The sequence below is a fragment of the Pleurodeles waltl genome, chromosome 9 (assembly GCF_031143425.1).
Source record: "Pleurodeles waltl isolate 20211129_DDA chromosome 9, aPleWal1.hap1.20221129, whole genome shotgun sequence".
Lineage (NCBI taxonomy): Eukaryota > Metazoa > Chordata > Amphibia > Caudata > Salamandridae > Pleurodeles > Pleurodeles waltl.
In genome coordinates this window covers 193,288,490-193,360,578 of record NC_090448.1, presented here as the reverse complement: position 1 = coordinate 193,360,578, position 72,089 = coordinate 193,288,490, and positions in this window count along the sequence as shown.

Below are 72,089 nucleotides of genomic sequence, written 5' to 3'. Positions count from 1 at the left end.
ATTTTAATAACTCTGTAGTCAGCATTTTCTTAATGCCCACCGACGCTGCCAGACAGTGTCCTCTGATTACTACTTTATGGGCATCCCACTCAGTAGCTCGGGTTGATATTGTGTTTTTATTTAGAGAGAAATAGGTCGACAGGCATGTGGCCAATTCAGTGTTAAAAGAGGGGTCAGTCAGGGCGTCTGGCTGTAGGCGCCATGTTGGAATATTGGCATGTATGTATCCCCATAGCAGTATGGAGTAGTGTGGGTTATGGTCTGATATAGTACGGGCTAGGTAGCCAGATGTAGTTACCTTTGGGATTATGTTAGGTGTAACGAAGAACATATCTAGCCTAGTGTAAAGTTTGTGCACTGGTGAATAGAACGAGTACTCACGTAATGTGGGATGGGAAGTTCTCCAAATTTCGCTTAGCCCATTATTAGAAGCCCAATCTACCAGGTCAAGCGATGCTCATTTAGCCGGGGCGTGATCCAGTGGAGGGATAGAACGGTCTTTCAAGATATCTAGAACGCAGTTAAAGTCACCGCCCCATATGGCATCTGTTGCGGGGTCACTGAGCATGCCACTGCCCAATGTCCCTAGGAAGTCCCGTTGGTTTGTGTTTGGAGTATATAATGTTATCAGGGCTAAGGGGCTTCCGTCTAAGGTACCCTCCAGTACTACGTACCGCCCATTTGGGTCGCATTGTTTGCGGGACATAGTATATGGGACCCCGGGGGCTATCCAGATTATAGCTCCTCTGGCATATGTCGAGAAGGTGGTCCCATATAATTGGTCTTTCCATTTTGTTTTGGTATATGCCAACGAGGACTCATCTAAGTGGGTTTCTTGCAACATGGCTATGTGTATCTGGTGCCTCCTTAGGTATGTATAGATCCGTTGCCTTTTGCCTACTGATGCCATGCCTTTTACATTCCATGTGAGAATTTTATAATGTGCTGTATAGCGCTTATTTTGGGATGCCATGGGTTCTAAGTGAAATAAAGTGGGGGGGTACTGCCTGTGGTTGCGCAAGCCCGATTTTCTTTGTTATTTGATACCTATACATATCATCTAGCCTCTTGGCTACTGGAATGTGAGACCTGCCTTTAAGGTTTACATTGTGGTTTGGCACTCTGCAAAAGTACATGTCAATACATATAACAGTAAAACGTTCCATTCAACTACAGCTATAAGATCTACCACATTTAGCAACAGTGGGAGTTGTGGTAAAAACAAGGGGGTAACGAAACTTGATGTCTTGGGGTAACGGTCCATATGGAGCGGGGGGTGTTCCATGACTGCGGGTGGTTGAGTGACTTAGACCTGGCCTATTTTACGTATGTTGGTGTCCTTGCTAAACAGGAGCGGCAGCGAGCCGAGTACACAATGTAAGGAAAGTGATTATGCGATTACAAACGACAAAAATATCCAGTTAGGAACAACAAATGGGATGGCCTCCAGTGTTCAGGGGCAAAGATTTAACAAATGTCATCCGCTGATCGTGGAGTGAGGTTGGGGCCTCGTGCAGTGTCCGTTGAGTCGGAGTTTAACTCTAGGTCAGGATCTGCTTCTGATTGCCCAGATAGAGATGTCGGTGACGCATTGGCAAAACGCAGCGCAGACTGTAGCAGTAGCGATCGTTCAACTCGCGATTGTTCAGGGGAAGGTTTGTTGTCTTGTTTACTGCGGGGTCTGCGTTTATTCCTCGGGGGTAGACTTTTGTCATTAGGGGGTAGTGGGTCAGCTAGACCTTTTGCATGGAGCCATGTCCATGCGTCTTCAGGAGTAGTGAAAAATAGAGTGCGAGTATTGTCTTGTATGCGGAGTTTAGCGGGGAACAACAAGGCGTATTTAATATTGTGCTCTCTTAAATGCTCTTTAATCCGGTAGAATGAGTTTCGTTTTTTTGTACCTCTACAGTAAAATCCGGATAGGCAGTTATTTGCGCGCTCTCGAAGTGTATTGGGCCTATTTTTCGGAATAAAAGGTCTCTATCACGGTAGTTCAGTAGTTTTGTTATGAGGGGACGTGGATAAGCACCCGGTGGTGGGGGCCTGCCCGGGACCCTGTGGGCGCATTCTATTGAAAAAAACTTTGGAACATTATTTTTCAGCACCGCTTCAATCAGCCACTGTTCGATGAAGAGTTCTGTGTTGGGGCCTTCGGCGCGTTCCGGAAATCCCACGAACCGGATGTTATTTCGACGCGATCTGCCTTCAGTTTCTTCGGCTCTGCGTTTAAGTGTCTCAACTTCTGCTGTTATAGCACTCAGTTGGGATTTAACCTCAAGCATAGATAGTGTGAGGTGCGACGTGTCTTTTTCAAGCTCAACAACCTTTTCTGCTAGCGCCTGTTGGTCCGCACGCAGCAGGTTAACATCTTCTGTGATTGAGCCAATCTTCGCCTCCAATGTTGTTTTAGTATCAAGTATGGCTTGCAGCACTTTTTCGAATTGTGTTGAGTGCGTTTGTAATGTCTCTTCCATTTTCTGAAGGGTTTGGTATGTGTCTGTAGCCCCGGATGTTAGAGGCGGCTTAGTCGGGTCCATGGTTCCTGTGGGCGCACGTGGGGACTTTGGTTTTCCCATCAGGTGGTTCCCGTTTAACGTTGTTGCTGCTCTTTGAATTCAGCATTGTATTGTTTAATTTTATCGCATTAGCTAAGTGCTACGGCGCCCGCAGCACGTCCCATGTGGTGTATAGAGGTCTAACTGCGACACAGTGCCTGAGGATGTCAGGCGGCCTCCCATTTTCCCACTGTGCACCCGCCAGTAGGCGCCACCTAGGTCAGTTGCTACTGCAGTTTATTTACTCCTGCGTTCCTGTTAATATTTGTACTGATGTGGCATCAACTTTTCATGGACCTTCAGACTAGGCACTTCTACTCCTTGCTTGCCCCCGCTGTGATGATCTGACGCATTCCTGCGTGGCCGCAACCCACTATAGCTGAATCACGTTGTATTAGCCCCTCTAGGATCTATACTTTCTTTGTATCTGGTGGCCTTTCAGACATTGTCTCGGCCAACTAAGGGCCCACGTGTCCTCCAGAGGGGCACAGGAGTTCCTCGGAGCGCACAGCTCAGCCCGCAGGGCGTCCTCCGAACGCAGCCACGTCGGGGTGGGGTCCTCAAGGCTCAGTGACTACGAGGGCAATCCGCCACTTACCGCCCGTAGGGAGCGCCGCCGTCCCGCTCGATCGCGGCTCCAGTCGCCTCAGTTTTTCAGAGCCAGCAGCGCTCGGGCGTCTCCCAGCGCGATCGTGCGGCGGAGGAGGGCGCCCCGAGCGTCCCTCGGATCGGGCGCAAGCCGGGTGTCTCGGGCAGCTCCCTCGGCTCTCCACCCGCTGCCGCCTCCGTCCCGTTGGTTCCGCGGCTGGGGGGGGATGGTTCTCACCCCCGCAGCGGGTCAAGGCGTCTTTAATCAGGATCCTTGTTGTAGGCCGGGTCGGAACTGCGAATTATGCGTCCGACCCGGTCGCTATCTTGGACACGCCCCGAGGACAGAGATATGTTAAGTCAAACAATTTGAGTGGGAGGAAGATATTTCCACCAGAACTCAAAGAAGACTGGTCTAGCTAGGCAAGCAAGTTCAGGCCAGTTTGTTATACTGTGGTTGTTCTCTGGGCTGATTATGTTTCACAACAAAATAAAGATGAACATAAATCTCTCAGGTGTTCTCCAAAGTACAACCCCAATGGATGCCATAGGTACAGGGAAGATGGAAGGGCTTTATTCTGCCCAGGCAGCTTTCATCTTCTTTTGCATATTGCAGAAAATTAGCATGTTTTGCCTTAACTGTTTTTGCTGGCAATGGAACTCGAAGCACTTGATCCCTGCTAACCAGGGGTAAAATGCTTGTGCTCCTCCCTTCAACAAAATGAAATTGGTATACCCCTAATTGGCATTAAAACGTTGTCTACATATTCCTCGTATAATGTACCCAAGGCTTTTAAGTTAAATGTCACAAGAGGACAGGAGCACCCACTGTGCCAACGCACTACAGTGCCAGTGCAAACATGACTGCAAGCTTACCAATGTATAGGGGTGGGTGGAATTCACGGAGTTTCACTTCCCTGAATTCTGCGGTCCCATGAAATTCTGTGAACGGGTGGAAATCGGAACATTGCACTGCTCGCACTGATTTTTAGATCCAGGAGCCTGTTGTGAGCTGAAAAGAACATACAAACAGCACCATGCTATGGGTCAGAGGACACTGCTGCTTCAGTTCATTTTGCTGGTGCTTGTGTAGATTTTCTGCTCCAGAAGAAGCGTACTCACCATAAATGGTTGGAACCATCCGTGTTGGAAAAATCTCACCAGGTGCCCTCCTAGCACCTAAAAATCATAGTAGGGGATGCCAATTCTCACTCGATATCACAAATTTAACATTGACGAGCCCATACAAGAAAAACCTTTGTGTAAAATAAGAGAGGGGCCCTTTGCCAAGGGGATAAGGCACCTGCCAAAGTTTTGCAATTAGAATTTCCCCTGGTGGTATCAAGCACTTGTTCAACAATCATATATTTCTATGAACCAATTACTTACAAACTCATTATAATTTCATACTAACTAACTTCACAGAAGTTCACTCAACTCACACTCCAAGGTAGATAAAACCATAATGGTATAACAAATAGCACTGATATAGATTACACAAGATATAGTCCAAGGTGATATCAAGGATTATATTTCCATTAAAAACAATATTGATTTAAAAATCACAAAAAAACACCACCACAGTGCAAACATAATTTATAATAATAGCAAACCAAATAATAAAAAAACAAATCTTTAAGAAAAAAAACAATTCAAAGTGAGAAACACAAAGGGCATCTCAAATAATATGTAGTTTAACTGGGAACTGCTCTTTTGTTAATTACACTCATTCTCCAAGATCCCCAAAATAATTTTTTAAGTATCTTCAGCCAATCATGTGATGCAGTTTACGGAATCAGTCCTTCCAGACATCGACGCATTTCCTTGGTAACTGTGGCTATAACCACCTTCTCCAGAACATGAACATATATTCTCCCATGCACTAAATAACACGAGGTTCCCAACAAGATAATTCTTCTAAGAATCTATTTAACCATATAATGACTCCTAGAGATTGTTTCTCACACAAATGTTCAGGAGTATGGTTAGCTGTTAGAAATGGGGTCTTTGGTTCACAGTCAGGTTGCCCCTTGCCCAAGCAAAGACACTCACTCTAGCCAGGTTAAAGGAGAATCACACTCAGTTAACCTCCGCTCATTCCCTTGGTAGCTTGGCATAAGCAGGCAGGCATAACTCAGAGACAATGTGGTAAGTATTTTTTCCAACACACACAGTAAAACAGTGAACTACTACAAAAGGACACAAAACAGGTTTAGAAAAATACTTATTATTTTATCTAAATAAACAAGACCAAATATGATACAAATCCACCATACACCATTATAAATATGATATTAGCACTTAAAAACACAAAAAAATAATGCCTAGAGGCACAAATACTGCAATTTGATGTTACGCGGCGTAGTGACGGAGTCGTTTCCCACAATGCAATGCTACTGGCACCGTTTACCGAGTCATACAGATCCCCAGGTGCAGTACCGTTGTAAAACAAGTAGAAAACAGGCAGGTGCACGGAGCTGCGGAGCAAGGCATCGCTGGATTCGATACAGCGTTGGTTCCGGTGCTATGGGGCAGAGGAGCAGAGGTGTCGCGCAGAGGCATCAGGTCTTTACTGCAGAGTGGTGGAGGTGAGGCGGTGTCGGTTACGAGGTGTTGGTCCTTTGGTACCTCTGGCAGTGATGAAGTCCGGCGAAGTCATGATGCTGCAGAGAGACCTCACTGGGTAGCGTTCACGTCACGGGGTCACAGGTGCAGCCATGGAGTCGGGTGTCATGAACTTCAGTGCTACAACACCCTGATTTCAGTTAAGTCATGTGGGATCAGCAGCTGTGTCGATGTGAGGCCTGCAGAGTCGTTTGGGTCATCACGCTTCTGCGAGGTCCACGACTTCAGATGCAGGCAGCTTTGAGGGTTCCTTGCAGCGGCGTCTTTAGCGAAGTCACAAAACGTTGTCCACCGTCGTTTCACAGGATTTCACCAGAAATTCACTTCCACGGGCCCAGGAACTGGAATTGCACCTTCTGGCAAGCTAGAATCAACAGAATGTAGACTAAAAACTGGGAGGTGCAATGTTTGTTGTCCCTGAGGCTTCAAAACAGGAGGCAAGCTCTATTCCAAGCCCTTGGAGATACCTCTCAAGTAGCAATGCACAACCGAGTACAGGCTCTGTCCCCTTTCACAGGCAGAAGCAGCAACTGCTGGATAGACCAACACAACACAGTCGCAGGCAAGGGCAGCTCTTCTCCTTGGCAGGTTCCTCTTGATTCCAGAAGTGATCTAAAGTCTAGGGTTTTGGGTCCACTACTTATATCCCTTTCTGCCTGTGAAGTAGGCAAACGTCTAAGGAAAGTCTCTGTTGCTCACATGAACCTGCCTTGCCCAGGCCAGGCCCCAGACACCCACCAGGGGGTTGGAGACTGCAGTAGTGAGTGACCACTCCTTCCGTCACTCCAGCATCTATGGCTCATCAAGATATGGAGGCTACAACCCAGCACCTTTTGTGTCACTGTTAAGAGGAGATGCACAAACAGCCCAACTGTCAAACTGACCCAGACAAGCAATCCACAAACAGGCAGAGTCACTGAATGGTTTAAGCAAGAAAATGCCCACTTTCTAAAAGTGGCATTTTCAAACAAACAATCTAAAAACCAACTTCACTAAAAGATGTTTTTCTAACTTATGAGTTTAGACATCCTTAATGACATATTTTCCATCTGCTCTCAAAGGGAATCTACACTTTCATAATATTTAAAGGCAGCCCCTGTATAAACCTATGCGAGAAATAGGCCTTCCACAGTGAAAGCCAAATTTGGCAGTATTTCCCCTTTTATGACATGTAAAACACATCAGTATGTGTCCCACCTTTAACATAGAGTGAACCCTTACCATCGGGCTACCTAGGACCTTCCTCATGGATGTCTTACATGTATAAAAATGGAAGTTTAGGCCTGGCAAGTGGGTAAACTTGCAAAGTCGAAGTGGCAGTTTAAAACTGCACAAACAGACACTGCAGCAACAGGTCTGATGTATGTTTTCAGGGCTACTTATGTGGGTTCAGGCCCACTAGTAGCATTTGATTTACAGGCCCTGTGCACCTCTAGGACACTTTACCAGGGACTTATTAGCAAATCAAATAGGCTAATCATGGAAAAGCCAATACATACAATTTCACATAGGGAGCACTTGCACTTTAGCACTGGTGAGCAGTGGTAAAGTGCCCACAGTAACAAAAACAACAAAAACAGAGACTAGAACATAGAAATAATCTAGGAAGTTAAGGCAAAACATTAGAGGAGAAAACCCCAAGGATGCCAGGTCTAACATTAGCCATATTCCTTTTAAAATTGTCTCATCTTTTCAAACATTGGTCGTTCACTTAATAACGGCCCACAGATCATCTCCAGATAATCTTCCCTTACTTCTACTTAAAGACACTTTCCCTTCAATCCTGGAAAGTGTGGTCCCAAATAGTCACGTAATCCAGTTCATTGTCTCATCCAGTACAATTGAACTGCATGGATGCCTAATCACATTACGTTCCAAAAAACCACAGTTACCATCGAATTGCGTTGTTGCTTGAAAGGATTTATTCTGTAACATTTTACCTATCTTTGAGTGGCACTTGAGTGAGCTTCTGTGAAATTACTGGGTATGAAGTTATATTGAGGTTTTAAGGGATTGGTTTATAGAGATTATATGATTGTTGAACAAGTAATTGATGCTCCTAGGGGAAATGTATAATTGGAAAACAAGAAAAAACTCTGCCATGTGTTGATTGGCAAAATTTGTCAGGAACTCCATGTTACAAGTGTAACGTGTAGTGGACAAAATTCTGAGAACTCAACTGGCAGAGTGGAATTTATTTCCCACTTCTCCCAGTGTTGCCTGTAGGTTGCAGTTTTAGACTGCAGATTCAACTTGTCAAAATAACTCCTTTTGACAGACCTAAACCTTTGTTGTAAACAGCAATAAGTAACCCCTTGCTGCCCATGAGGCAGGATGTATGGTATTTAAAAATAGGTGATACATATTTTTAATGTTAAACATCATTGCAGAGAGAAAATCCAAAAAGCTATTTTCACTGCAGCAAAGCTGACTGTTCTATAGGAACATACTGGGACACATTATTGTCAGCAATGAAACAGCCAGACACATTATTCAAATACTCTTTTTAATAACTATTACAAATCTAAGTTATTGGTAGAATTAAATATTATAATAACTATTAAGGGAAAATACGTTTAGAAAATTATCTATTTCCTCCCTAAAGTCTCTGGAGACCCATTTGCGTGAGCTCCAACTGTCACCTGGCAGTTGAATCGTCCCATTGATAAAAACTGAGGAGTGAAAACCTCCCCCAGAGCAGGACTATGGCTTTGTGAGTGGGGAGGTGTTTCTGTTCCTTTGGTAGAATAACCATTAGTACTGTGCCAAGGAGTTTGATTAACATCGAAGAGGCAAACCTTGACACAGATAAATGGTAGCTGGTACATGGGCAGGGTCCTTCTTGTTCCCTTCATTCAGAGAGGAACCAGTTCTAGTGGGGTAGTAGCTGCCTGAAGAATTGGTTCAAAGTGACCATAGAATAGCTGTTCTCCATTTTGTTAGCCACACGTATGGAATAAGCACCCAGGCTTTGCGCAAGGAGAGAAGGATATCACCATCTTGGATTTAGGCAGATTCCTTTTGGTTTGGAAGGGACCAGATGTCACCTCCACCCACAAGCCGATATTAGACATAAATGTGGCATCCACAGTACCCTTCTAAAAACACTTCTGGCCCTGTGGAAAATCAAAAGAGGATTGTACCTGCTTTCTAGGACCTGAGAAAAGCTTGCAAGGTTGGGTCTGCGCTCTTCCTTGTACCCAGGACAAAGAAGTGGACTTCAGAGGTCATAAAGCTGACCAGGTCTAACTGGACCTGCTCTGGATTCTGGTGCTGGCTTCTGCTGGAATGTGTCTTGACTCCCAAGTGCTGTGTTCAAGGTCCTGGGACCTTTGACTGCATCAAAATGTATTCCTCTTAACATATCCTCCTTTTAACATATCCTGAAATCAGGGACTTAGAAACATTTTGGCTCCAAATACCTTCAAAGGACAGGGATCAAACTGCTAGGCCCATCCAAAGAAGGTGTGTTGTTCGTGAGCCATAGATTCATGTTGCTCCTACTTGCAACTTTTTTTCAGCAGCCATTTCTATTCAGTGGCATGTCACAGAAAAAGTGTCAGGCCTAGAGCCCTTTTTGACTTTAACCTGCTGCCTTGCAAAGATAACAAAGTATCCAGTCAGCAAGACACCTTCCTGTGCATGAGAATAAAATGTCCAATTCTCAGAGGCTTCCTGCCAAAAGTCAAAATCCTCAAGGAAACCACAACTATCGGTTATCATTCTTCTGCTACAAACTTCCATTGAGGTCTATTTGACTTCCATTTCAGAGACTATGGGGGTCATTCTGACTCCCGCCGGCCGCGGTAACCGCAGGGCCGACGGGAGCCGCCGTATGGCTTTCCCGCTGGGCTGGCGGGCGACCGCCAGAAGGCCGCCCGCCAGCCCAGCAGGAAACCCCCTTCCATGAGGATGTCGGCTCCGAATGGAGCCGGCGGAGTGGAAGGGGTGCGACGGGTGCAGTTGCACCCGTTGCGATTTTCAGTGTCTGCTTGGCAGACACTGAAAATCTTGGTGGGGCCCTGTTAGGGGGCCCCTGCAGTGCCCATGCCATTGGCGTGGGCACTGCAGGGGCCCCCAGGGGCCCCACGACACCCGTTACCGCCAGCCAGGTTCTGGCGGTCAAAACCGCCAGAACCAGGCTGGCGGTAAGGGGGTCGGAATCGGAGGATTCCCTTGGGCAGAAGGAAACCGGCGGGACACCGCCGGTTTCCCGTATCTGACCGTGGCTGTACCGCCGCGGTCAGAATGCCCATGGGAGCACCGCCAGCCTGTTGGCGGTGCTCCCACGGTCGTTGGCCCTGGCGGTCCATGACCGCCAGGGTCAGAATGACCCCCTATGTCCTACCCACGTTCCATCGTATTAGCATTAACTTGTGCCCAGGTCCTGCTCAGCACAACCACATGACTGGGGTTGACGTTAAATGCTTTGTATTGCTATTTTGAACCTTAATATTTGTAAGTTTATTTGGATTTTACCATTTTGGTGGCATTTTACTTTTTAAAATGTATTCTAGTTTTCTAAATTGGGTTGAGATTTTTTCTTGTGTTGTATTATGATTTTATTATTGTTTTGTGACTGCATAAGTACTTTAAGCATCCCATCTAAGTTGCCTGTCTTCTCTGTGCCATAGCTAACATGGGGATGAATTCAGGTCAATTGTGTGACTTAAGTGATTCACCCTAACAAGGAATGTGATTATTACTTGCGGTTAGTATGTACTCCCTCAACTAGTGCCCCAATTTCTTACATGTATAATACTATGAATTACATTCATACTGAACACAGGTCCATTCATAAACATACAGCATAGGCTCAGGGAGAAGAGAAGGATCTCAGTCATGAGGAAAAATGTGATTTTTAGCTTGACAGTGTCAGTATGCTCTTCTATAAGAAGGACAAACACTTGTCTTTTTTACTAGGCTTTCATCTTTTATCAGCTATCATGCTTCACTTGTGTAGAGATGAGACAGTTATGTGTTAATTGAAACCTTGTTCTTTGCAAGAGCAATTTATAGAACAAAATACATGCAAATTCTGCCATATCACAGATGTCACATTTACTTGGTGTAAACCACAGCTTCCGTTAGAAAGACCCCCTATAAAGGTGTGATGTTTATAAAGTGTGAACCTAGCCAAAAGGCAGTGAAGCAAGGCGCATGGTTAAAGAATGGATAATATGAGTGGAAGCTTGGTTATGATCACTTAAAGCATTTTGATGTAGTATCCTTTAACAAGATGAGTCTTCAACACTTTCTGAAACAGGAGCAGCACTGAGGTGGTCATGATTAATATGGTGATTGTTGTTCCAGATTCTATGTACATAGTTGAACAAAGGCCTACTGTCTTGTTTTCTTACTTTTTACACTTCTTAGTCTACAGTCTGATCATGTCCGCGCTGAGGGTGTGCCGAGATCCACTGGGTGCTGGTTTTATTAGCTTTCTGAAATTATGCAGTCGGTTTTAAAGTGTGTCAGCAAAAGGAGCCAATGGAGTTCCATCATAGCTACTACAATGTGATCATTCTTAAGGCCCCAGTCAGGTCATTCCATGGCATATATGATATCTCTAAATAATTTCAGTGTGGAGTCTGGGAGGATATTAAGCAGGACATTACAATCATCCTGATGCAAGACTGGGAGGGCTTGAAAAGCAGTTCTGAGGTTGGTTTCTGGAAGAAATGGTTTGATTATCACTAAACGTGGGAACTAGTACCAGATTGCCAGTTTTCTCTGACAATGTGTTCCTTGATGGTGAGTTTGGAATGTGGGGTGAATCCAATTGACTTGGTGTTCAGTGATAGTTGTGGTCTGAAGCTGCCTAGTTTCATGTCATTTAGACAGATTTTCACTGTTTGTTGCTCTTGACAAGTAACAGGAATTCTGTCTTGGTTGGATTGAACTCCAGGTAGGCGCTGGACATCCAGGTCTAGCTAATGTGCAAGCAATGTTTTAAGCATTGAATGTCTGAAGCAGAGGATACTTGCAAGCAGAGTTCTATATCATCAACACAATGATGAATCTTGGTGCTATTATCAGTGAATACTGAAGTATACAAAAAAGTGATTATTCAAATGATTAAATTAATCTCAACCTTTGTTGATTACACAGACTGCATGCCAGCCCATTGTTTTTTTGCACACAATACCTCCTCTGTTTGCGTACAGCCATATACATATCGGTCTTGACCCTACTCCAATAGGAACAGTCTAGAGTCAACCGCCAGGCCAGGTTCCCCTGTTATGGAACACATACAACTAAAACTAGTTTTGCCCTGATTGGGATTCTTCAATTGGGTAGAGCTTGGTTTCATTGACACAGTGAGCACAGGACCAGTGCTGGACATACCTGTCTTACATAGGTTATCTGTGATTATAGCACTAAGGATGTAAAGGATGGAATTTGTTTTACTCTTTGTGATGGGGAAGCTTTAGAGCAGGGAATTCTTAAGTAGAAAATTGGACATTCCCCAGTTTATCCTGAATATCCCTCCTCCCTTAGCCTTGTAGAGGAGCCTGGGACCCTATCCCCTATGGCTGAGTTTTAAATGTTGGGGAGGGAGGAATGCACCCCGAGCTCTAGATGAGCCTCTCCAACCCAATCCCTAGTGGCTTAATGAGAGTTTTGTCTAGGACACCCCATCCCCTCAGGCACTACTGTGTCCCTTGCCCATGAGAGTGTGGGCAGGGACTATACATTTTTCTTTCATGCCTGCACTTTCTCAGACAGGGAGCACAGCTTTGCTCCTGCCTGGGCGGGAGCAAAACAACAGAGCCAGCTCCCACCAGGGTCACAATGAGAGCTAGTTGGGGAGCCAGCAGGGGATGAATAGGCCTTGTGTGGGCAGCTAGGCAAAGGAGTCTAAAGCAAAATTGACTGGCTGAGGCCAAGGTGCTGGCTGCAGGTGGGGACATGGTTCATGGGAGTTTTGGGGCTCCCGCCATGGCCCTCTACGTTGGGCATGCTTTAGTTTAGTTTAGTTTAACGTACTGAAAGAGATTTTTTGTTCTATTGTTTGATGCTCGTGGTGCCTCTAGAAAAAGCAGGGGCACTGCCAAGCATTTTTTTAATGTTCTGAAAACCTGCATGGAGAGGGGCAACCACCCACAGCAACAATAAAAAATACAATAAGTGTCCTAGGTCATTGACTTTTTTACAGCTCTTCAAGCTGAAGATGTATGCACTTCAGAGGCAGCACAGTTACTGCCAATGGTTGGTTTGGTAACTGCATATTGTGGCCTGAAATATGTATGAGTTCAAAATGACTCAAATACGTTATTTTCTTTAACTACCTTATTGAAAACATTTTGTGTCAATAATTATTATTAAAACTTAACATGGGTGCATTTATAAACTATACATGTTATGGTAGTTATTGGTGACTTTTGCCAAAGCCACTGTGTCAGCTTTCTATATTTTGATATGCTGATCCCCTGAAAAAGCCAATATTCCTGTTGCTTTTTTATATATTTGTGTTCTGACCCTTTGACAAAGCAAGTAGGTCTGCCTGATTTAAAATGACACCCTTTATTGACAAAGCCAGTAGGTCTCCCTTACTTAAAGTGACACTCTTTATATTTTTACATGACATAGCCACACGCAGTTGGGTGTTGGATGTCCAGCAGCCAGGTCCAGCACCCAAACCCTATGCTGTGCATGGTAATGGACATCTTACTTTATGTTAAAAAATGAAGTAACTATAACTTGTGCCCTAAACTAACTATAACTCCATATTTTGAGTTACCATTGTGAAGCTGTAAATAGGTATTGACCTATGTGCAGTGCACACTTAAAATGGCGTTCCCGCACTCACAAAGTCTGGGGGAATGGGCCTGGATGACGTGGGGGGCACCTCTGGTTGTGCAGGGGTGTCCTCACACACAGGTACTTTGCACCCAGCCTTCAAGGTTGGAAGACCGAATTTTTAGGTGAGTTATAAGTGAGCTGGTGCAGTGTAAATGGCTGTGAAATAGTGTATGCACTATTTCACATAGGCTGCAATGGCAGTCCTGTAGAAGCCTTTGTATGGGCTCCTTATGGGTGGCAAAAGAAAAGTTGCAGCCCATAAGGATCCCCTGGAGTCACAATGCCCTGGGTACCTTTGCACCACATACTAGGGACTTATAAGGGGGGGCCAGTATGCCAATTTGCAGTGAACTACTGAGTCACTAGAATGTAGTGAAAAATGTAGAAAAAGAGAGAGAGCATGAGCACTGGGGTCCTGGTTAGCAGGACTCCAGTGATGCAGTCAAGCATAATGATGACAACTGTAAAAAACTGTGAAAAATACTGAGTAGGCCACAACCATAAGCACCGGGGTCCTGACTGGTCTATTCATTTCCTGACTACCAGGATCCCAGTGACACAGTCAAAACACATTGACAAACAGGCCAAAAATGGGGTAACCATATTAGAAAGAGGCTACTTTCTCACAATGACCATGAGACCTGTAACTGCTACGACATGTCAGTCATGTTGTGGTCACCCAATCAAGGGTTGCCCCTTTGGGACCACCCCACATCCTCATTGTGGTCATGGTATGCTCACCCTGCCCCTTTTATATTTTAATTAATTTTCAGGATGAATGGACCCTGTTCCTGAGTCCTATAATGGTTGCCACAACATAGGGTTTAGGGTGGAGCCAACTAATCAAGATTGACTAACATACTTTAAAGAGACCAATTCAAACATATTTGGAAACCAAGGCCCTGATTTATACATTTTGGTGCGAAATTGCACTAACTCAGTTTTGCACCAAAAAGTTAAGCAGCCGGTCATCATATTTATGGAATGGTGGAAGCCGGTGTAAAGGGTAGGCAAGCGTAAAAAATAATTACGTTAGTCAGGTGGGGCTGGTGGTATGGAAGAAGGGGGTTTTGCACCAAAAAATTACGTTAGGCAGGTTAGAGTAAATAAAAATGACTCTAACCTGCTTAGAGTCATTTTCTGACCCGAAACCATCCATACCACATGACTCCTGTCTTAGAAACCCTGTGCCCTGTGCCATGTATGGGGGACCATTTCAGGCTCCCCCCATGGCACTTTAAAAAACAAAATGCATATCTTACCTGTAATTACCAGGGATGGGGTCCCCTATCCTCTGCAGTCCCTCTGGTGGGGGGGGCCCTGGTGCCTGGGGAGGGCACCTGTGTGCTTATACCATGGTGTTCAACCATGGAAATAGGCCCACAGGTCCCCTAATGTCTGCCCTGACCCAGGTGTTAAAAAATGGGGCAAAGCAAGCTTTGTACCATTTTTTGACCCCACCTTCCTCCCATGCCCCATTGTTGCACAGGAGTATAAATATGGTGCTAAGGCCATAGAGTCATTTTTGTGCACGGAATGCCTACCTTGCATCTCATTAAGGCAAGGTAGGTTTCCACTTCCACAAAATGACTTTAACTCCATAAAATTGGCGCTAGATGGGTCCAGAGCCAAAGTGTAAATATGGAATTAGTTTAGCAACAAATTAGAGTTAAAAAAATGACGCTAATTCGGTGCAGTGTATAAATATGCCCCCAACTGTCCAGATATACCTAACTTTTTAACCCATTTATGTCCAACTACATTCCTCTTTAAATGCAAATTGCTCATAAACAGCTGAACAGACTTACTCTGAATAAGAAAAAGCACACTTTCTGAGTAAACATCTAAATTTCTGCTACATTTGGTACAATACTGTGCAGCAATTTCTTCTATATCAGAGCTCAAAGTTGTTGATCAGCAATAACATGAGAAATCAACATTTTGGGTCCTCCACAGCTTAGTGTGACACTTTCCATGAAGGAGCTAATTAATGAAACATTTAGTTTGAAAAGTTTTGTTAAGATTTATCCACAACCCCAAAGATATTTGGGTAACAATAACTGTTCTTATTCAGTCTCTGACCTACGTAGGGGTCTAGGACTGTAGCCAGGCCCTTCTTCCAACCTGCTATCATCAGCCACCTCCTTTTGTCGTGCTCAGCTGGGGTTAGCAGAAGATCCTCTCGTGTAAACTGGTCCTGCACCCAACCCACCAAAGGTGGCCAATCTTCACTGTACATGATGTTTTTACCATGCACAGCAGTGGTGGCTGCAGATCCCACCATTCATGGCCAACTTCTGGGCTGGATATATAGCTCTGCACCCAATCCATGCTGCATGCCAAGGGTAATTGAGGAGTTGGGATTTTGAATGCTAAGATAAGATGCAGAATTAAAGTTACACTAGCACTGCACAAAATATTTATGTTTCAGTTATTGTTGCACTTTTCTGTATCTGCAATCCCACAGAGCCAGACAAGATGAGGTGGAGTGGTGACTACACCCCTGGGTGGATCATCCTCAGCAGCACCCGCCTCTGTAAATTATTTGTGTTAGGTTCCAGCAATACCCTGACTACCCTTAGCAGGTCCTTTTAGCCTGCTAGATTATTCCCTGCACAACAACATTCCTCTCACACGTTGTTAGGCTAAGGCCAATAAGGAATAAGAGACAGAGAAATCAGACCCAGCCTCTGTAATGGCTTGGTTTCAAATGGTAGGACTTATGTTAACTGCAGAGGTAAAGGTAAAAGGTGTTGAACAAGTGGAAGCATCAATAACCATTCTGAGGATTTTCTATGACTATGTGGATGACGCAAAAGAGATCTACTGGGATCTAAATCCAATGGTCTATTCATATGGGAATATGCACTAGTGGCCAGAGCTCAGCAGGCTGGCAATAAAGTATCTGGCAAGTCCCGTAGCCAGTGTGTCTGCCGAGCAAGTGTTCAGTGCAGCTGGGACATTTATCACAGTCAAAAGGACCAGTCTCTCACCTTAAAATATGAAGAGTTTGACCATGATTATTATGAACCCACACTTCATGTCACACAATTACACTGTTCCTGAAACACCATAGAAGAAGGAGAGGGAAGATGAGGGTGAATGGACATACTCTATTATATTAATTGACCAACTCATGGGTGAACCACCTAAGTCTGAGGATGAACTAAAGATCCCTGACTAAGTAGGCCACCATTTAACTTCCCGATTAATGTCTCTGGCGTCTCTAATTCTCTGCCAAAAAAATATGAATATAGCTAGAGGAAAATTATGGGGGTCATTACAACATTGGCGGTAAAACCCGCTTACTGCCGTGCAGAAGACCGCCAATACACCGCCGCGGCCGCGGAAATCCGCCACAGCTATTATGACCCACATCTCGGAATCCGCCGAAATTCAGACACCCACACAAGTCCGCCACACCAAAGGTCAGTGATAAACTGGCGAAAACAAAACCTCCACCGTCACGCCAACAGAAACACGCCCATGATATCACGACCCGCGAATCCACGTGGCGGTCTTTCAACCCCGGTATTCCATTGGCGGTACACACCGCCGTGCTCAAAATACTCACACATCTTCAAAACACCGCCACATTGGACAATTCAAATTACACACACCTGATACACATACAAACACCACTCCCACACACCCAATACAATATAAAACACACACCCACATCACCCACAAACCCTTACGACAAAATATTATGGACGAAGGCCAGACAGAGAGCACAGAATAGACAACCCCACCACACAGAGGCACACACCACCATCACCCACACAACATCTACGCACAAAACACCACACACCACTACACATCACCACACTCATCACCACATACACCACCCCACACATCACCAACACCACCCCATGGCACGGCAAAGACACCCCAGGTTCTCCGAGGATGATCTCAGGGTCATGGTGGAGGAAATCGTCTGGGTAGAGCCACAGCTATTTGGATCACAGGTGCAGCACACCTCCATAGCTAGGAAGATGGAGCTATGGCAAAGAATAGTCGACAGGGTCAAGGCAGTGGGACAGCACCCAAGAAATCGGGAGGACATCAGGAAGAGGTGGAACGACCTACGGGGGAAGGTGCGTTCCGTGGTCTCCAGGCACAACATCGCGGTACAGCGGACTGGCGGTGGATCCCCACCTCCTCCCCCACAACTAACAACATGGGAGGAGCAGGTCTTGACCATTATGCATCATGAGGGCCTCGGAGGAGTCGGTGGAGGAAGGGACACTGGTAATTCAAATCTTAACTATCATATCCCCCACCCTACCTGCATGCTATCACACACCCCCACCCTCACCCCCTCCCATATCACTCCAACTCTTCACTAATGTACTAATAACACAAACCACCCATCCCAACACCAAGCCCTGCATGACACAACAAAGCATGGACATCCCTCAATAAAGCATGCCCACTGCACATACCAATAACACCCCCCCAACCATCATCACACAAGCCCCCACACAGGAATACTAGCACTGGGGTACACGCTCACCCACCCATTGCACACCATGACACACACAGATGCAATAATCATGTTTTTACACCCCTGCAGGATCACTACCCAACGTCACCAGACAGGAGGGTCCAGCCATCTCTACCCCACCCACAGAAGAGGCCCACAGTGATGACAGCAGCTCTGGCCAACTGGATCCGGATGACCAGCCCGGACCATCGTGGGCCTCGGGACAGTCGGTTCCCCTCGCACAGGCACAGCCCAACACAGACCTTCCCCCCTCTGGTAACACCAGCACAGCACCCACCCAGCGGGCCCATACCTCTGTCCCCAGGACACGTCAATCAGCTGTGTTTCCACCACTACAGGGAGCCCAGGATAACCCACCACCCCAACAACAACAGGGACCTGGGGACAGTGGTAGTGGGCACACGGTCCAGGGGACAGAGGCCCAGGAACACAGGGGAACTGGGAGGGCTGCGTGTGACAGGGGGCGGACAGGCCAAGGGAACCCACTCTCCACGAGGCCCTCTCCTCCATCATGGGAGCATACCACCACTCCCAGGAGACGATGGCGACGGTCCTGGCCAAGTTTCAAGATACCAAGCGCCTGCAGGAGGAGCAGTATGTGGGCTTCAGGGAGGAAATCAGAACCATCAGCTCAACCATCGTAGGGGTGCTGAAGGACATACAGAACACCATGAGGGACACCGTGGCACTCCAAGGGGCCCCTGACACTAGCATGGATGATGAACTGCCCACCACCTCTGCCGGCGTTAGTGGACAGGATGCCCCACCACAGGACCACCACACCAGCACCCCACCCCCTGCAGAAGGAGAACCACCCTGCAAGCGGTCCCTGAGATCCAGGAACAGGACACAGCACAATGGCAAGTCCCCACCAAGAAATGAGACCACCCTGATTGTCATCCCACTGTCCCACTTTGTAACCCTGTCCATATTGGAACTGCCCCAGCTCCACTTCCTATGCCCATATGGGCAGTGCACCTGTGAGACTAATAGACTGGACTCTGCCATGGACATTCCTCTACCATCACCCCTCACCATTTTACCACCCCCTCCAATAATTAGCACTTCAATAAACACCCTTGAACCACAAAACAATCTGGAGTCAGTCTGTGATTTAGAAAATGTGTATTAGCCATGACAGTGACAAAATCTGTTCTCAATAGTAATGTCAACATACCTATGTCACACATCACAAGTCCATGAAGGATGCAAGCAGATGACACATGTTGGTAACCTCACCTGTGAAACTGTAATGGAAATGTACAACTCAGTTACCATATACTGGTTGAAATTGACAGACAGGATAGAGGTAGAATTGTGAAAGTACTTGTAGTAGTCAAGAAAGTGTTCTTACCTGTGTGTCACTGGAAATATTGCTGTATGACTGAGTCCCTGTTGTCAATGTCTTCCTACTCTGCTTCCTCCTCATCACTGTCCACAGGCTAGACAGCTGCCACAACACCGTCATCTGGACCATCCTCCTGCAGTAAAGGCACCTGGCGTCGCAAAGCAAGATTGTGAAGCATACAGCAGGCGATGATGATCTGGCACACCTTCCTTGGTGAGTAGAATAGGGAGCAACCTGTCATATGGAGGCACCTGAACCTGGCCTTCAGGAGGCCGAAGGAGCGTTCGATCACCCTCCTAGTCCGCCCATGGGCCACATTGTAGCCTTCTTCTGCCCTGGTCCTGAGATTCCTCACTGGGGTCAGTAGCCATTACAGGTTGGGGTAACCAGAGTCCCCTAATAGCCACACATGGTGCCTCTGGAGTTGACCCATCACATAAGGGATGCTGCTATTCCGCAGGATGTAGGCGTCATGCACAGAGCCAAGGAACATAGCATTTACCTGGGAGATGTACTGGTCTGCCAAACATAGCATCTGTACATTCATCGAATGATAATACTTCTGGTTCCTGTACACCTGTTCACTCCTGTGGGGGGGGCAGAGCTACATGGGTCCCATCAATGGCACCTATGATGTTGGGGATATGTCCGAGGGCATAGAAGTCACCTTTAACAGTAGCCAAATCCTCCAACTGAGGGAAAACGATGTAGCTCCTCATGTGTTTCAGCAGGGCAGACAACACTCTGGACAACACGTTTGAAAACATAGGCTGGGACATCCCTGATGCCATGGCCACTGTTGTTTGAAATGACCCACTTGCAAGGAAATGGAGCACTGATAGCACCTGCACTTGAGGGGGGATTCCTGTGGGATGGCGGATTGCTGACATCAGGTCTGGCTCCAACTGGGTACACAGTTCCTGGATTGTGGCACGGTCAAACCTGTAGGTGATGATTAAATGTCGCTCCTCCATTGTCAACAGGTCCACCAGCGGTCGGTACACCGGAGGATTCCGCCATCTCCTCACATGTCCCAGATGACGGTGCCTTGGAAGGACAAAAGCGATCACAGAGTCAAGCTACTCAGAGGTATGTACCCACAGCTACACAGAACACGAAACATAATCCAAAAAGTTGTCTGTAAGTGTGTTGAGTCCAGGCCTAGCTATGTGTGACGCAGTTGAAAATGAAGCCATGTGGGCCCCTGAAATGGCGGCTGCCTAACCTCTAAACTGGGACAATTGGATGTGAGGTAACTGCGCTGGAATTGTACACTGTCACGGTAGGCGGTCGAAGACCGCGGCGCAATGCTGCATTGGTTAACATTGGACCCTATGGGTCCCAGGAGCCAATGACGAAGTGCGCCGGTGGTGATGATACGCACCGCCGCGGACGTCACCGCCGAGGACGTGAGCGCCATTTTCTATCTGTTGAATCACTCAATACCTGATCTTCGACAGGAGAGGACCTATACTGCAAGTGCTGCTGTGACCTCGGTCTGGAAGAGACAATGGCACGTCCGTCTGGGGAAAGGGCCCCTGCCTTCACTGCACAGGAGTTAAAGAAGCACGTGGACGGGGTCCTCCCCAGTACACGCTACTCTACGGTCCTCCAGACCAACAGGTGAGTACATAGGGTACAAGTTGTATGGGCTATGCCTGGGTGGAGAGGGCTGGTTGTAAGAAGGAAGGGTGTACAGTTCTGCGAGCATGAAGGACTGTGAATGCATGTGCCACATGGCAAGGGCAGGGATGTGGGCCACTCACTTCGACGGTGCAGTTGTTAATGACTTCTCTTCTTCCCCTGTACATGTCATGTAGGTCAGCGCCCACCAGAAGAAGGATATTTGGCGTGCCATCGCCAAGGACGTCCTGACCCTGGGGGTCCACCAGAGACGGAGCACCCACTGCCGTAAAAGATGGGTGGATATTCGCCGCTGGAGCAAGAAGACGGCGGAGGTTCAGCTGGGGATGGCCTCCCAACGTGGGAGAGTTGCCCTTCGCACCATGACCCCCCTGATGTTCCGGATCCTGGCGGTGGCCTACCCTGAGTTGGATGGGCACTTGAGGGCATCACAGCAGACACAAGGTGGTGAGTCAAACATCATTCTACTGACTTTGCCCGCAGTGGAGGGGCAGTGGAGGGCTGTGGGTTTCCCTAGGCCAGGGCGAGTTCCGTAGGCTAGGCCCCTCCGTAATGCAGGCCATGTGCCACTCCACCCCACCTCTGTAGAGTGCCAAGTATAGGTATACATGCCCCTGTGTCATCTATGTGGGCAGATGTCCACCATAACCATGTAGGCCATATCCCAGGAACTGCATCTGTAGAGCCCAACAGCGTGGCGTAGTGCAGGGGGCTGCTGTGTCTGTATTGTACACCAACGGTAGCGGTAAGCCATGCACACAACCTGTCTTTCTTCTGTCGCCCCCCCCCCTTTTCCTGCTCTCCCTGTTCTTTTGTGCAACAGCATCATCAGGCGGAGGTACAGTGAAACCGGAGCACGAGGGGGCTGCATCCCACATGGCCATGGAGGGCCACACCACGGACTCTGAATACACCAGTGGGTCGGAGGGCGAGGGGAGCTTCACGGCGGTCACCGGATCAGCAACCAGCGACACGGACTCGTCCTCTGATGGGAGCTCCCTTGTGGTGGCGGCAACATCTGTGCCCCCCACTTCTACAGGTATGGCCGCCACCCCCCCTACCAGCACTGCCCTCCCAGCAGCCCCTCAGCATGTGCCCCATGCCCGCTCACCCAGGAGGGTGGGCATCACCTTCGCCCCAGGCACCTCAGCCCCTGCCCCTGTCACCTCTGCTGACCTCAGTGAGGAGGCCATTGACCTCCTCAGGTCACTCACTGTTGGGCAGTCTACCATTGTGAACGCCATCCAGGGTGTAGAAAGGGAGTTGCAACACACTAATGCATTCCTGGAGGGTATTCATTCTGGTCAGGCTGCCCATCATCGAACCCTGCAATCTCTGGTCTCAGCACTGATGGCAGCCATTGTCCCTGTGTCTAGCCTCCCCCCTCCAACTTCCTCCACCCAGACCCAATCCCCTGTACCTCAGCCTATCCCAAGCACACCATCAGATCAGCCTGCACACACCTCAACACACAAGGGAAGCTCAGGCAAACATAGGCATCACACATCCTACAGGCACTCACACAAGCATCACCCACATACAGACACAGCAACATCCACTGCTTCCACTGTGTCCCAATCCTCATCGTCTCCCTCCTCCTTCCCAATCTCATCTACACTCTCACCTGCATGCACTACCACTACAGCCACTGGGACTCGCACCAGAACACCCACTACCACACCCCGCTCACCTGCACACACCACCCCCACTACCATTTACACGTCCCCTGTGTCCTCTCCCAGTGTGTCTGTGACGCCCCCTCCCAAAGTACACAAACGTGGGCACACACACACCCAACATCCATCCACCTCACGACATCCTCCAGAACATGCACCTGCACCCAAATCATCTAAAGTTACACCTCCTACAACCACCTCCTCTTCCTCCACTCCCAGACCCCCTCTAGCTACCCGTCCCAGTGTTCGTCAGAAACGTTTCCTGAGCGGCGTTGCCCTCTTTCCCACCGGTACCAGTGGTGCCTGTTAGAGGTATGTGGAGTGCACCGGGCACCAGGGCAGCCAGTGTGACATGGAGCCAAAGCACAGCCAGTCCCCCCCCTGTGAAGCACCAGAGGTTGGACAGTGCCCAACGGGATAGGGGGAAGACTCCAGCCGGCAAAGCCACTCACAAGGGTCCCGGGGGGAGTGTTGACTCAGCTGTGACTTTTCCCAAGGTGGGGAAGGGGCAGAAGAAAGCGCCAAAGTCTGGGAAGAGCAGCACGGCGGAGAAGGCCGCCATCATCCCCGCTGCCCAGGAGGACACCGGCAGCCTGATCGTTACTGGTCAGGAGACCACCGCCAGAGTCAGTGCCCAGGAGGGCAGCCCCATCGTCAGTGGTCAGGAGACCACCGCCAGAGTCAGTGCCCAGGAGGACAGCCCGATCGTTACTTGTCAGGAGACCACCACCAGAGTCAGTGCCCAGGAGGGCAGCCCCATCGTCACTGGTCAGGAGACTACCGCCAGAGTCAGTGCCCAGGAGGGCCCCGGCAGCCACAGCCCCGCTGGGCAATGAGGGACCGCCATGGCAAACACCGCTGCACAGGTCACAGACAGCAAAGTCAAGCAGTGCTGAACAGGGCAAAGACCGCCATGGCAAACACTGCTGCACAGGTCAGAGACATCAAAGTCAAGCACCGCTGCACAAGTCAGAGACAGCAAAGTCAAGCACTGCTGAACAGGGCAAAGACAGCCATGGCAAGCACTGCTGAACAGGGCAAAGACAGCTATGGCAAGCACTGCTGAACAGGGCAAAGACCGCCATGGCAAGCACCGCTGCACAGGGCAAGCACCGCTGAACAGGGCAAGCACCGCCAAGTCAAGCACCGGTAGCCCATGTGCGGCAGGGGCAGTGACGGAACTGGGAAACGTCACGGGGAGAGTGATGCACAGAACCAGTGGAGAACAGCATCCACTACCTCAGTCCTTAAATGGATGAAGCACTCTGGGCACCAGTCCCCCTCCAGAACCAGTGGAGAACAGCATCCACTACCTCAGTCCTTAACAGGATGAAGCACTCTGGGCACCAGTCCCCCTCCAGAACCAGTGGAGACTGTCATCCACTTGTGAGACTGTGGCTTTGCACTCCCCAGGATTGAACAGTGGGCAAACCACCCACTGAAAAGACTTGTGAGACTGTGGCTTTGCACTCCCCAGGATAAAGCAGTGGGCAAACCACCCACTGAAAAGACTTGTGAGACTGTGGCTTTGCACTCCCCAGGATAAAGCAGTGGGCAAACCACCCACTGAAAAGACTTTTGAGACTGTGGCTTTGCACTCCCCAGGATGGTACAGTGGGCAACCCACCCACTGTAGAGACTTGAGAGACTGTGGCTTTGCACTCCCCAGGATGGTACAGTGGGCAACCCACCCACTGTAGAGACTTGAGAGACTGTGGCTTTGCACTCCCCAGGATACATCAATGGGCATGGAGCCCCGTCGTGGATCTGGCGTGGTGCTGTCATCCGGCTGAGGTGCCTCCCCTTCCCTTCCCCCTGAGGTGCCTGTTGTTTTTCGATCTGATGCCCCGGCAGTGTTCTCTCTGTTTCTGGTCAGGTATCTGATGTGGGCCTCGCCTATGCATTTTGGGCCCAGTGGTCCACGGACATTGTATGGTGCATACCTGCACTACTAATCGTGATGTATATTTTGTAGAATGTGTATATATATACCTGTATATATTTGGTTACTGTATTTTGATATATTACAATGGTTGAACTCATTTCCTTTTGTCTTTGCATTCTTCCGGGGGGGTTGGGGGTTGTTCCTGTGATGTTTGGATATGCATTGGTGTGTGTGTTGTAGTGGGTGAGGGTCAGGTTGAGGGTGGGGGTGTTGCGTGTGTGTGTCCATGACTTTTGCCTCCCCCCTCCCTTATGTCGTAGGTGCAGTACTCACCGTTGTCTTCGGCGGTGTTGCTGATGATTGTAGAGGAGCAGGAAGACTATAGCAGGGAGTATTTGGAGTTCCGGAGTTCTGAGGTGAGCGTTTTCCCATTGAAATGAACTGTTTCCGCCGTGTTTTTATCCACAGTGAATCTCCCCGGAAAAGGTGGCGGATTGGCCTGTTGTAATACTGTGGGCGGTACTTTGTCTCCCGCCTGTCTGTTGGCGGTGACCACCGCGCTGCTTGTCTGTACCGCCTTGGCGGTCGGAGTGTTAAAGTGGCTGTCTTTGTTGGCGGTTTCCGCCACGGTCATAATTCCCTTTTTTTTTTTGCCCGCCTGTTTGCGGTCTTACCGCTGCTTTAACACCGTCCGCCAGGGTTGTAATGACCCCCAATATATTTTATTTGTGTCTTACTTATACAGCCCCATCATTTTAGGCACGTGTATGTCCACCTCTTTCCCATGCCTGTGTTTTTTCTTTATTAAATTCTACAGCAAGTAATGCTGCATTAAACCCACTAATTCAGGGTTTACCAAGATGCTGAACCGTTCATCCTAAAGGTGTGCGTAGAGCCTCTCTGAGGTGTGCACCTCCTGAATAACTAACTGTCCTTACTGTTAGCCTGGACAGGGTAGGAAGGGTTTTATCCTTGAGTGGGGGACAAGAGATTACATGTCAAGGGAGGTGAAAGCCTGGGAGGGCAGAGTTTTGTCTTGGTGGCAAGTGGGTCAGGGGAGCCTGCCAAGGCATGATAAAGCTGGCAACTTGGTGGGCATCCTCAAAGGACACCATCAGGGTACATGCTAGCTAATCCAGGACACAAGAATACTGTTCAGGTTTAAAAAGCACAGTGTTTGATACCAAACACGGGGTAAATCAGACAGGCCATCTTGGGTTTGCTCGGGTACCAGCTCATGTTATCCTGTGGGCTGCCAGTCACTTGCTGTAGCATTTTGTTTTAAATATTATCACAGGGTCAAATGTGCTGCTGCATATATGTCCTCACTCGTAACACAGTGCACCTTGCCTCTTGAGCTATCGGAAGCCTGCCTTAGGGGTCACTGACCTGTACTATGGACAGTAAAGGAACTCTGCCTGTACTTGCTGTGGGCAGAGCCAAACTTGAGCAGACAAGCTGCTCATGTAGGCTGACATGGCAGCTCTGCAGGCTTTGCTTTTACTCAGGCCAAGCAGGGTGCTGCAGTCCTGGTGAGCGCTTTACCATCCCTGCTGTGGCTACTACTGGTACCATTTAGTAGGGCCTTACAGGGGTGGTAAAGTCCTTGCCAATTGGGTTTACCATATCACAGTACAATTTAAGGGAAACAACACTGGCACTGTGGTCCGATTAACAGGCCTCAATGCACTTTCAGATCGAAAACGACAGCGTCAAGAAGCAAAAAAGTGAAGGATGACCAAGGGTGACCATCCAAAAAGGGGACTTTACAACACTCTTCCTCAAACTGCTTCCTCTGCCACGACTGGTGCCCTGGCTCTGCCGCTGGCCCCAGCACTGCGAGGAGAGGGAAAGCGTACTAACAAAGCAGAAGAAAGCTACAGCCTAGTACAGACAGGCGGACGTCAGATACAGAAAAATGAAAGAAAGAAAAAAGGATAAAGCAGGGATAACAACAATTTAACAGACATTAAATAGAGGAGTTGAAAAAAGGAGACTATAAAAGTAATAATTATTCTAAAAGTAGGCAGAGGTAAACATTAGAAAATATTAATAACAGGACTTACTGGGGCCATCAGAACCATTGGCTGTGGCTGCTGCGCCAGTGGTGTTGGTGGTAACTCCACCCACTGGGGGACTAGTGATAGCAGCCCCTTCACTTCCTTTACCAACCTTAGAAGCCCTCTTGCCCATGGATGCTGATGTTCAAAATAAAAGAAGATAAAAACTAAATTAGTGGTACCGCTATACTTCCAAATGTTTTTTGATGAGCAAAAATATTGGCAATGTAGAACACAAAAATAAATACTCACCAAGCCCAATGTCCTCAACTCCCAACAGATCGAGCAGGTCCTGTCCCCATCCAGCAGGTCAGCCCAGCGGTGCATCAGCTGCTGCGTGGTGCGCTGAACCCCAGTGCTTCAGTGCACAGTCCCGTGCACTCTCCCTAACAGCAACTGACTCGCATGTATAGCACACCCCCTCCCAGGCCTGTCAACTAATGCCAGTGTGGAGGGGAGGTGGAGGTGCACATAAAAAACAAGTGCGGCCACATCCACCTCAGAAAAAAAAGGAGCAGGGATGCAACCCATGGCGGTGACTGCAATGTGTGTGGCTTAAAGTAGCCGCACTGGTGCTGCCGCTTGTTGCCTGCTGCTCTGACATAGGGCTTGTGTATGAAAAAAAGTAGGAATAATTAAAAAATCAGAAAGGGAGAGAAGAGAGTAGAAAGGGAAAACAAAAAAGTGCAAAAAGTCATTAAAAGTAGAAAAAAAGGCTAAAACTTAAAATAAACAAACACAAAGATACACACTGAAAACAAAGGCAAATGAGGAGTGGATGATTGAGAATGGGGGAAAGATTGAAATAGATAAGAAATCAGACCCAGCACTATGCAGAGAAACAGAAAACAGGTAAAACAAAATGGCCTTGCCCATGCAGACCACATGACGAAGTTTGTGTTGATTTTTCAGTGCCACTCGCCTGAAAAAGCAGCGCAAATCAATAGGCAAACATTTTCCCGCATGTGGTAATCACTAACCTCTTGGTCCCATGGAGACACAATGTTGACCAAGCTGCTTGTTCCCAATTCCACCTAAACATTGCATGTCTCCCACTTAAATACACATGATCGGCACCCCAATATCCTGTGGGAAAAGGGATGGATGAGAGAAGGAGAGAGACACTGGAGTCACAGGGCTGGATCCAGATGGCTTTTGATGGTTCTTAAAGAGTCAGTCTTCAGTCTTTTCTATGATAAATTACACATCAGACAAATAATAAATATCTCATAACCCATGTACACTCTACTGTTAAACTATGATGTCCAATGTATATGTACCTGTTGGAGTCCCCTTTCTTGCTTTTGGTGGCTCTCCCTCTCTCTAGGAATTTTCAGAAATGATGTGAATTACCTGTAATTAAATAAGAGCCTTGAACCTATACTGTCTATAACTGCTTCCACTGCAATCCCAGGTCCCACTTTGATTCCGGATTAGTCCCATGTCACCTCACTTAAACCTACCTATATGTTCCTTGCCGTTCAGTGGCTATCTTGCATGTTTCACCTTGATAAGATTTCCCAAAATGCCCAGTAGACATTCATATAGGCAACAATGATAACAACAAACTCTCAGGGAATTATATTCTCCAGATATGGATGGGTTAATCATTGTACTGTTCTAGTATTATGAGGAATGCAATTCAGTGTTTAAATGAAACTGAAAACATAGGGTTAATACTAGCGATTATGGTTCATGTTGTATTTCTATGAAAAATAGGGTTAATCAATAGCGTTCAACTTCATGAACAACCAGCCTATTACATCACAGCAAAATTTGAGCATGGCAAAGATAAGCTTCAACTTTGTTTAAGCGCCAAACACAGAATGTTCTGTCTCACCAGCAACAATTTGAAATAATGCAAATGCCACTTGAACTCAGCGATAATAAACATATTCACAGTACATAACATTGCTAACAACAATAGCACTGCCACATTAAACTCAACGATAATAAACGTATTCACAGTATATCATTTTCATAATAATTGTTCAATAGAAACTCCTTTCTGTGGTATACTGCAAGCAACTACAATAAGCATTATAGCAAGACAAGTGGCCAACATTCTAAAGAACTTAAAAACCAAAGATGTGCCCTTTTAGGCACATCGCATTCTGGAACATTAGTTTATCAAGTTTCAAGTCAGTAAGTATCAAGTTTTAGCAATGTTCTTAAGCCACATGCAGCATGTTACTCCCTTTTTAAGGATTAACTTCCTCGTTCTCTTATTCTTCCAGAAGCGGCCTCCAAGACACTGGATGAAACAGAACATGAAGATCAAAAGCAGAGGAGGACAGATTCCTTCTCTGCATCCCGGTGAACTTTACAGCAAACATCCACTCAGGACGGGTGTGGATTAAATACCTGCTGCATCCAGCCACAACCGAGTATGAGTTATAGGGAGCTACACCCAGTCTGAGTCACAAGGATGCTGGAGGCTTGTGTGATACTGTTCCTAAACAAACATCGGTCTCTAACAAGAATTAGTTTCAACAAACATTGGTCTCTGCAAACAAGTATTGGTCTCTGTAAACACGCATTGGTCCCAGCAAAGACAAGTGATCAACTCAGATGTTTTTTACTGGGGCATACCTGAGTTTGCAGGTCTGACAGTACACCCCTCTCAAGGCCGTCCCAGTTAGTTTTGGCTTGTAAGGGTATCGATGGTGGAATTGATCAACCAATTGAGGAGCATGCACATGTCCTGACGGTTCCAATGAATTATGTTCCGGCCCATAACCTTTCCAGTCCAATAAATAATAAAGTGAGTTACATATTTACTTAGAGTCTAGTATGGCCCTGACCCAGTTTTTTTGGGCAATGAGTAGAGTCTCCTACCAGTTTTAATATGGAGACGTGGAACACTGGATGACTTGGTAGATAAATGTATTCACTGCCACCTTGCACCTCCTTTTGATGATGGTAAAAGGACCAACAAACCTTGGAAGAAACTTTGGTGCACCTTTTAAATTTAAGTGTTTAGTTGATAACCAAACTTTTTGTCCTCATTCATACTTTGGTCCCTGACATCTTTTTTTTGTCTGCATATATTTTGCTTGATTGCTTTGATAATTTTAGATTGTCTTGCACATTTGTTTGAATGTCGCTCAGTTGTTGTAAAAAGTCTTCTACCATTGGAGTGGTTAACTGAGGTACTGCACTCAGTTCCAACATTCAAGGGTGATATCCATAAGGGAAGTAAAAAGGTGAATATCAGTGGATACATGGATTACATTGTTATACACAAATGCAGCTGCCCACAAGCACTCCACCCAATTCACTTCTGAGCTTAGGAGATCACAAGGTAAATATTGTTCCATACACTGGTTCACTCTTTCGGTTTGTCCATCTGATTGTGGATAATGACCTGATGACAAGTGTACATCCATATCCAATTTCTGACAAAGGCATTTCCAACATTTGGACACAAATTGTGTTAGCCGGTGGGACACGACTACTGAAGGAAGACCATGTAAATGGACTATTGATTGTAGGAATACATGGGGTTTTTATACAGCAGAAGATATGGCTTTTAGAGGAATAAAGTGTGCCATCTTGGTTAAATGATCTACAACAACTAGAATGGTGGTGATCCCAGCTTGAGATTTTGGTAATTCTACTACAAATTCTGAAGATAGTAAGTGCCACGGTGCAGGTGGTGTAGGTAAGTGTTACAAAAGTTCAGCGGTGCTAGATGAAAACTCTTCCCTTGGGCACAGGTCACATCATTTGCTGCAAAGGTCTGTGCATCTTTAGATATGGACGGCCACCAAAAGTGTCGCCTAGTGCACAGGAGAAATCATTAATCTCCACCACTGCCTTTTTCTAATACTCCAGCACCTTGGAAAATGTTTTTTCAAGAAAAAGACAGTGCTGGAAGAAGAATCCAGACTTCAGACTTCAGGCTCCTCCTGGAAGAAGAGGACTCACACAAACACACAAGGACCCCTGAATCCTGCTGGCACCCCAGGACTGGAACTGGTTTCCAAGTTTTAGGTGGCTATCCCCCTCCATAGATACAAAAAGCAGATGGACCTCTGACTTCAAGATGAATCCAGCTGATTAAAGTTGACTAGTCTCTGCAGCTCTGCAAAAGTTCTGGCTGGAGAGCTAGAGGCTACGGAACTGAGCAGAAGAGGCTTTTCTTTCATATGGAGACTTAGGGGATGATTTAAAAGTGAGATTGCAGTCCATCCTCTGGCAGGCATTTGAAACATTGACTGGAAAAGCTATCAAGGTAGTCACTGCTCTGTAGCATTGACAGATTGTTCCATCAAACACAATGGAGCTAAACAGCAAAGTTGCAATCTTTTGTTTATTTTCAAAAAGAAAATTCAAAAGAGGGATTTACTTTTTGAAAATAAAAAAACAATGCCCACTTCTTCAAGGGACTTTCCACCCATGATGAAAGGGGCATTGAACACTTTGGGCTGTGCCTCTTTCCTGGTGGTGATATGTATTGAAACAAATCTATATATATGGCCATCTTAATTGAGTGGGTTGACCTATAGCCACTTCTTTGATGACACTTACTCCGTGGAAACGCTGTAAAAGTTTGACTACTACAGAAACAGAGTTTTCTCCACTGTCTGCATACTATGGGGCGGGCGGACCACAGTCTTGTTCATTGCAATGTTGTTCCCTCTCCACCAACAACTAAATCAGGCCCTAAGTCTGAAGGTAAAACATGTGACCTGGGCAGCCCACTGAGAATATCCAATCTTCGTTCCATCACAATTGGCTTGAAATTGTGCTTAATCCTGGTCCACAGGAAACTGTTATTTCTGCATACCACTTTAGTTTTTGTAGACATTTAGATTTTGGCAGATGAGGATACTCCATCACAAATGAGCAGATAGCCTTTTCGTAGTAATACAATTCAGTTATATCCTATGGCACTTGTAATACTTTGGACGGGATATACGTCACATTTATGATGGAATAACCCTTCCGCTAAACTCTGAATCAGGCCCTTTGTTTGTTAAAATTTTAAACATTCAAGTCTCTGTTTCACCTTAACCTATTTTGATGATTATGGTGTCTTTTTGCTCATTACATTTATATCTATTTTTCAGAATTTGGTCAAAAATGTTATTGTTTTGTGTTGGTTGAACTTCTCTGGAGATTCTCTTGGAAAGGTGTTTTGACCAAACAAGTGTGGGATTATTGATTTGGTGGGGGTACCACCCACCCAAATGTTAACTGTATTTCTGACAGTGATAAGATCCTAATTTGCTCGTTAGCCAAGTTACGGCCATCCTTTTTCTTCGTCTCATGTCCTGTGAATCTCCAAACACAAAATAACATTCTGAATGCAGACCAATGCTATGTGAAAAATTAAATTTTCCACCTTTATCTTCAGAAAGGGATCCTGACATTGAGGCACTGATCAGAGAAAACTGCTCTGATCCTTGCAGGTGTCATGACCTGCTTGGATACTTGCATTGGCCTTTAGAAAGAACTCATCAATTCCTAGCTAAGCTCTCACTACAAATTTGGGCAGTCCAGATTGTATACCGCCTTAAATGCCATGATCATAAGTCCAGCATTCTGGTGTCTGCACTGACTTCATATGAAGGAAGGCCTATAAACACTTTGACCTAGCTTTGATAAAGCTTTGGATTGTCACAAAGGAATGCAAATTAACAGAAATTAATGCAAATTGTAGCAAGGGTATTTACTATCAATTGAACTAGCCATTTTGTGCTGGAAAGGTTCCCTTATCTCAGTACAAAAAAAACCTTTGCACTGCTTTATGATGCTTTTTAAAGAGCTGCTATTGACCCACAAGGATGTCCAGCAACTCAGATTCCAGCTGCTCGGGTTAAATGGGTTAAACTGCCATGTCTTGAGTCACTTCATGAACTCGTGAAGAGATGGTGAGGTCTGGAGGTGGAGGGGGAAGCTAATCCATGACCTTACAGCAAGGTGGGAGAAGGAGCATCCTCCACTGTTGCTACAGCAGATGAGGGGGGGTGAAGGAGGGAGAGGGAGGTGGAGTGCAGGTGTCTGGTAGGTTAGTGGAATCTCAGGTGGAGGTTGATGTACACTGGCACTTGATTGTGCAGGGTTTTTTAGGTGTGGGTCAGCATCCTGAATTGAAATCCCTTGTGGACTGGGAGCCAGTGGAGTTTTTTGAGGTGGGGGTGATGTGGGTTCATTTGGAGAGGTTGAGACCGAGCCTGGCTGCTGAGTTCTGTCTCTACATGAGGTGCATGGTGATTCCTCTGAAGAGTGTGTTGCAGTAGTCCAGGCGGTTGGGAATGAGGGCTTGAGTGATGGTGTATCTGGTGCTGACTGGGAGACATTTGAAGATGTTTCAGAGCAAGTAACTAGTGAGGATACAGGTGGCGGAGACTGTGTTGATCTGGTTGTTTATGGTGAGATTGCTGTCCAGGATGATGCTGAAGTTCTGGGCATGGTCTGAAGGAGTGGGTGAGAGTCCTTGTTCAGCAGGACACCAGTAGTTGTTCCACTGAGATGTGTTGTTCCCGAAGATTAGTACCTTTGTCTTGTCTGCATTGAGTTTGAGGCAGTTTGCATCCAGTTAGTGATGCTGGTTATCAAGGTGGATGGGTCTTCAGACAGAAAGAGGATGAGCTGGGTGTCATAAAGGGCTTTAAAGACATGGCTTTAACCTGTTCTGTGCTGCGGACGTAATGCTTACGTACTGCGGCACAGTGCTCGTGTGCCCAGGACGTAACCATTACGTCCTGGGCACAGAGTCTAGAGGGAGCGCTAGCGCTCCCTCTGTGTTCTTCACCCCCACCCCCCAAATGCAGGGATGGAAGGGGAACGACCCCACCCCAGTGACGTCAGTGCGCGATTGCGTACTGACCATCACAGGGTCCTCCTCCAATCGCACTGGAAGCTCAGCTTCCAGTGCGATCGGAAGAGAAATGCTCAGCATTTCTCTTCCGATCACGTGGAGGAGGCCTGAGAGGCTTCAAAGGGAAGGAAAGGAATTTCTTTCCCTTTGAAATCTCTCTGAGCATTTTAGCAGCCGGATTGCGAAGTAATCCGGCTAATAAAATGCCCACTAGACACCAGGGATTTATTTTTAGCTGAAATTGGCATAAGGGGAGTGACCCCTTGGGCAAGGGTCGCTCCCCATGGTGGCATTTTTTTAAGGCCTTTTCTGCTCCTCCTGGGGGCAGATCGGCATATTATTAGGTCGATCTGCCACCAGGGATAAAAAAATAGATATTTTTTTTTTTTTTTTTAGAGGTGGGGAGTGACCCCTTAGGGGGCAAATTATATTTAGGCCATTTCTGCCCCCCTTGGGGGCAGATTGGCCTAGTTTTTATGAGGCCAATCTGCCCCTAAGGGGGACAGAAACCACTAGACACCAGGAAGTTTTTTTTTTGTGTGAATTTCACGCAAGGGGAGCTACCCCTTAGGCAAGGGTCGCTCCCCTGGGGGGCAAACTTATTTTAGGCCATTTCTGTCCCCTGGGGGGCAGATCAGCCTATTTTAAATAGGCTGATCTGCCCCCAAGGGGGGCAGAAACCACTAGGCACCAGGGATTTTTTTGTTGTTGTTGTTTTACAGATGGGGAGTGACACCTTAGGCAAGGGTCTCTCCCCTGGAGGGGCAAATTGTATTTAGGCCATTTCTGCCCCCTTTAGGGACAGATCGGCTGATTTTAGGTCAGAAACCACTAGGCGCTGGGGATTTTTTTTTGCACCAATGTCACGCAAGGGGAGTGACCCCGAAGGCAAGGGTCGCTCCCCGGGTGGTGGAGGGGGTGGGGGCAGGGGGCAAATTTATTTTAGGCCATTTCTGCCCCCCCCAGGGGCAGATCCGCCTATTGTTATTAGGTAAACCTCTAGGCACTAGGGCAAATTATTTTTTTGCGGTTTTTTTTTGTTTTTTTAGAGATGTGGAGCGACCCTTCAGGCAAGGGTCGCTCCTCTGGGGAGCAAATTGTAGTTAGACCATTTCTGCCCCCCTTGGGGGCAGATCGGCTGATTTTTGTTAGGTCAATCTGCCCCAAAGGGGGGCAGAAACAACTAGGCACCGTGGATCTTTTTTTTTGCCCCAATGTCACGCAAGGGGAGCGACCCCTTAGGCAAGGGTCGCTCACCGAGGGGGTGGGGGGCAGGGTGGCACATATATTTTAGGCCATTTCTACCCCCGAGGGCAGATCAGCCTATTGTTATTAGGCCGATCTGCCCCCGGGGGGGCAGAAACCTCTAGACGCCAGGGATAAAAAAAAAATGTTTTTTTGTTTTTGTTTTGTTTTTTAGAGGTGGGGAGCGACCCCTTAGGCAAGGGTCGCTCCCCGGGGGAGGGGGAGTAAATTTATTTTAGGACTTTTCTGCCCTCCCTAGGGGCAGATCGGCCTATTGTTATTAGGCCGATCTGCCCCCGGGGGGGCAGAAACCTCTAGGCGCTAGGGCAAATTTTTTTTTTTTTTTTTTTTGTTTGTTTTTTTAGAGATGGGGAGCGACCCTTCAGGCAAGGGTCGCTCCCCTGGGGAGAAAATTGTAGTTAGACCATTTCTGCCACCCTTGGGGGCAGATCGGCTGATTTTTGTTAGGTCAATCTGCCCCAAGAGGGGCAGAAACCACTATGCACCGTGGATCTTTTTTTTGCGCCAATGTCAAGCAAGGGGAGCGACCACTTAGGCAAGGGTCGCTCCCCGAGGGGGTGGGGGAGGCAGGGTGGTAAATATATTTTAGGCCATTTCTAGCCCCCGAGGGCAGATCTGCCTATTGTTATTAGGGGGGGGGGGGCAGAAACCTCTAGGCGCCAGGGATAAAAAATAATGTTTTTTTGTTTTTGTTTTGATTTTTAGAGGTGGGGAGCGACCCCTTAGGCAAGGGTCGCTCCCCGGGGGAGAGGGAGCAAATTTATTTTAGGACTTTTCTGCCCCCCCTGGGGGCAGATCAGCCTATTGGTATTAGGCCGATCTGCCCCCAGGTGTGGCAGAAAACTAGGCGCCAGGGATAAAAAAAAATGTTTTTTTTTTGTTTTGTTTTTTAGAGGTGATGAGCTACCCCTTAGTCAAGGGTCGCTCCCTTGGGGGGCAAATTGTATTTAGACCATTTCAGATCGGCCGATTTTTGTTAGGCCAATCCGCCCCATCGGGGCAGAAACCACTTAGGCACCAGGGATTGGTGTATGCATGTGTTTTCTTTAGGGGACAGTCCCTTGGGTAAGGGTCGCTCCCCATGGGGGCACATTACTGTTGGCCATATCTGCCCCCCATTAGGGGCAGATGGGCCTATTTTTGGAATTCCCATCTGCCCCCAAGAGGAGGTAGAAAGCCCACCAGAGGCCAGGGACGTTTTTTTTTTTTTTTTTTTTAAATAAGAGGGTGGTGGTATGGCCATACCCCCACCCCAAATAAATGGGGCCAAAGTTGTTCTGCCCACCAGTGCGCAGATGGGGCTATTACCCCTGATCCACACCCCGGGGGGGGGCAAAAAGTCTACTAGATGCCAGGGAATTTAAAAAAAAACAAAAAATATTAGGGTGGTGGCTACCAGTCTTTCAGCTCTCCCCCACACTCTAAAACATCTTATCCCACAGCAAGCAAGAAGACATTTGATTATTTTGGGTTTTAGTTTTACATTTGGGCCATGAGAGCTTGGCTTACTCTCAAAATCGTCCCACTTGGAATGGTGAGGGCTGCACTTTATGGACTTTGGGACGCTGCCATGTCGAAAAATCTACAAGACCTAGACACATCTGAAAACTAAACATCTGGTTGATTCCAGGGTGGTGTGTTTTACATGCACCCCACACCATTTTTGTACCCACAATCCCCTGCAAACCTCCAACTTTGCTGGAAATCACCCATTTTTCCCACGTTTTTGTGATGGAACCGTCCGGAATCTGCAGGAATCCACAAAATTCCTACCACCAGCATTGTCTCATCTATACCGATAAAAATTCTGCTGCACTTGTCAGCCTAAACATTTTTTTTTGCAAACTGCCCTTTTGGACACCCTTTGGTTCCTCCTCAATATCGACATGTTTTTGGCTCTTCCCTTTCACAAGCACTTGGCCCACCTACACAAATGAGGTATCATTTTTACCGGGAGACTGAGGGGAACATCGGGTGGTATGAAATGTGTGCCAGTGCGGTGATCCCACACAGAAATGTGGGAAAAATTTGATTTTTTAGCTAAATTTGAGGTTTGCTGAGGATTCTTGGTAAGAAAACATTGGGGGATCCACGCAACTCACACCTCACTGGACTCCCTTGGGTGTCTAGTTTTTCAGAAATGTCTGGGTTTGGTAGGTTTCCCTTGAAGGCTGGTGAGCCCAGGACCAAAAACACAGGTGCCCCCCGCAAAAACTGGTAGTTTTGTATTCGATAATTTTGATGTGTCCAGATAGTGTTTTGGGGCATTTACTTTCGCGGCCAGTAGGCCCACCCACAAAAGTGAGGTACCATTTTTATCAGGAGACTTGGGGGAACACTGGGTGGAAGGAAATTTGTAGCTCCTCTCAGATTACAGAACTTTCTGTCACCGAAATGACAGGAAAAAGTGTTTTTTTGGCCAAATTTTGAGGTTTGCAAAGGATTCTGGGTAGCAGAACCTGGTGAGAGCCCCACAAGTCACTCTATCTTGGATTCACCTAGGTCTCTAGTTTTAAAAAATGCACAGGTTTAGTAGGTTTCCCTAGGTGCCGGCTGAGCTAGAGGCCGAAATCTACAGGTAGGCACTTTGTAAAAAACACCTCTGTTTTCTGTGAAAAAATTTGATGTGTCCACGTTGTGTTTTGGGCCATTTCCTTTCGTGGGCGCTAGGCCTACCCACACAAGTGAGGTACCATTTTTATCGGCAGACTTGGGGAAACGCTGGGTGGAAGAAAATTTGTGGCTCCTCTCAGATTCCAGAACTTTCTGTCTCCACAATGAGAGGAAAAAGTGTTTTTTTGGCCAGATTTTGAGGTTTGCAAAGTATTGTGGGTATCCGAACCTGGTCAGAGCCCCACAAGTCACCCCATTTTAGATTCCCCTAGGTGTCTAGTTTTCAAAAATGCGCTGGTTGGCTAGGTTTCCCCAGGTGCCGGCTGAGCTAGAGGCCAAAATCCACAGGTAGGCAGTTTGTAAAAAAAACACCTCTTTTCTGTGGAAAAATGTGATGTGTCCACATTGTGTTTTGGGCCATTTCCTTTTGCGGGCGCTAGGCCTACCCACACAAGTGAGGTACCATTTTTATCGGGAGACTTGGGGGAACGCTGTGTGGAAGGAAATTCGTGGCTCCTCTCAGATTCCAGAACTTTCTGTCACTAAAATGAGAGGAAAGATTGTTTTTTGGGCCAAATTTTGAGGTTTGCAAAGGATTCTGGGTAACAGAACCTGGTCAGAGCCCCACAAGTCACCCCATATTGGATTCCCCTAGGTGTCTAGTTTTCAAAACTGCGCAGGTTTGCTAGGTTTCTCTAGGTGCCGGCTGAGCTACAGGCCAAAATCCACAGCTAGGCACTTTGCAAAAAACAGCTCTGTTTTCTTTGTGAAAATGTGATGTGTCCACGTTGTGTTTTGGGGCAGTTCCTGTTGCGGGCGCTAGGCCTATCCACGCAAGTGAGGTACCATTTTTATTGGGAGATATGGGGGAACACAGAATAGCAAAACAAGTGTTATTGCCCCCTGTCTTTCTCCACATTTTTTCCTTCCAAATGTAAGACAGTGTGTAAAAAAGACATCTATTTGAGAAATGCCCTGTAATTCACATGCTAGTATGGGCACCCCGAAATTCAGAGATTTGTAAATAACCACTGCTTCTCAACACCTTATTGTGTGGCCATTTTGGAAATACAAAGGTTTTGTTGATACCTATTTTTCACTTTTTATATTTCAGCAAATGAATTGCTGTATACCCGGTCTAGAATGAAAACCCATTGCAAGGTGCAGCTCATTTATTGGCTCTGGGTACCTAGGGTTTTTGATGAACCTACAAGCCCTATATATCAACCGCAACCAGAAGAGTCCAGCTGACAGAACGGTATATTGCTTTAAAAAATCTGACATTGCAGGAAAAAGTTACAGAGTAAAACTTGGAGAAAAATGGCTGGTTTTTTCGCCTCAAGTTCAATATTTTCTATGTGTATGGTGATCTTACCACCACAAACCCCTTGTTGATGCCATTTTCAGGGAAAAAAACACGAGCATTCTTCTTCAGCCCTTTTTCCCATTCTTTTGAAAAATACAAAATTTTCACTGTATTTTGTCTAATTTCTTGGTCTCTTTCAGGGGAACCCATAAAGTCTGGGTACCTCTAGAATCCCAAGGATGATGGAAAAAAAGGATGCAAATTTGGCGTGGGTAGCTTATGTGAACAAAACGTTATGAGGGCCTAAGCACGAACTGCCCCAAATAGCCAAAAAAAGGCTCAGCACAGGAGGGGAAAAGGCCTGGCAGCGAAGGGGTTAAGGACATATTCCTTGTGGCAGTTCAGCACAAATACTCAAAGGAGTTGATGCAGATACTGAGCTCTGTGTCAAAAATAGCACCTCTTAAGGCAGGCACTAATAAGGGGAGATATATTTAGTAAAAAAAAAAAAGCATGTGTTTCTTAGTGCACCGAACACAGTCAATTTGTGAATCTGTAGGAACTTTGTAAGTCTGTTCTGGCATAAAAAGTTTTACTGGAAGGATAGCCTTCCAGTACAAATCCTATTCTAAATACAACATACATTTCTGCCATTAGAAGGGTCTGTGCATCATGCAAGGCAGGTTGTTCCACCAAAGGAGATGATGGCAGCAGGTGTCCAAACCTAGTAGATATGGCTATGTGTTGTTTTTGCCTTTTGCACAATCCAGCCCAGCTGATTTGGTCCTGTGCTGAGTTGTGTAAACATTTTCTAAATCTCTCTCTCTGCCTTCTCCTCAAGGTACTACGGGGCATATTTATACTCTCTTTGCTCTGAATGTGCGTCAAAAATGTTGAGGCACATTCGGCGCAAAACTTGCCCCATATTTAAACTTTGACGCCCAACCCTGCGGAAGCCAGAATTCCACTGTGTGCGTAATTTTTTGGAAGCGGGAAACTGCCTTGCGTTAATGATATGCAAGGTAGGCGTTCCCTTCCAAAAAATGACTTTAAGGCCTGTGCACCTTATTTTTACCCCAACGTCATTTTGACACACAGGAGGGGGTAGGCCTTAAAAAATGGCGCACAGCCTGATATGCACTGTTTTTTAATGCCTGGGTCAGGGCAGGCGTTAAGGGATCTGTGGGCTCGGAAGGAGTCCAGAGATGCCCTCCCCTGCCCCCATGGACACCCCCTGCCACCCTCGCCCACCCCTGGAGGACACTCATGGATGGGGGGACCCATCCCAGGTAAGTAAAGGTAAGTTCAGGTAAGTATTTTTTAAAGTTTTTACTAAGTGGCATGGGGGGCCTAATTTGGGCCCCCCTTATATGCCACTATGCACAATGACCATGCCCATGGGACAGAAGTCCCCTGGGCATGGCCATTGGGCAAGGGGGCATGACTCCTGTCTTTGCTAAGACAGGAGTCATGTCAATGGGGGTTGTGTGTAAAAAAAAAAATGGTGCAAGTCCGGTTTTAGGCCTGATTTTTGCCTCAGACCTGACTTGCACCATTTTTTGACACACAACCCCCATTGTCCCCTACAACGGCGCTGTCTGGTGTGCGTCATTTTTTTTTACTCAGACCAGTCTGCAGCACCGGCTAACGTCATTCCTTAAATAAGGCGCCTGCATGGTGCGTTGGAATGGCATTAGCCGGTGGTAAAATATTTTACGCACAACTGCGTTGCCGCAGTTGTGCGTCAAAAAGTATAAATATGGCCCAATATGACCATACTCTGAATAACGTTGCTAGACGCTTTGTACCATATCAATCAACCGGGAGTCTCCGTTCCACTAAAAGAGTCCTACTGTCCCTCCATTCATTCAGTTCCTAGGTATCATGTAGAAGACAATAAAGCATTATGTCACGTTTCACGGGCAGTACATGTGTCAAATGACTTTCGGGACAAATAAACGGTTATTAGGTAGAGTGCTACAGCATGCCTCCTGTATGATTAGATAATTGTTAACTATAGCTTTACTACTTGCATATTTGCATTATGTAGTTTAAGCAGCCTAATGTATAATAATTATTAATTACTACTCTATAAATAAAAACGATAACATAGAGTTTAATGAGGTCACATATTTTGCAGCAGCTTCTCAGATTAATAAAGTATTTCACTGTACTTAATGAGAGGCATTTCCATAATCTACACATTATTTCCTAAACCTCCCGTCAGGAATATGGCACAAAGTAAAAGTTGCGCGCAGCACTTACAAACAGATGAGAAAATATGTAAAGGATTATCAAATCGTACCATTGAAGGGACAGTGTGAGCCTTCATGTTCCTCCAGAGATGCTGATCTCGTAATTACCGAGAATGTGCTAGCTAATTACCTCCCTCGTCCAGCAGATTATCACCCTGTCTCTCATTAGAGAGGCGTGCTTTAAATAAGGAGATGAAACCACTGGAAGAGAGCAGACTAAACAATACACCATAATCGTAAACTGTTAGAAGGATGCTATGTGACCTATGAAATACTATTCATGCCACAATCTTATACTATTCAATACAATTGTATTTTGTAAGTTTGCGCCGCTTTTGCGTAAAAAAGCGGCACAAATGCGGCGCTACAAAAGTATAAAGGGGCATATTTATACTCCGTTTGCGCCGGAATTGCGTCGTTTTTTTTTACGCAATTTCGACGCAAAACTAACTCCATATTTATACTTTGCCGTTAGACGCGTCTAGCGCCAAAGTCCATGGAGTTAGCGTCATTTTTTAGCGTGGACACCTACTTTGCGTTAATTATATGCAAGGTAGGCGTTCCCGTCTAAAAAATCGTCTCCGAGGCATGTGCGTCGGATTTATACTCCCGGGCAAAAATCAGGCCCGGGAGTGGGCGGGTCAAAAAAAATGATGTACGGCCGCTTTTGCGCCGTTTTTTAGCACCTGTAAAAGGCAGGCGTTAAGGGACCTGTGGGCTCTGAAGGAGCCCAGAGGTGCCCTCCCATGCCCCCAGGGACACCCCCTGTCACCCTTGACCACCCCAGGAGGACACCCAAGGCTGGAGGGACCCATCCCAGGGACATTTAGGTAAGTTCAGGTAAGTGTTTTTTTATTTATTTTTTTGTGGCATAGGGGGGCCTGATTTGTGCCCCCCTACATGCCACTATGCCCAATGACCATGCCCAGGGGACAGAAGTCCCCTGGGCATGGCCATTGGGCAAGGGGGCATGACTCCTGTCTTTGCTAAGACAGGAGTCATTTCTATGGGGGTTGGGAGTGAAAAAAAATGGCGCAAATCGGGTTGAGGCGAAAAAATTGCCTCAACCTGACTTGCCCCATTTCTTGACGCCCAAGCCCCATATCCCCCTACGCCGGCGCTGCCTGGTGTACGTCGTTTTTTTTAAAGCACACCAGACGGCGCCAGCGGCTAACGCCGGCTAACGTCATTCAATAAATACGGCGCCCGCATGGCGCTTCAGAATGGCGTTAGCCGGCGCTAATTTTTTTCACGCAAAACTGCGTTGGCGCAGTTTTGCGTCAAAAAGTATAAATATGGGCCAAAGTAATTCTTTGTAAACAGCGGTAACGCATACAGAACTCCTTCACTTACAGATTCAAATTACAGTGTATAGAAGGTTTTTTGTTTTGTTTCTGCTTGGAGTTTGCTTTGATGATATATTTATTTAATGTATTCATTATATGTACATTGCTGTCTAAAAGCAAGTTGTCTATGAGAGGAAGTGTTGGTGCCAATGTCAACCAATGTCAATAGAATCCTATTCATACTGTGACTTTTGGCCCTGTGAATCTGCATGCTCATCTTCTGGACTAAGAGGTCCTAGTTGCTGTGCCGTGCCTTTTGCAATTGTGAAAATTTCCAGACAAAAAAAAACAACGCTACATAAAGTAAAAAATATTTAATGGGGTGATTCTATCTATGGGTGGGAAGAACTCAGCAGAGGTACATGACAACTCTGCAAGATTCCACGCAGTTCCATGAACGGAGGGAAATAGTCACATTGCGCTGCTCGAGCTGATTTTTAGTGTTGGGAGCTTGTTCCATGCTGAAAAGTCAGTTCGAAATGCAGCATGTGGCACTGGTGCTGTTTCTCGTGTTGGTTTTGCTCCTGCTCGAGTAGATTTTCTACTCAAGCAGCAGCTTTCTCACCACAAGCAGTGGTGACTGCCCTTGTTGCAAAAATCTTTCCAGGCGCCCCCCAGTGCCTGGAAATCATGTTAGCGGATGCCAATCCTCCTTCGTTCTTACCAACTTGCATCCACCCTGGTTGCTGCAGGAGCTGGCAGTGCTCCTGTCCAGTGGGAACAGCTAATTACGCTTGCTCCTGCTGGGCAGGAACAATCTGAGTTTTTCTGCCCACAAGAGTGTGACCAGGAAAACAAAAGTCTGCTCCTACTAGGCGGGAGTATTTTCAAAGCTTGCACTGGAAACTTGCCTTCCCTGCAGTCAGGGTAAGTACTATGTAATACGGGTGGGTTCTCAGAGACACAGGGGGCAGGAACCGCCATTTGGCCGCACCGCGGTCAAAAGACCGCTAGTGCCATTCCGACCTTCCAGCTGGGCCGGCGGGCGCTAACATTGTTAGCGCCCGCCGGCCCTGCGGGAAGGGGGCCTGCAACACTGAAGCCGGCTCCGAATGGAGCCAGCAGTGTTGCAGGTGTGCGACGGGTGCAGTTGCACCCGTCGCGCTTTTCACTGTCAGCTAGGCAGACAGTGAAAAGCAGGCTGGGGCCCTGTTAGGGGGCCCCTACACTGCCCATGCCAGTGGCATGGGCAGTGCAGGGGCCCCCAGGGGCCCCTAGACGCCCGTTACCGCCAGCCTCTTCCTGGCGGTGTAAACCACCAGAAACAGGCTGGCGGTAAGGGGGTCAGAAGCAGCGCCGCCATGGAGGATTTGCCCAGCCGGGGGAAATCCGTCGGGAAACCGCCGGACCCGGTTTTCTGACCGCGGCTTTGCCGCCGTGGTCAGAATGGGCAGGGAAGCACCGCCAGCCTGTTGCCGGTGCATCTGTCATTTTAGCCCTGGCGGTCTCGGACCGCCAGGGTTAGAATGACCCCCACAGTGTGTGAGCCAGCTACAGGGGATCTGATTGCTGGGGCTCTTAATTCATGTTTATTTGGTTATAATTGTTGTACTTTTTTTTCACATGTAATCATTTTTAGGTAAATATATTTCTTAAAGTTAGTATAGCCTATAGTTTTAAAATTTCGATATGCATACCTATTTTGTTAAAATATTCTGTTCTTTTTAGTTTTGTAGTCAATATCTTGCCCTTTATATTCATTTTTTTAAAAATTATTTTTGAATTTAAATATTTTTGCTGCCATATTACTTAATATAACCGGAAATTAGGGCCAACTAAACTTGATGCTTACAGTGTTTGCCAATCTAAGAAAAGTATACATCAATGTCAAACAACATTTTTTCCTATTCAGATCAATATGTCCTTTGACTAATTATGATTCATTTTCAGATAAAAGCAAGGAAAGGGAGGAGGAATTACTTTTTTCTCCCACTTTTTGAAGTTGGGAATTGAGCTACCTACTACCCACACCTGTAGAAAGATATTAGATTGTGTAAAGATAAGCATTGTATAGTTTTCCCATTTATGGGTGATGTCCCTCTTAATTTTATTTTCTCTGGGGAGATGAAAGGCGTATTTTGCTTTGAAAAACAAAATGGAGGACTTTTTTCTTAGCTTGACATATGCTACTCAAACAAAATATAATTTTTTTTGATTGGCTGACGTTTAAGGGTGGGAAGGAGAGAATGGCACTAAGTTGTACATGCAGTGTAATGGAGTTAAATTAACTTTTCATTAGGAAGATTTCAGGACATTTAGGGCCTCAATACGACCCTGGCGACCGGCGGTAAACTGGCGGTAACACTGCCAACAGGCTGGCGGTGTTCCACCAGCTATTATGACCGTGGCGCAATAGCCACAGTCATACCGCTGGCCCCTCCACTATACCGCCAGGCTTCCGCCTGACAGTCATAATCTCCAGGGTAGATCATGAGACCCCAACCACCAGCCTGGCCATGGCGGTAAACACTGCCATGCAAAGGCTGGGGGCAAGGGGGACTTGGAGTGCCCCTGGGGCCCCCTGCACTGCCCATGCACTTGGCATGGGCAGTGCAGGGGCCCCCAGGCACAGCCCCATCGCGCATTTCACTACCCGAATTTCAGGCAGTGAAATGTGCGAAGGGTGCTACTGCACCCGCTTCACATCAGCATTGCCACCGGCTCTATTATGAGCCGGTAGCAATGTTGATGTTACCGTCCGCTGGCCCAGCGGAAAAGTCCAAATAGGGAGCCAGAAATACCGCCAGCACTGGCGGAATATTAGCACCCGCAGCTTCGGTGGTGTTCTGTGAAGACCGCCAAAGTTGTAATGAGGGCCTTAGTTGTGCAGCAGAGCAGCTAGTATGTCTCATCTATGCTAATAAATGTCAGTGATAGATAGAACTAATTCAATTCCCCAATCATCAGATTTAGAGGGTATATCCTCCAACCCTACTCCTGATGATTATGTGTCAAGCTTGCGACCAGTGTGTTACGAGACAAGCTTCCACCTGAAGTTTATTTTCTCTACAGGAAATACAACCTTTAGTTGCAAGCTTTATACAGCACCCCGAAATAGAAGAACCAGAGAACTTTAAATGTTCTACGCATTCACAGATTCTATGGAGACCAGCCCATTGAATCCTGCTAGGAGATCACATTTTTAAAAAGGCACTAATGAGCAAAATGAGGATCCCGGAATGTGGATGTGTAAAGATAAATAGGCCTGCTAATATCGATGATGATGCAAAAAGTCTCCAGTGTACTGCCCTGTACTCTACATGGGAAATTACCATTGCCCACATCACGTTTTCTTGTGATTGTGTGTCTCAATAATTTATGTGGAGGACTAAGTAGTCACATCCTCTTCACTGCTCTGAAAAGATTAATATAAACTACATTTTTCTCACTACAGATGCTCATTTTCTAAATTTACATCCAATATGGTTTCCTTTGTTGGAATTTAATGTCTCTGTTTCATAGTTTTCCTTAATACCTCATCTTCCCTTCACTTAAGATGACTAGGTTTGTGGTCAGCCGTCTGTCAATAAACTGCTGTGCTTGGTAAAAACATATCTTGCAGTACATCTGAAATATGGTGATCTGATTTCTGTTTAATTCACAGTCATATGAATTCAACGCACATTTATTTTAGGTAAACAAATCTATTACTTCATGGGTTGGTACTGTGAATTTAAAATAGGTATTATTAAATCTTAGGCCAAAATTAGATACATTCACTTCACTAGTGTGAAGCAAACTGAAACAATATTGATACAGATATTACACCTAAGGATGTCCCAGTTAATCCCAATTCATCATCCAAACATTCTGATAGGTTTCCAGCTCAATTCATCAAGATCATAACATGCCACTGTAAATTTTCAATTTGCAAAAAACATACAGCGGTAATAATAATAATAATAATAATAATAATAATCACAATTTGGCACATTACTTTGTGCTGAACTTCTATATTTGTATTCGGTGGGTGCACACATTTAACGTTCTAGCCTTTTATGCTTATAGCTGTGGAGGAGTCTGTGAATTGCATACATTGCCTGAGCTTGCCTGTAAAAAAACAACCTCTTGCTTTAACATAGAACAGACTGTTCTGTTTCTGCTGAGGCAGCCAGTGTATCTAACTTTTAGTTGAGACGAATACAAATGATGGAAGGCAAAGTCCCTCTGCATACACTTTCATTCCTATGAATCTTCTAGATTTGTCAGTTACCTGCTGAGCTTATTATGACTCTTTCCCCATGCACACAAGTTGCATTTTGAGATTAAAGGAATCGCTTCTGATAAACCTGCAAGTTTTCAAATGTTCTTTAAAATATGTGTCTATGTAAAGATTGATTTTAGCACCCTGTTTGTCTGTAAGGGATGTGCTTCTCTTCTGAACATGAATTGCATCCGTAGTGCTGATGAGGCATCAGTTTTTCAGATTGCTTTAATATCTGTGACACACCTGGTACTCTGCAATATGATACCGCTGCAGTCACTACCCTTCAGTAAAATGAAATTGAAAACTTTTCAAAATAGCACTAAAATTTGGTGGTAACACAGTGGCGCGTCATTAATACCTTTCATCCTAATGCAACCAAAGAAAATGGCAAAACCACTTTTAGGGGCATATTTATACTCTGGGTATTCGATGCAAATTCAGCACAAACCCAACACCATATTTATACTTTGACTCCCAACTCCGCGAACTTCAAAATTCCTCTGTGTGCGTCATTTCCTGGATGCGGGAAACTGCCTTGCGTTAATGACATGCAAGCAGTGTTACCGTCCCAAAAATGACTTTAAGGCCTGTGCGCCTTATTTATACTCCCGAGTCATTTTGACTCACAGGAGGGGGCGGGCCTTAAAAAATGGCGCACAGCCTGATGCGCGCCGTTTTTTTACGTCTGGGTGAGGGCAGGCGTTAAGTGACCTGTGGGCTCATTTCCATGGTCTCTTTGACAATGGAAGGAGTCCACAGGTGCCCTTCCCTGCCCCCAGGGACACCCCCTGCCACCCTCGCCCACCCATGGATGAGGGGACCCATCCCAGGTAAGTTGAGGTAAGTATAATTTAAATTTTTTTTAAAGTGGCATAGGGGGCCTCCGGGTAACATCAGTCCATAAATAAGGCGCCCGCCTGGCGCGTTGGAATGGAGTTAGCCGGCGGTAAAATATTTAATGCAAACCAGCGCTGGTGCTGGTTTGCATCAAAAAGTATATATGTGGGCCTTAGTCTAGTGAAAGATATGATATGGTGCAGAGGACCCCTCAAAGCAGCAAACCTCCAATAGGCAAACTACCATAGGCAACCTCCCACAGGCAGGGCTAGTTACACACACCTGTCCACTAGCACTAGGATACTCTAGCAGGTGATAGTGCCCTTTACAAACAACCACAATGTAAAATATGCTACTTTGCTATTGATAAATACGTCCAGTGGTGCTGTGGTTACAGACTGACAAGTTTTTGTTAACTTGTCTAGCTATTATTCTGCTTATAGTTTTTGTGTTCCATATTTCTAACCTTCATGTTTGAATGATGCAAAGTAAGCCCTTAAGCCTTGATTAACAAAGGACAATGAGGGCACTGGAGTAACGCTGTTCATTTTTTAGGTCCAGCATGAAAGCGCTTCAGATCAGTTGTATTCTATTCTGAGAGCTTTAAAAACGCTCATCTCACACCCATCACTTTCATTAGTTTGTGGGCTTGCTTTTCAAAAATCCTTTGAATTCATTGCTACATGCTTTACGTTTGTCCCGTCTTGGAGTGGTTTCGTGACCTCCTTGGACACCGACCCTGTTACAGGGATAATTGCATGATTGCTAGTATGTTTTACTGTGAGCAAAATACTTTTTTATTTGCTCTCTCGCCTTCGCACTCCATGGCGCTTTCACGTTTTACACAGTGTGAACTCGAAAGCAGTATTGTAGCACTTTGCATGACTACCAGTAACTTCTCATTGTTAATGTTGTTTTTAATTTGTACTCATGGCAGCCATGATTTGCAGGACTACCCTTTACTTCTCATTGTTTACTTTTTCATTCCCGCTCATAGCGTCCATGATGCATTCAAGTTTCTTAGAGCGCAGTTGGTAGTATTGGAGCACTTTGCATGACTACCAGTTACTTCTCATTGTTAACTTTGTTTTTTACATTTGTCCTCATGACGGCCACACTTTGCATGGCTACCAGCTACTTCTCATTGTTAACTTTTTCATTCCCACTAATGGCCGCCATAGCGCTTTCACGTTTTACACAGTGCAATGGGCAGTATTGGAGCACTTTGCATTACTACAAGTCACTTCTCATTGTTTACTTTTTTGTTTACTTTTTAATTTCCTCCCATGGCGTTGATGGCACTTTTAAGTTTTATGCAGCATAATGGGCAGTGCTTTGCATGACTACCGGTTATTTCTCATTGTTCATTTTGTTTTTTAATCACCCTTATGGTGGCCATAGCTCTTTCACATCTTACACAGTGTGAACTTGATCTGCAGTACTGGAGGTCTTTACATGGCTACAAATTACTTCTCATTGTTAATTTTGTTTTTCATTTGCGCTCATGGCGGCCATGGCGCTTTCAAGTTTTACACAGCACAGACTTGATCAGCAGTATTGGAGGGCTTTGCATGACTACCAGTTACTTCTCATTGTTAACATTGTTTTTCATTCATGGTCATGGTGGCCACTTTGTATGACTACCAGTTACTTCTCATTGTTTACTTTTTCATTCCCGCGAATGGCGGCCATGGCACTTTCACATTTTCACACAGTGAAATGGGCAGTATTGGAGCACTTTGCATGACTACCAGTTACTTCTCATTGTTAACTTTGTTTTTCATTTGTGCTCATGGGTACCGTGGGGCTTTTAAGTTTTCCACAGAGCAATGGGCAGTATTGGAGCACTTTGCATGACTACCAGTTACTTCTTATTGTTTATTTTGTTCTTTTCTTTCACACTCTTGGCGGCCGTAGCGCTTTCCTATTTTACATAGCTCAATGGGCAGTATTGAAGCACTTTGCATGGCTACCAGTTACTGCACAGTTTTTCTTAGTTAGCTCATGTCATAGTTACGGAGAGGACAGTGCATCCCATTTGCACCCTGCTTACAATATGGCAGTGCAAAGCTTAATACGAATGGAGATAGGATAAATACTCGAAGATGGTTCTTTATGAAAGGAAAATTTTGTAATATTAGCGTGCATCATGCAGGACTGGCAGAGTCATTAAGTAGGGATATGAAGAAAGGATTTATAACACAACCTGGTTATTAGGAAAACAATCACTCCTTCCTTCAAGGTCTGCTATAGCAATCCTGACACAAATTATGTTTGAGAAAAAACATATCTACAAATAAAGTGGAATTTTCAACAGGAGGAATGTGAGAAACTATATAAATATAAAATCTATAAGAAATACAACAAAGTGTAATGTGTCTATAATTAAATGTTATGATAGATGGCCTCAATTAGTTAGTAAGAAACAGATAAATTGTGGGAAACTAAAAAGTTGCAGAGTGCTGATTTGAAAATTAAGGGTGGGAGTTATGTGCTTTATTTTCTTAGCACATCAAAACATTCTCACTGTTTTGATGTGCTAAGAAAATAAAGCACATAATAGATATTTCATGGTGTAGGAAAGTCCTCCTTTTCGCTCTGGTCACCCCGAAACTTTTTGGACAGATATTGGTGGTTACTGACTCTGGCTGTGCCCTGGGTACTGCTTACCAGTCCCAGGGCCAATGCTCTGTGTAAAGTGGATATGCAAATTAGGCTAATTAAAATTGACAGTATCAATCTACCTATAAGTCCCTAATATATGATAGGACATGTAGGTTTATGGATCCCAGCATAGGTAGTGACGCAAATATGGCACAAAGAAAGTATAAATATGAGCCTTTGTCTCCTAAGTTAAGCCTTGACGCTCATTGCCAAGCTACAAAGGTTGAGCTGGGGTTAATTTATTGAGACCTAACTGAACCTAGTGGGGTTTAGTGACCTATTGCTAAGTATTGGTACTTACCTGCCCTTAACAATAATCCACTTTCCAACACAGGGGGAAATCAAGTGGAGGAAACAGGATTAGCTTGCGAAAATAAACAGAGAGCCACTGGATCTGAGTTCTATACTACTTACTCTATCAAAAGAGATTAAAGCTAAGTTCCCAGTCTCGGAGATTAACCGAGTCAAAATTCAGGAGGCCTTCAGAAACCTCAAGACCAAAATGGTAGATATCACAGAGCGACTATCCACTATGGAAGCCTCCCTTGGAGTACTACAGAGGAAGTTTAGGCTAATACAAAACAGATTTAAATGCTAAAAGTAGAAGAGAAAGAGCTTAGTGAGCAATTAGAATCAATGAAAATAACTCCGGGAGAAATAACCTAAGGTGTCTAAATATCCCAGAGGGTGCAGAAGGAGAAACTCAAAGAAAGGTTTTATAATTGATTTGATTAAAGAGTACATCTCAGGAACCTTTTCTTAAGATCTTGGACAGAACATACAAAGGGTACACTGAGACCCATTTAAAAGGAACCCTAAAAAAGAGACACCCAGGAAAATGCTCATACATTTCCATACTTATACTATAAAAGAATACATTCTCACAGAAGTCCTGAAGGTAAAGAGTTTCAGGAAAAATGATTGTTCCTTTACAATAGGGTCAGATATTGCAAAGATAACTCAAAACTGGCAATGGGAGCTGGCTAGACATATTCATGAGCTGAAATCATTGGGAACCACTACTCAATTAAAATTCCCAGCAACATTAAGAGTTATGTGGAATGATAACTTGAACAATATGAAAGAAGCAGCTGAGGTTGAGGGTCTGATCAATCAGATGAAGGTACAAAAATGCATTTAGGAGATGGACCAGAGAGTGGGAGAGCTCAAGGGGTAATATGCATTACCCCAGGTGGATACAGGGAGAGTTCCCTAGGGGAGGTGAGGTAGGGGGTGTCGGTTAGGGTTATCTGTGATCACTATTGTTTTCAGTTATATTGATCACATGTGGGGAGCATGAGGGAGAAAACAAGAAAATTCATAGTCCTCTTTCAAGACAAGGAGTCCAGCTTAGACTGGGGGTGGGTAGTCCCGAAGTAGCAAAAGATGGAGAAGGAGGCAAAGAAGACACATATTAAAAGGGTGCTAACTTGGAATATAAATGGCCTGAAAGTAAATATAAGAAGTGGGAAGATTTTGGAACTGCTAAAACCCTCCGATAATTATATTATAATTTTGCAGACACATCTTAGACCAGACAAATGGGGTGGGGGAGGTTAAATAAACATAAGTTGATAAATCAATTTGCTTGCACTAATCAACTTTGTAACATACAGGGCTGGTGATGTCTTTTAAGATCTCTATACAAACAAAGATAGAGAGCTCTGTGGCAGATTCAGATGGTAGGTGGCTAATTGTTAATGCCAAAATTCTTAACATTGCCTTTTCAGTTGTAGGATATTATGGTCCTAACATAGATGACCCCTCTCCACTCACAAAATTACATAAGCATTTGCTGGACACTAGGGGTGACATAATTATGGGTGGGGATTTCAATGCATTATTAGATCCAACATTAGACAAATCCTCTATCAGACCAAAAGTAAACACGCCAAGAATTAGCGAGGGTATATAGCGGCTGATGAAACAGTATACATACCATAACAAAAATTGTTCTCATGTTTCTAGAATAGACTTCTTCTTGATAGATGCAAAGTTAGGGAAGAGTATAGGAAGGATAAGACATCAACCAGAGCACCTTTTGGATTATGCTGTGGTAAAATTGGAGCTCTTGTTGAAGTGATCCCGAGCTCCTGCCAGATGGACCTTAGACAGAAGCCTATTAGGGGAGCAAGAATTTGTAAGTGCACTGAAGAAAGATCCAGTATTGTTTTATGATTTAAACAAGGACTCAGGTCCCTGAAGCTTATATTCATGGCAGACTGACAAACTATGCTGCACATAAAAAGTCATAAAGTAAGAATAAGCTCAGAGATGATGAACTGTGAATAGAGGCAATTCATCTAGAGTTGTCAGACTGCTTTCACCTCTTCATAGAGTCAGAGGTTCATGGCAAATTAAAAGAGGTCAAGCCACATTTAGCAGAATACTTGGAGGGAAGGGTGCAGAGTCAGTGGCAAGCCAGTAAGTTATGAATGTGGTGAAGGATACGGGAAACTCCTGGCCTGGAAAACAAGGCAAGATAGTGTTCAGAATATGGCCAGGGAAGTAGAGATTTATACTACTAAAGAACGTTGCATAGAAGACCATGATATTAGGAGTGCCTTCATGGGTTTCTTTCAGGATTGGTACACTGATGACTTGAGAGCAACTACCGCAGAGTTTGAGGATTGGTTGAAGCAGGACAGCCTGCCTAGGATTAGTCAGGACAGGAAACTCTCACTTGACCAAGAAATTACCACATTTGAAGTAGATAGAGTTCCAAGAGGTTTAAGTAAGGGAAAGGCACCAGGCCATGATGGCATTCTAAATGAACTATACAAGATCTTAAGGGAATAACTTACCCCTGCTTAATCCTGCCTAATGAACACCATCTACATAAAACATTTACCCCAACATTGTCATGGAATGAAGCAATAACCACATTGATTTTAAAACCTGATAAAGATCCAACGAAATGTGATTAGTAAACACCAATATCCTTGCGTAACAATGATTACAAGGTATATTAGTTACTAGATCACCCAAAATATAAAGAATTATTGTGCACGAAAATCAAAAGGACTTTATGAAAAACAGACAGCTCTATGAGCTGACACATGATTTGATGAGTGTGCTTTGCTTGAAGGAGGCATAAATAAAGAGGTGGAACCATTAGCGATTTCAAAGAGTTATGCGGTTCCTGGATTACACCTCCTGCCTTTTGTCATATGTGAGGACTAGAAAAATAAATGATTTTCAATGGACAATATTCTGAGTGTCTATAAGCTAAGTTATCTTGGTTATTTAGGTCTTTTCTGAGAATTAGTAGGCCCTTCAGTATTGTTAATTAGAAGGATTTTGTGGGCTCATAATTAGAGTACATATCTTCTGTCGCTATCAATAACTCCATGAGCTCAGGGTCAGTTCATCTTGATTAAGCAGCACTGGTTATAACTTCAAGAAGCAGCCATCCTTGGGCATGATTAAACCAGTTTCTTTATGTCCAAAACACATCTACCATTCATATCTATGGGGCATGATCTAGAGTTTGGTGTATAATTACTCCATCACAAACGTGATAAATATTGCATCAGCTTTATTACTAGTGCTATAGTATGCAATGCAATTGTAATAAGGCAGGCGGAATATCTGTCATGTTTGTGATGGAGTAACCTCCCCAAAGAACTCTAAATCATGCTCTATGTTCTTTGAACATAGGCCATTCTAATTAAGATGTTTGTGAAAGACATTGCATTTAGTGATTGATGTCATGCGAGATACCATGCCTTTAGAAGAAATCCCTGCTAGAAATTAATATGTGATGATTCATAAATTTTAGATTTACATTTTTATTGCAAGCATTAATTTTGGCTGTGATATGTGTCAATGTTCAAGGGTGTGCCACTCTCCTCAATCCCGGGTGGTTCCAAAGGGGTGATGGGGCCTCTCTTCCCAAGCACTAACCTCAGCGTTAGAGGAGAGACCTGTCCTGGAGCTAGTACCTAAGGGGACGGGGGATTGAGATTGACAAGAGAGAAAGCTGTTGCAGTTGGATAAATTTCACTTGGTCACTGTGCTGCTGCCTTAGCCCCGATCACTGCTCAGCTAATTTAACACCCCAGAATCTTGTACGGCTGCTGCACAGCATATCTGTCAATGGAAAATAAACAATTATCTCTGTGTTCATGTGAGAGCACACATATTACACATTATCCTAGAGTTGCTCTTTAGTCTTACCAAAAAGACACAGGACAGCGAAAAGGAACTACACCCCGTTCTTCTCAAGGTTCACATTTGTGGGAGATTCCTGGAACAATGCAACATTCATTGAGCAATGCCACGAGTTATGACAAGATTGGCTGAGCTTCCAGTTTTACCACCACTCTCATGAGTTATAGTTCATGGAACAAGAGAACACAGGTTAACATGATGACCTTATCACAATCAGAACACTAGTCTTTAATTGAAATATCTTGACCACTATTAATCCTAATAACTCGTATAAGTTCTTTGATAGTCAACTGTCTCAAATATCAAAAGCCCACAGTTTTTAAATCATAGTGCATTGTCTTTCATGCTGTGTGCAACATGCCAATTGTCAAAGTCATTTTTTGTACATGTGAGTCTCTGTTTTGAAATGCAAGTTTTTGAACTGCTAGTAATAGTGATTATAATGCCTACAACCATGGCCTTTCTTTGTAAATGTCAGTCTCTGTAGCGCTAGCGATAGCAATTGTAATGCCATAAAAAAAACCTGTCCTTCTTTGTAAATGTGAATCTCTGTAGCGCTAGCGATAGTAATCATGTAGGCGGCATGTCACTATATACGTTTGCATTAAACTTTATTAATGCCTTTGTTGTTCTTTGTCTGTTCTCTTGTAGGAAGCAGAAGATCTTAGAGGCCGGAGCCCAAAGACGTGCGTCATCGGGAGGAGTAGCCACTGTTGAGGAGTCAGAGTGGGAAACATCGCAGGAGCCAGGAACAACCGGAGCCAAGAGCAGGTAACAGAAGGAAATGCAACGAGACCAAGCACTGTCTCATATGTTGGAATTGCTTTTATAGCTGCTTGCTTACAAGCTGAAGCACATGCAGCTATTGAAGAATGTGCTCAAGCGACTGGGTGCAACTGGGCGTGGCCAGTTTGCATGCAGAGTTCTGTATTGCAGTTCTACCACTGCCACCAGGAATGTGTACAAAAACAGTTAAACAGTGAACTCAAGATTACATTATAGGTCTAACACTGCCAGCAGGGATGTCATTGCAATAATGTGTATATATGCACACATAATATTTCCTTCAGTGAAGCCCTTCATCAACCCTGGGGACAAAGGGCACTCTTCTAAAGGAAAAATGCTCAGTTACTTCAGGGGTCTCAGAGTACGAGTTGCATTTTATAGGGACATGCTGCAGCGAGTGTTGGAACCCTGACAGCTCCAGCACCAAGGGTCATCTAACTGAACATGTTTTGTGGGCATGTAAATGACAAATAACCTGGGGGCATGAACAAGAGACGGGCTCCCAAGACCAATCTGCAGGGCGATATCCTTTCCAGTCCACCAAATAATGCAGATGACCCCGGATGCGTTTGGAATCCAGGTTCCATTGAACCTCATGTTATAGATGACCTTAGATGGAGATTGGCAGATGTGGTACACCAGGCCTGGTTAGACTGTGATAGGGTTTTAGCAAAGATACATCAAACACAGGATGAATATTGTATTCTGCGGGTAGGAGTAGTTTAGCAGAGATGGAATAGAGCCTGGTGACAATTGGGAAAGGACTAATGAAATGCAGTTACAATTTGTGTAGATGGTCCATGTTCAGATTACGGGTTGACAACCAAACAAGGTCTCCCTCTTTAAACTCTGGCTCTTGCTTACAGTGTTTGTCAGCTTGTTTTTTCACCACTTGTTTGGCCTTAGCAAGGCAGTCAAGCCGTTTTTATATCAGATGCAGGTTTTCGAGTCTCTCTACTGTTGAAGGAACCAAAACTTGTGGGGCAGTGTGAGCAATGGTAGAAACCGTGGATAGTGTCTTGTTAGAATATAAAAGGGGGAAAGACCAGTGATGGTATGTTTACTGTTATTCTACACAGACTCTGCCGAGGTAAAACTGGGTCCCATTGACTGGTTACTGAGGCAAGTAAACAATGACGATTTTTTTCCAGGGATTGCTACACATATTCTGTCTGCCCATCAGTGTTGGGGTGTTAGGTAGAGGATAGAGCTACTTCAATACCTAGAGAAATACATAAAGCCTTCCACAATTTTGGTGTGAATTGCGAGCTGCAATTAGAAATAATCTTAGAGGGCAAACAATGTAATCTGATTAATTGCAATGGTGATGGATATCCCATTCGCCAAAACCGAAATCCGATTGCATACAATGGGATTAGATATCAGTGGATGGGAAATCCGTCACCGTTTTGATGGAGTAACCCCTCCACCAATATCTAAATCAGGATCTTACTTAGGTTGGGAGCTTCTTAAGCGAGATGAAATACACCATTTTTGACCACAGGTCCACCGCCACTAGTACTGTTGTATATTTAATCGCTGGGAGCAGGTGGGTGATTAAATCTAAACTGACTGTCTGCCAGGGAGCAGGAGGTATGGGCAATGGCTGTAACAAGACTAGAGGTGCTGTATGGGTGTCAGGATCCTGAGGAGAAGCCCTATCAATAAAACAACAGTGTCTAGCATTGTGACCCCAAAAAAAAAAAAAAATAACGAAAAGAAAGAAAATTACCAATTGGAGACTGAGCTGGCAGAACTGGAAACTCAAGGTCTCTGCCACCTCAGTTCCTCAGGCAGCGCACTAGTCGTTTTTCTTCCAGTGCACAATTAGAATGTAGAGCAGACTGAAAGCCGTGTACTTCACTGAAGAATCCTCGGGAGCAGCTTGCCAGAAATCTCCGTCGGGGTAGTCTAGTCAGGGTACTGGCATAATTTTTTTTACGTTGTATTAGTGTCCTTGGTGTCCTTGTTTGTTTTGGACTAATGAGCTTGCTCAGGGAATTAGTGTATATGCCCTGAGCTTGCCTTTTACAAATGTAGTGTCTCGTTTTTGGAGTCTGTGTGAGAAAACCTAGGGGGTTATTACAACCCTGGCGGACGGTGTTAAAGCTGCGGTAATACCGCAAACAGGCCGTCGGACAAAAAAAGGGAATTATGACCCTGGCGGAAACCACCAACAAAGACAGCCACTTTAACACACCGCCCGCCATGGCGGTACAGACAAGCAGCGTGGCGGTCACCGCCAACAGACAGGCGGAAGTCAAGGTACCGCCCATAGTATTACAACCCGCCAATCCCCCACCTTTTCCGGGGCGGATTCACCGTGGATAAAAACACGGCGGAAAATGCTTTTGCAATGGGAAAACGCTCACCTGAACACATCCCACGAGGAAGGAGGACTCCATGGAGCCGGAACTCCAAATACTCCCAGCGCTTGTCTTTCTGCTCCTCTACGACCACCATCTACGTAGGCGCCAAAGACAACGGTGAGTACTGCACCCACGACATGGGGGAGGCAAAAGTTAGGGGGACACCCACGAAACACTCCCACCCCACCGTCGCATATTACAACATACACACCAATGCATTTCCAAACATCACAGTAACAACCCACAATCCCCTCGGAAGAATGCAAAGACAAAGCGAGATCCGTTCAAACATTGTAATGTTGCAATAAACAAGTTTAGCAAAAATATACAGATATATACGAAAATCTTTCAGAAATATATACAGTACGAGAAGTAGTGCAGATATGTACATATCAATGTCCGTGCACCACTAGTCCAAAAATACATGGGCGAGGCCCACAAAAGATACCTGATGACAATCAGAGAGAACACTGCCGGGCCATCAGATAGAAATACTACAGGCACCTCAGGGGGAAGGGAAGGGGGCACCTCAGCCGGATGACTGCAAAGCCAGATCCACAACGGGGCTCCATGCCCACTGTGCCATACTGGGGAGTTCAAAGCCACAGTCTTTCAAGTCTCTACAGTGGGTGGGTTGCCCACTGTTCCTTCCTGGGGAGTGCAAAGCCACAGTCCCTCAAGTCTCTACAGTGGGTGGGTTGCCCACTGTTCCTTCCTGGGGAGTGCAAAGCCACAGTCTCTCAAGTCTCTACAGTGGGTGGGTTGCCCACTGTTCCTTCCTGGGGAGTGCAAAGCCACAGTCTCTCAAGTCTCTACAGTGGGTGGCTTGCCCACTGTGCCATCCTGGGGAGTGCAAAGGCTCAATTTCGCAAGTAGATAACATCCGCCAGTGGCTTGTGAGAGGGACTGGTGCCCAGACTGGATTAGTCTCCCCGTGAAAGTGCCTGTCCCGTCACTGTCCCAGCTGCACATGGGATAAGGATGCTTGATGTGGCGGTCTATTCATTCTTACCCGGTGCATGCCCTGTTCAGCGGTATTCACCATGGCGGTGCTTGCCCTGTTCAGTGGTCTTCACCATGGCGGTGCTTCCCCTGTTCAGCGGTGCTTTGCCATGGCGGTGCTTGCCCTGTTCAGCGGTGCTTTGCCATGGCGGTGCTTGCCCTGTTCAGCGGTCTTCACCATGGCGGTTCGGGACTGTTCAGCGGTGCTTTGCCATGGCAGTTCTGGACTGTTCAGCGGTCTTCACCATGGCGGTTCGGGACTGTTCAGCGGTGCTTTGCCATGGCGGTTCGGGACTGTTCAGCGGTCTTCACCATGGCGGTGCTTGCCATGTTCAGCGGTCTTCACCATGGCGGTGCTTGCCTTGTTCAGCGGTGCTTTGCCATGGCAGTGCTTGCCCTGTTCAGCGGTCTTCACCATGGCGGTGCTTGCCCTGTTCAGCGGTCTTCACCATGGCGGTTCGGGACTGTTCAGCGGTGCTTTGCCATGGCGGTTCTGGTACGGACATTGGTGTGTGGCATGATGTTCCCTAGACTGGGCATTGGTGTGTGGTATGATGTTCCCTAGACTGGGCATTGGTGTGTGGCATGACGTTCCCTCATAGCCCACCTGGGCTGTGGCAGCCGGGGCCCTCCTGGGTACTGACTCCGGCGGTGGTCTCCTGACCAGTGACGATACTTGGGCCCTCCTGGGTACTGACTCCGGCGGTGGTCTCCTGACCAGTGACAATACTTGGACCCTCCTGGGCTATGACTCTGGCGGTGGTCTCCTGACCAGTGACGATACTTGGGCCCTCCTGGGCACTGACTCCGGCGGTGGTCTCCTGACCAGTGACGATACTTGGGCCCTCCTGGGCTATGACTCTGGCGGTGGCGGTGGTCTCCTGACCACTGACGATACTTGGGCCCTCCTGGGCTATGACTCCGGCGGTGGTCTCCTGACCAGTGACGATACTTGGGCCCTCCTGGGCTATGACTCCGGCGTTGGCGGTGGTCTCCTGACAAGTGACGATACTTGGGCCCTCCTGGGCTATGACTCTGGCGGTGGCGGTGGTCTCCTGACCAGTGGCGATACTTGGGCCCTCCTGGGCTATGACTCTGGCGGTGGTCTCCTGACCAGTGACGATACTTGGGCCCTCCTGGGCTATGACTCCGGCGGTGGCGGTGGTCTCCTGACCAATGACGACAGTGCTGGCGGTTGGGTCTCGACCGCCGGGAATGATGGCGCCCTTCTCCGCCGTGATACTCACAACATGCTGGCCAGACTTCCTCTGGGCCTTCCCCACATTTGGTGGAGTCACAGCTGACTCTCCAATCCCCTTGGAACCCATGTGAGTTGGTTTCCCACCAGGAGGCTTCACACGGTCCCGTCGTCCACTCTCCAATTTCAGAGCCTTTACAGGGGGTGGGCTGCCAGTGCCTTGGCTCCGGGTCACACTGCCTGCCCTGGTGGCCGGTGCACTCCACATACCTTGAACAGGCACCACTGGTATTGGAGGCTTTTTGGCTGAGGCGCTACGACGGAACTGATGAATTGGAGGGGGGGTGGGGTGGGGGCAAAAAGGTCAACTTTACAGAGGGACAGTTTCTGACGGACACTGGGATGGGTAGTTGGAGGGGGTCTGGGAGTGGAGGAAGAGGAGGTGGTTGTAGGAGGTGTCACTTTAGGTGATTTGGGTGCAGGTGCAGGTACTGGAGGCTGTCGTGAGGTGGATGGATGTTGGGTGTGTGATTGCCGGCGTTTGTGTACTTTGGGAGGGGGCGTCACAGACACACTGGGAGAGGACACAGGGGACTTGTAAATGGCAGTGGAGGTGGTGAGTGCAGGTGAGCGGCTTGTGGTGCTGTGTGTCCTTGTGCGATTCCTGGTGCCTGTAGATGTGGTGCATGCAGGTATGTGTGTAGACGAGACTGGGAGGGAGGAGGGAGAAGAGGAGGAGGGGGACACAGTGGAGGCAGTGGATGTTGCTGTGTCTGTATGTGTGTGATGCTTGCGTGAGTGCCTGTGGGTTGTGTGGTGCCTATGTTTGCTTGAGCTACTTGTGTGTGCTGACTTGTGTGCATGCTGGTCTGTCGGTGTGCTTGGGATGGGCTGGGGTACAGGGGATTGGGTCTGGGTGGAGGAGGTTGGAGGGGGAGGCTAGAGACAGGGACAATGGCTGCCATCAGTGCTGAGGCCAGAGATTGCAGGGTTCGCTGAAGGACAGCCTGACCAGAATGAATGCCCTCCAGGAATGCATTACCGTGTTGCAACTCTGGTTCTACACCCTGGATGGCATTCACAATGGTAGACTGCCCAACAGTGAGTGACCTGAGGAGGTCAATGGCCTCCTCAGTGAGAGCAGCAGGGTTGACTGGGTCAGGGCCTGGGGTGCCTGGGGCGAAGGTGATGCCCACCCTCCTGGGTGAGCGGGCATGGGGCGAAGGCTGAGGGGCTGCTGGGAGGGCGGTGCTGGTAGGGGAGGTGGCGGCTGTACCTGTAGAAGTGGGGCGCACAGATGGTGCCGCCACCATAAAGGAGCTCCCATCGGCGGACGAGTCCGTGTCGCTGGTTGGTGATCCGGTGGCCGACGTGAAGCTCCCCTCACCCTCCGTCCCACTGGTGCATTCTGAGTCCGTGGTGTGGCCCTCCAAGGCCATGTGGGATGCAGCTCTCTCATGCTCCGGTGCCACTGTACCTCCACCTGATGATGCAGATGCACAAAAGAACAGGGAGAGCAGAACAAAGGGGGGGGGAGACAGAAGAAAGACAGGTTGGTTGAGTGGATGGCATACCGCTACCGTTGGCGGACAAGACAGACACAGCAGCCCCCTGCATTACGCCGTGCTCCTGCCCTCTGCATATGCAATTTCTGGGATATGGCCTACATGGCAATGGTGGACATCTGCACACGTGGATGCCACAGGGGCAACTATACCTCGACTTGGCACTCTACTGAGGTGGGGTAGAGTGCCACATGGGCTGCATTACAGAGGGGCCTAGGCTTCGTGTTTCTGCCTGGCCTAGGTACACCCACAGGCCTCCTCCCCCACCCAGACCCCTCTACTGCACGCAAAGTCCGCAGAATGAGGTTGTACTCACCCCCTTGTGTCTGCTGTGATGCCCTCAAGCGCCCATCGAACTCCGGGTAGGCCACCGCCAGGATCCGGAACCTCAGGGGGGTCATGGTGCGACGGGCACCCCTCCCTCGTTGGGAGGCCATCCCCAGCTGAGTCTCTGCCGTCTTCTTCCTGCAGCAGCGAATGTCCTCCCATCTTTTCCGGCAGTGGGTGCCCCGTCTCTGGTGGGCCCCCAGGGTCCGGACCTCCTTGGCGATGGCACGCCAAATGTTCCTCTTCTGGTGGGCGCTGACCTACATGACATGCACAAGGGAAGCAGAGAAGTCATTACCAACTGCACTGTCGATGTGAGTGGCCCCCCTCCCTACTCTAGCCATGTGGCCCATTCATTGACATGCATTATTGTTCCCTGAACTCTGCCCCCTTCCCTCTTCCAACCAGCCCTCTCCACCCAGGCCTAGCCCATATAACGTGCTCCCTGTGTACTAACCTGTTGGTCTGGAGGACCGTAGAGTAGCGTGTACTGGGGGATGACCCCGTCTACCAGTTTCTCCAACTCCTGAGCAGTGAAGGCAGGGGCCTTTTCCCCAGACGCAGCAGCCATCGTCGCTTCCAGACCGAGGGCACAGCAGCACTTGCAGTGTAGGTCCTCTCCTATCGAAGGTCAGGTATCTAGTGACTGAACTGATAGAAAATGGCGGTGGCATCCGCCGGCGCACCTGTTCAACGGCTCCTGGGACCCATAGGGTCCAATGTTAACCAATGCTGCATTGCGTCGCGGTCTATGACCACCTACTGCCACGGTGTGCAACGCCAGCGCTGTTACCCCACAATCCCATTGTCCCAGTTTAGAGGTCAGGCAGCCGCCATTTCAGGGGCCCACATGGCTTCATTTACCTCTGCGTCACGCATAGCTAGGCCTACACTCAACACACATACAGGAATGGTTTTGTGATTGGTGTAGTCTTGTGTGTAACTGTGGGTACATACCTGGATGAAAAATGACTGATTTGTCGCTGCTGTCCTTCGTAGGCACAGTCAGCTGGGACATGTGAGAAGATGGCGGAATCCTCCGGTGTACCGACCGCTGGTGAACCTGTTGACAATGGAAGAACGACATGTCATCATCACCTACAGGTTTGACCGTGCCACAATCCAGGAACTATGTACCCAGTTAGAGCCAGACCTGATGTCACCAATCCGCCATCCGACTGGTATCCCCCCTGACGTGCAGGTGCTGTCAGTGCTCCATTTCCTTGCAAGTGGGTCATTCCAGACGACAGTGGCCATGGCATCAGGGATGTCCCAGCCTATCTTCTCCAACGTTTTGTCCAGAGTGCTGTCTGCCCTGCTGAAACACGTAAGGAGATACCTCATTTTCCCTGAGGTGGAAGATTTTCCTACAGTGAAAGGTGACTTCTATGCCCTTGGACATATCCCCAACGTCATCGGTGCCATTGATGGCACCCATGTAGCTCTGGTCCCCCCCCATAGGAGTGAACAGGTGTACAGGAACAGGAAGAGTTATCATTCCATGAATGTTTAGATAGTCTGTTTGGCAGACCAGTACATCTTGCAGGTAAATGCCATGTTCCCTCGCTCAGTGCATGACGCCTACATCCTGCGGAATAGCAGCATCCCTGATATGATGGGTCAACTCCAGAGGCACCATGTGTGGCTATTGGGGGACTCTGGTTACCCCAACCTGTCATAGCTACTGACCCCAGTGAGGAATCCCAGGACCAGGGCAGAGGAACGCTACAATGATGCCCATGGGCGGACTAGGAGGGTGATCGAACGCACCTTCGGCCACCTTCGGCCAGGTTCAGGTGCCTCCATATGACAGGTGGTTCCCTATTCTACTCACCGAAGAAGGTGTGCGAGATCATCATCACCTGCTCCATGCTTCATAATTTGGCTTTGCGATGCCGGGTGCCTTTTCTGAAGGAGGATGGTCCAGATGACGGTGTTGTGGCAGCTGTGGAGCCTGTGGACAGTGATGAGGAGGAAGCTGAGGAAGAAGACAACGACAACAGGGAGTCAGTCATACAGCATTATTTCCAGTGACACACAGGTGAGAACATTTTCATTTTTGCCATTACATTAACTTTCACATGTCTAACTCTATCCTGTCTGTCGATTTCAACCAGTATTTGGTAACTGAGTTGTTCCTTTACATTACGGTTTCACAGGTGTGGTTACCAACGTGTGTTATCTGCTTGCATCCTTCAAGGACTTGTGATGTGTGACACAGGTATGTTGGCTTTACAATGGGGAACACATTATGACTCTGTCATTGATAATACATATTTACAATCTCACAGACTGACTCCAGATTATTTTTTGTTTCAAGGGTGTTTATTGAAGTGCTCAGAATTGGGAGGGGGTTGTAATATGAGGATGGGTGATGGTGGATGAATGTCCATGGCAGAGTCCAGTCTATTAGTCTCACAGGTGCTTTGCCCATCTGGGCATAGGAAGTGGAGCTGGGGCAGTTCAAGTATGGAAAGGGTAACAAAGTGGGTCAGTGGGGGGACAATCAGGGTGGTCTCATTTTCTGGCGGGGGTCTTGCCATCTTGCTCTGTCCTGTTCCTGGCTCTCAGGGTCCGCTTGCGTGGTGGTTGTCCATCTGCAGGGGGTGGGGTGCTGGTGTGGTGGTCCTGTGGTGGGGCGTCCTATCCACTAGCGCCGGCGGAGGTGGTGGGCAGTTCATCGTCCTGGCTAGTGTCCCTACTCCCATCACTCCACCACGTCCCACACACCCCACTATCACAATGCCAAGCCCAGCATGCCATACTAATGCAAGGACAGCACTCACAGACCTGCATGGTCCCTCATGGTTTTTTGTATGTCCTTCAGCACCCCTACGATGGTGCCCAGGGCGGAGCTGATGGTCCTGAGCTCCTCCCTGAACCCCAAATACTGTTCTTCCTGCAGGCGCTGGGTCTCCTGAAACTTGGCCAGGACCGTAGCCTTCGTCTCCTGGGAGTGGTGGTATGCTCCCATGATGGAGGATAGGGCCTCATGGAGAGTGGGTTCCCTTGGCCTGTCCGCCCCCTGTCGCACAGCAGCCCTCCCAGTTCTCCTGTGTTCCTGTGCCTCCGTCCCCTGGACCATGTGCCCACTACCACTGCCCCCAGGTCCCTGTTGTTGTTGGGGTGGTGGGTTCTCCTGGGTTCCCTGTAGTGGTGAACACACAGCTGATTGACCTGTCCTGGGTACGGAGGTTTGGGCCCGCTGGGTGGGTGCTGTGCTGGTGTTACCAGAGGGTGGAAGCTCAGTGTTGGGCTGTGCCTGTGCAAGGGGAACCGACTGTCCCAAGGCCCACGATGGTCCAGGCTGGTCATCAGGATCCAGTAGGGCAGAGCTGCTATCGTCACTGTGGGCCTCTTCTGGAGGTGGAGTGGTGCTGTCTGGACCCTCTGGTGTGGTGACGGTCCTTTGGGTTCCTGCAGGGGCATAAGAGCATGATTATAGCATGTGTGTGTGTGATGTTGTGCAATGGGTGGGTGTCTGTGTACCCCAGTGCTAGCATTCCTGTGTGGGGGCTTGTGTGATGATGGTTAGGGGGTGTTCTGGGTATGTGCAGTGGGCATGCTTTAGTGAGGTGTGACCATGCTTAGTTGTGTCATGCAGGGCTTGGTGTTGGGATGGGTGGTTTGTGTTCTTAGTACATTAGTGAGGAGTTGGAGTGATAGGGGAGGGGGTGAGGTTGGGGGTGTGTGATAGCATGCAGGTAGGGTGGGGGATTAGATAGTTAAGATTTGACTTACCAGTGTCCCATCCTCCACCGACTCTTCCGAGGCCCTCTGGATGCATGATGGTCAAGACTTGCTCCTCCCATGTTGTTAGTTGTGGGGGAGGAGGTATGGGTCCGCCGCCAGTCCGCTGCACCGCGATGTTGTGCCTGGAGACCGTTGAACGCACCTTCCCCCGTAGGTCGTTCCACCTCTTCCTGATGTCCTCCCTATTTCTTGGGTGCTGTCCCACAACGTTGACCCTGTCCATGATTCTGCGCCATAGCTCCATCTTCCTGGCTATGGAGGTGTGCTGTACCTGTGAGCCAAATAGCTGTGGCTCTACCCGGATGATTTCCTCCACCATCACCCTAAGCTCCTCCTCGGAGAAGCGGGGGTGTCTTTGGCGTGACATGGGGTGGTGTGTGTGATGTGTGGGGCGGTGTGAGTGTTGATGTGTGTGGTGATGTGTAGTGGTGTGTGGTGTTTTGTGCGTGGATGTGGTGTGGGTGATGGTGTTGTGTGCCTCTGTATGGTGGTGTTGTCTTGGCTGTGCTGTCTCTCTGGCCTTCGTCCCTAAATTCTGGTCATAGGGGTTTGTGGGTGATGTGGGTGTGTGTTTTATATTGTAATGGGTGTGAGGGAGTGGTGTTTGTATGTGTATCAGGTGTGTGTATTTGTAATTGTCCAATGTGGCGGTGTTTTGGAGATGTGTCTGTATTTTGAGCGCAGCAGTGTGTACCGCCAATGGAATACCGCGGTTGAAAGACCGCCGCCTGGATTCGTGGGTCGTAATAGCATGGGTGTGTTTCTGTTGCCGTGGAGGTGGAGGTTTTGTTTTCGCCAGTTTAACACTGAACTTTGGTTTGGCGGAGTTGTGTGGGTGTATGTATTTCGGCGGATTCCGAGATGTGTGTCATAATAGCTGTGGCGGACTACCACCGCTGCGGCGGTGTATTGGCGTTCTTCTGCACGGCGGTAAGCGCCTTTTACCGCCAATGTTGTAATGACCCCCCTAATCTTCTAATGGACACTACTCAGTTTTTCATAGATTATAGGGAGAAGTGTCTCACCATCGAGCAACAGCAAATGAAGCCTCCAACTTCTACATGTGCAGAGTGAATACATATTGGAAGACTAGAAGAGGGAAAGGAAACAAAGAGGCTTACATAAAGGTGTACTTACCATAAAGTGCTGAAGACTTGTCAGTTTCAGCTTCCCATCATTTTACTGCATGCAAGTACTATCTAGAGAAGGAAAGAGACAATTATAAAGATTATTGTGATGGACTGAATGTTTTACCAAAGTTAGAATGAAAGAAGATTTACAGCACATTTTAAGAAGTAGGAAAAGTATTAACCAGAAGAGAAGCAATAGTCTTAGACAGACTGTGTAGGTGACTTTAAGGTAAATATATTAATATGTGTTAACATAGAGTGGACAGCATGCATGATAGTTTTGTTGTGTTTTATATTTTACAGTATCATAATATCCATAAGGAAGGTCTCCCTAACACCCCATCACTTTCAGGTAGAATATGCCATACCCTTCAAGAGAAGTTACTACACTGCCTACATGCTTTCTCTTCTTATCCCCATCTCCTTTTCCCCTTGGGGTGCCTCTGTCCTCCATCGAGAGATTAGGGAGAAAGAAGGTGTCTCAGGAGGGCAATGGGATGCTTTATTTCTGACACAAATTGGACAGGTCACTTTATACTTCTGAATGTCTTGAAGCACTGCCTTCCACCATAAGTGTTTTCTTCACAATTGGCCAGAGTTTTATGAAAGTCTGGATTCATCATGTATCAGTATCATGGTTCCACTCTAATACCTGTTGTACAAGATCAGCAGTTGAAATAAAGAGACACTGTTTGTGGTAAAACATGTTATCCACCAGAGATTGGTATGCGTCTTGACTCCATTCCTCAGTATACAATATCTAGTAGTTTTCAACTCACTTTTGGGTGCAGTTAGAAACATTTCCAGAGCGCATGCTACAATTATATTATCCGAGTTGATAATACTGAGAAGTTCATTCTTAGTGTTTCTAGAGAGTGAAACTTCATATCTTGATAGTACATCTAATTGCAACTGCTTGGAACCTGGTCAGTAAGTAATGATATAAGTCAAACTCACTAAAAAAGGGTGACCACCCGGCTCATATATTTTTGAGATATTCTATCTCGGGTTCCGTAAGGGCGTATTCCCGGCTAAAGGGAGAGTGGCAGCAGAAATAAGGTCTATTCTCCAATCAAATGTTTGTTTAGGTGGTAATTCCATAGCCTTTTATGGTTCAAATACATTTTGGAAATGTCCAAAGTGAATGGGTTAGAGGCACTTCTGCCTTATTTGTCAGAGCACACTGTAATAGCGCAAGTAGGTCAAAGACATCTGGATAACAGGATGTCATACAAAAATGTGAGTCTAATGTAACTGTCCTTAGTATCAAATCAATATTTGGATTGTGAGTTTCTAACCATGTGGTCCCTAAAATTAACCTAAAGGTTGGAATATTTATGCAGCCAAAATGATCTCTTCATAGGTGTTACACCTGACAGCCTTAGGGTGGTCACCTCTAACTTTTTACCTGCCTCCCTCCATTTTTTAGACACTGTTTTTGCTGATTTTAAGACTCTGCACACTTTACTACTAATAACCAGTGCTAAAGTGCATATGCTCTCTCTCTTTAAACATGATAACATTGGATCATACACAATTGGATTATTTGATTTACTTATAAGTCCCTAGTAAAGTGCACTATGGCCCTCATTTTGCAATTGATGTAAATCCCACTTACCGCCATGCTGACTGCCACCATCATACCGCCATCGCTGCGGATATCGGTTCACCATATTCTGACACACACATACCAAACCGTCACTATTCAGCCACACACACAAGTCCACCAGCCCAAAGGTCAGTGATAAACTGGCGGCATCAAAGCTCACACCGTTAGGCCAACAGAACAACGCCTACAACATTATGACCCATGAATCACCATGGCAGACATTCATTGGTGGTAAACCACTTGCGGTACATGCCGCTGCGCTCAAAATACACACACTCAAAAAAAACAACACCACAATGGACAATTTAAATTACTCCCACCTGACACTCGTACACACAACACACCAACACACTCACACCACTATAAAACACACACCCACATTATCCACAACCATTTATGACTACAAATAATTGCCAACAGAGAGAGCCAGCAATAGCACTCACACAACCAGAGCCACATGCCACCCTCACATATACACCTCCCACGCATCTTACCTCACACACCCCAACACATCACCCTACACACCTTTACCCACACCACTCACACTACACCCATGGCACCACAACGACACCCCAGATTCTCTGAGGAGGAGCTAAGGGTCATGGTGAAGGAAATCATCCGAGTAGAGCCACAGCTATTTGGATCACAGGTGCAGCAGATATCCATTGCTAGGAAGATGGAGCTATGGCAGAGAATCGTGGACAGGGTCAACGCCATGGGCAGCACCCCAGAACAAGGGATGACATCAGAAAGAGGTAGAACGACCTATGGGGGAAGGTGCGTTCCATTGTAGCAAGACACCCGCTCGCAGAAAAGAGGACTGCCGGTGGATCCCCACCTCCTCCCCCACAACTAACATGGGAGGAGCAAGTCTTGGCAATCATGCACCCTGAGGGCCTGGCAGGAGTAACAGGAGGACTGGACTCTGGTAAGTCAACTGTATAGTATTATCACCCAACTACCTGCATGCCATCACAAACCCTGACGCCAACCTCACTCCCATCACTCCACCACGTCCCACACACCCCACCATCACAATGCCAAGCCCAGCATGCCATACTAATGCATGGACAGCACTCACAGACCTGCATGGACACCCATCACTAAAGCATGCACAATAGAGAGAAGCAGCTAGCCCACCACATAACAACTCACACAAGGAAAAGCTGCCAGGGCAATAACAACCATAGAGGGAAACCCACCCATGCACAATATGTCACATATAGAAATAATAACACTACATTTAAATCCCCACAGGTATCCCAGCCAATGTAACCGGAGAAGAGGTGGCAGCAACATCCAGTCCTCCCACAGAAGAGGCCCACAGTGATGACAGCGACTCTGCTCACGTGGATCTGGATCACCAACTTGACGAGTGTGGCCACCACGACGGGGCCCCAAGGGCACACCACAAACCCAAGACATTCAGGGACCTGGGGTCAGTGGCACTGGGCACACGGTTCAGGGGACAGAGGCACAGGACAACAGGGAAGCTGGGAGGACTGCTGTGCACCAGGGCAAGGACAGGCCCAGGGAACCGACTCTCCAGGAGGCACTCACCGAGATCCTGGGAGCATACCAACATTCTCAGGGTACGCTGGGCCAGCTCATGGACAAGTTGTAGGAGAACATGTGGCTGCAGGAAGGACAGTACCAGGTGATCAGGAAGGACTTGAAGGCCATTAACACCACCCAGGTCCCCATTGACGGGGTGCTGGCAGGAATGGCCAACATTATAAGGTAGGCAGTGTCATACCAGTGGGCCCCTGGCACTAGCTAGACTACTGAACAGTACTCCACCTCCGCTCCTGCTAATGGACAAGAGGACCTGCCACTGGACCAACAGGCCACCAGCACCCCTCCCCCTGCAGAAGGAGAACCACCCTGCAAACGTTCCCTATGATCCAGGCAGAAGCCTGAGACTATTGCCAAGCCCCCCACAAGGAAATAAGACTCTCCTGATTGTCACCTTTGTGTCCCACTCTGTCACCCTCTCCACCTTGAACTGCCATTGCTCCCCTTCCTATGTCCCCTTGGACAATGCACCTGTGCTACAAATAGACTGGACTCTACCCTACACTTTCCTACATCATCACCCCAGTCCATTGCACTTCCCCCTTTTCTTCAGAGCACTGCAATAAACACTATTTGAAAAAATACAAGAATGGAGTATGTCAAATGATTTAAGTATGTATTTGTTTAACAAGGTTTCAATCAATCAATCAATCACAGTATTTATAGAGCGCACTATGTACCCGTTAGGGTTTCAAGGCACTGAGGGGGGGCTGCTGCTATTGGTCGAAGAGCCAGGTCTTGAGGAGTCTCCTGAAGGTGAGAAGGTCCTGGGTCTGTCGCAGGGAGGTCGGGAGGGCGTTCCAGGTCTTGGGGGCGAGATAGGAGAAGGATCTGCCGCCGGCGGTCTTGCGTTGGAAGCGGGGTACGATGGCGAGGGTGAGGTTGGTGGAGCGGAGTTGGCGGGAGGGGACGTAGAAGTTGAGTCTGTTGTTCAGGTAGATTGGTCCGGCGTTGTGGAGTGCCTTGTGAGCGTGGGTGAGGAGTTTGAAGGTGATCCTCTTGTCCAGGGGGAGCCAGTGGAGGTCTTTCAGGTGGTGGGAGATGTGGCATCGGCGGGGGACGTCAAGGACCAGTCGGGCGGAGGCGTTTTGGATACGTTGGAGGCGGCGGATGTCTTTTGCTGGGATGCCTGTGTAGAGTGCGTTGCCGTAGTCTAGTTTAAACATTGCAGTTCAACTGTACAGTAATGTATACATAGGAAAGACCTGTAGTTGGCTGCAGTGAAAACACCAGAAGCAATAACGAGGCACCAACGTCTGCAATAAGAGTTGCCAAAGGGTACAATGAGTGGACATAGAAGTAGGAATTCATAGCCTGCCAGTGACAATGTCAAACAGAAAACTGTCAATGAAATAGAAGTTACACTGTCTTACCTGTGTGTCATTGTAAGTATTGTCTGATCACTGCAGTTCTGTTGTCCTCATCCCTAGCGGGCATCTTTAGCCTCCACCTCCTGCAGAAAAGGCACATGGCGTCTGAAGGCAAGGTTATGCAACATGCAACATGCCACGATTATCTGGTAGACCTTCTTCGGTGGGTAGCACAGGGATCCACCTGTTAAATGGAAGCACCAAAACCTGGCCTTCAAGAGGCCAAATGTACGTTCAATGATCCTTCTTGTTCACCCATGTGCCTCATTGTAATGTTCCTCAGACCTTGTCCTGGGATTCCTCACAGGGGTCAGTAGCCATGAGAGGTTGGGGTATCCAGAGTCACCTGCAAATATCGAGGGACAACATTTAGCCACACACTATGTCATATAGCCCATACACCAACATCCACTGGGTGGGAACCAGGGCTCACCTATTAGCCATACCCTGTTCCTCTGTAGTTGGGCCATCACATTTGGGATGCTGCTATTCCTCAGGATAAAAGCATCATGGACCGAGCCTTGATACTTAGCATTGACATGGGAGATGTACTGGTCCGCCAAACACCATCTGCACATTCATCAAGTGAAAACTTTTTCGATTCCTGAAGACCTGTTCATTTTGCCGGGGGGGGGGCAATATGTGTTACATCAATCGCCCCAATGATATTGGGGATATGTCCCATTGCATAGAAGTCAGCCTTCACTGTGGCAAAATCCTCCACTTGGGGAAAAGCAATGTAGCTGCACATGTGTTTAATCAGGGCAGAAAACACTCTGGTAAGCACTATTGAGAACATTGGTTGTGACATTCCTGCTGCCAAGCCCACTGTCACTTGGAAAGAACCTGTTGCCAAGAAATAGAGCACTGATATTACTTGCACAAGAGGGGGGATCCCAGTGGGGTGATGGATAGCAGATATCAGGGCAGGCTCCAGTTGGGCACACAGCTCCTTGATTGTGGACCTGTCAAGTCTGTAGGTGAGGATAATGTGCCTGTCCTCCATTGTTGCCAAGTCCACCAGGGGTCTATACGTGGGGGGATGTCTCCATCTCCTATTCATTCCCAGCAGTTGCAATCTATGGGGCAAAAGAGTGAGTAGCCTGTCCAAACCTGTACATTGAAGCCACTACAGTTCAATGCAGGACGTGATTTTTTAATGTATTAGTGGAATATGTCCTAAGTGTACAATTGTGATCTGTGATACAGTTATGA